Source organism: Lonchura striata, chromosome 6 (genome assembly GCF_046129695.1).
Source record: "Lonchura striata isolate bLonStr1 chromosome 6, bLonStr1.mat, whole genome shotgun sequence".
NCBI lineage: Eukaryota > Metazoa > Chordata > Aves > Passeriformes > Estrildidae > Lonchura > Lonchura striata.
Window position 1 is genome coordinate 12373494 of NC_134608.1, and position 60948 is coordinate 12434441.

General features: G+C 45.1%; 3 protein-coding genes across 3 annotated transcripts; all 3 read right to left on the minus strand.

The window, feature by feature from the left end:
* Nucleotides 1-5744: 5744 nt before the first annotated feature.
* On the minus strand, nt 5745-17504 carry LOC110481185 (extracellular tyrosine-protein kinase PKDCC). Its single transcript, XM_031504861.2, has 9 exons — nt 17427-17504; nt 17132-17182; nt 13648-14349; nt 13366-13488; nt 10946-11217; nt 9760-9839; nt 9542-9646; nt 7971-8147; nt 5745-6614 (listed from the first exon to the last, which is right to left on the minus strand). Exons 1-9 carry the CDS (start codon nt 17502-17504, stop codon nt 6502-6504), a joined length of 1701 nt encoding a protein of 566 aa, XP_031360721.2. The 3' UTR covers nt 5745-6501.
* A 1683-nt stretch (nt 17505-19187) lies between these two features.
* Nucleotides 19188-32922, minus strand: CYP46A1 (cytochrome P450 family 46 subfamily A member 1). Its single transcript, XM_021549637.2, has 15 exons — nt 32745-32922; nt 30918-30995; nt 30351-30432; nt 29739-29812; nt 28985-29071; nt 28270-28408; nt 27599-27709; nt 26680-26836; nt 26295-26357; nt 25002-25074; nt 24493-24577; nt 22578-22688; nt 22239-22327; nt 21273-21339; nt 19188-20451 (listed from the first exon to the last, which is right to left on the minus strand). The coding sequence occupies exons 1-15, from the start codon at nt 32870-32872 to the stop codon at nt 20290-20292; spliced, it is 1506 nt and encodes a 501-aa protein (XP_021405312.1). The 5' UTR covers nt 32873-32922; the 3' UTR covers nt 19188-20289.
* A 7254-nt stretch (nt 32923-40176) lies between these two features.
* HHIPL1 (HHIP like 1) lies at nt 40177-60281 on the minus strand. The gene is made up of 9 exons (XM_021549669.2): nt 60015-60281; nt 54815-55461; nt 52380-52523; nt 51802-52130; nt 49887-50013; nt 49441-49586; nt 46536-46617; nt 44650-44732; nt 40177-41960 (listed from the first exon to the last, which is right to left on the minus strand). Exons 1-9 carry the CDS (start codon nt 60279-60281, stop codon nt 41443-41445), a joined length of 2343 nt encoding a protein of 780 aa, XP_021405344.1. The 3' UTR covers nt 40177-41442.
* Between the last annotated feature and the right edge of the window lie 667 nt (nt 60282-60948).

Sequence of the window (60948 nt, forward strand, 5' to 3'; positions counted from 1 at the left end):
GTTTCCATGCATGCTGCCAGAGACAGCCATGGGTGGGCTGTCTCCCTACATGAGGTGCCTCCACTCCTCCCGTGGACAGATCCCAGCAGTGCCTGACCACTGTCTGCAGCCCCTGCCTTATCTCCTGGCAGGGAAGAGCCAGGGCAATGCTGGAGGTGCTGTGACAGGGGGGATGCTGTGTCCATCTCCTCTGCCTGAGGGTGGCAGCTCCCTTGACAGCCTTCGTGACATCCTGCAGGGTCCTGCAGTGAGGCTTTGCAGACCATCCTCCCTCCCCCTGGAGGCATCACTGGCATGTGCACAGGGGCTTTTCCATTAGCATGAAATGACAGCTACTATCAGCACAAAAACAGAAGGTGAGGATGAGAGACTAATCCTTATGTGTCTGTGTTGTCTTAGCAAGATGAAGGAAGCCCTGTTAAAATAACACTGATTCACAGTTTTCTTTCAAAGATGAAGCACTCTGTTAAAATAAAATTGAAAACTATTTAATGAGATGCAGTTCTTAAACACCACTATGTTTTTAAGGAAAAGTTAATTATTCTGTGCTGAAAGCAGCTCCTACCAAAGGTTCTCTGAGTGACTCAAACAATATGTTGCTGATTTGTAAGGGTCTTGATATAGGTTTTAGTTGTTGTTTCCATATAGCAAGCAAACAAACAAATCAATTTTAATGATTAAGCAATTTCTAGAATATATCTTGAACTGCTGTTTAGCAATGCCAGTGAAGCTTTGGGGTTTGACACAACCTTGGGGTACAAGTGAATTTAGGCTGGTGCCACTGTTTTGTTTCAGAGGTAATGTTAATTGATATAGTTATGTAACAATAGTTTTGCTAGACAAACTGAGAGTCAAGCCCAGAAAAATGCAAGCCATGGTATTAACTCCACTGGGAGGAACAATGATTTGTTTCTTGTGTATTTAAAGAATCAGAACAAACAAACAAGGGCAAGATTAATTAGGAGTGGGAGTAAATTACTCCCTCCACAAGCAAATGAGGAACAGCACTGGACAGGAGACAGCAGCAATGCCAAAATATTTCTTGACATTTTCCACTGGAGATCTAAGAGAATTTCCTTTGCACTCCAGTGTTTCCAAGACATTCATAAAGCACCTCGCTGGCTACCTGTTGTGATGATAAACTTGCGTCCTTAGATTTCAATATCAAGTTTTTCATCTAAACCTGAACCGTCTGATCTGTCATCTGAAGTAGTGAGGGAATTTGCAGCAGGGTTTTTCCCAGCAAAGAAAAACAATTCACTTGCTAACGACATTATGTGGGAGATATAACTCAGAGATACAAGAATTTGAAAATTTGGGTGTTTGTTTTGTAATTTGGGGAGTTGCTGGTTTTTAACTTAATTTTGAGCTATATCTTACATTTCCAGTACTGTAAGTAGGGCAACAGATTTTAGCCAAAAAGTCCACTTGAGACTCCTATTGACTTTGATGAGGTTTGAGGATAAATAGTGATGAACATAACACAGTGTTGGAATTTGCATTTTCCTAAGCCTTGTCTAGACTTGGATTTGGAAGGTGTGATGCACCATGTGACACAATGTAGGTAAGGCAATGTGATTTTAATGCACAGCTTTAAACTTGGTTGTTTTTCAGGAAGCTATTACTACATTGTATTTAGCACTTGCTAATATAGAAACCATGGATGGTAAATGAAGAGAGAGGTTACAAATCAAAGGCAGGCTGATCTTGTGGTTACTCTTTTCAGATGTGGCCTCTTGCTGCACACAGGGCTATTTCACCTCTGCTGGAATAGAAATAAGGGCTCCCCAGTCCTATGTGGTACTACTTCCCCAGAGAAGTGGCGGAATCACTGTCCCTGGAAGTCTTAAAACACAAGTGACACTTAGGGACAAGGTTTAGTGGTGGACCTGGCAGTGCTGGGTTAATAGTTGGACTCAATGACCTTAGAGGTCTTTCCCAGCCTCAGTGATTCTCTGATTCTGTGACTCTGTGTGTTGGCTGTAAGAATAAGAGGCACTGGGGACATGTGTGGATGTTGAGGGTGTGGGTCTACAAGGGGCTAACCAGTAGGTGTGCTGGGATGGCACAGGGGGAGTAGGGGTGTGAGTATATGACAGGAGACTTGAGTGTGTAGGCTTTAGGTATAGATTTGGGCTTGGGGGAGAATAGTGGTTGTGGTCCCTGGAAGCGGGTGAGGATAAGGCTGTTGTGGCAGTGGGTGCACTGAAGGGACATAATTTTGTGCCCAGAAAGTCCAAGCATATGTATTTCGTAAAATACTATCAGCTATGCCAAGAAGTCTTCTCTACCAGTAAACTCAGAATTTTGCCATCTGGGTTGGCCAGCTGGGCAGGCTGAGGCTCTGAGGGCCCTAAAGCACCAGCCCTTGCCTGGAGCTCTCACACAGAGCCAGGAGCTGAATTTCAAGCAGAGGAGGCTGACAGCTGTTCCCTTCAGCTATCACCCATCCTTGGTACACCCAGACCTGTTTGATGTAATCTGATACATTTTTCCATTAGCCAAGAACTATAATTCGGGGAAAATCCACCATCCTGAGCTAAGTAGATGCTGCAGAGGAGGCAGAGGGGCTCACGGTTGCCTCTCATAAAACCCTCTCCTGTGAATTTTTCCATCTCCACATTGCTGGTGGTGACATGTTGGTACACTGGGACAATGGAACCAAGGGGAAAGATTGCTCCAAGTACTACAGTTAGCAAGAACAGTCCACGCTGAAGTCCTACCAATCCATCATGAGGGGCCATTCTGGATACTGGAGTTACACTTCACTGATTCCTCAAGCTAGAGCCCAAACCCAGCTCTTCAACCCAGTAGGATGAAGGGTACTGACTTCTAGCCACATTTATAGGTGCCCTTACAGAAATCAGTGTTAATCCAGATATGTGATTTGGGTCTCCAGCTCACTGTCACAGATTCCATTTTTCTTTCCCTGAATTAATCTGAAATTTCATCTGAGTGTTGTTTAGAGCATCAAAGTTTGCAGAATATGCCATGTGAAAACAGGGGTATGACACTCATTGGTGCTTGAGCCCTGCCTGATGCATCAGGAGTTGATTTTTCATTATTGGGCTCTGTCTCTCTCACTGCTTTTCAATCTGTCATGCAGTCACTGGTCATGTAAACGTCTGTGCAAACATACTGAACATGAGTAATGCAGCATCTGTTGCTATTTATTAAACTGTGGTTTGTATCTTTGGAGTACATGGTATATCCTTCATGGATGTGGCTTTAACTCTGTTATTACAATACAGAATTAATTAAGAGTATTAAAGTTTGTGTCTAAAAAAATTATATTCCCAGCTTTTATCTATGGAGGCAACGCTTTCATATCCATTCTCTCCTAAAAGCACAGCATCCTTTGGGAAGATGTGATAGACACATTTAGGTAAATATCATCCCTCCAGCACACATGGTTTCCATTGTAATTGATCCCCTGCTGTTTCCTTCCAAGCACTTTCCTCTGCTACATATTCCACGATGGCAGCTGAAATACTGATCAGCGATAGCAGAGGCAAATTGACTCCAGCAGCCAGGAGTTTTACGGGCAGTAAATGTTCATATCTGAGTTTTTATGTACTGTAGTTACTGAAATACAGTTTTTAGGCATGCACTGAAATTTTCAGTGGCATTGAAAGTCTAAAGTTGCTTGAGCCAGTTATAATTTAGTAAAAGGATAGAATGAATAGAGACTGAGTGAGATGGGGCATAAGGACAGTGCACTACAGAACAGCCACATGGGCCCAAAAGCTGTATAGAAGATGCTTTCTCCTGTAGCCTCCCCTTAGGGCTGGGAACAGCTTGGGTGCTTCACACAGACCCGGCACAGAAGCTGCACCTGAGCCACGTGTGATCTGCCTGAAATGTGGGGGTCACAAGCTGCTCACTGCAGTCTAGCAGAGAAACAATCCCACAGGCTTTTAAACTGGCACAGCCATTGGTAGAAGTTTCTCAGCAGACAATAACAGCGAGAAGCTGGGGAAAAAGCAGGGTGGGAATTGCTACTTCCAGTGACTGTGTTTCCTGAAATGCATGTCAAACCCATGTTTCCTCAAATGGACATCAAACTACAGCTCTAGATGTGGCAACTTCTTATTCTCTAGCATATGAATAGCATTGGTGTAGGCTTGTGCCCTGGCTCCTTCTCTGTGCCAGCCAGATGAATGAGGGCTCAGGCTCTAAGAATGTGCTTACACCTTTGCACAGGGTTGTCTAAATATCCTACAGAAGCCACTTGCTATGGCAACAGCAAACCAAGCATTGTAATTCTTCAAAGCCTAGCTTCCCTTTTTCTTTATGTTTTTATTATTATTATTGCTTGTTAATCACTGTGTGTTCAAAACTTCCAAGACACTATCAGTGGTCTTTTGTGCCAGGGTCTAACTGCGGGTCTGATGCTGGAAGCTGCATTTACACAGGTGACATTGGCATTCCCTGCACCTTCACCATCTTCCCAGGGGCTGCACATGATTGGCAGCAACCCTGCAATAAGTACTTGACAGAAAAACCTGCCGCATGAAAGAAGCATCACACGACTAAAATACACAATGTTCTTTTTACCAGGAGAAACTTTTAAGATGGGAAGGTCTTTCTAACACCAACAGGAACTACTTCAACTTTTGCATTGTTTTTTCCTCTCTGAAACGACTCCAGGTTGGCCCTTGCACGGCCTTGCTTTGGGGGAAGTAGTTCTGATGTGTATCTCAGGAGGCTGAGAGATAGGAAATAAACTCCCTTTACCTCTTGCTAATGTAGAGCACAGCAGGTGTCTGAAGCCCTGCTCACAGGGTCGATGTAAAACAATAGCAGACCCCTGGCAGGACCTTCCCTTCAACTTCCACAGGACCTGCTGCAATGGAAAGAGTGGTCTGTCCCTGTCCATTTAAAAAGCCTTGCTGTCACAAAGCCTGCAGCAGTGTCATCACAGGAGCCTTCTTGCTGTGCTACCCGGGAATTCTCCCTAATTGATATCACCACCATCAGAGTCCTCAAGCCCAGAGCAAGCAGCAGGGGCTCTAGTGCATGAGAAAGACACCGTGCAGAGGCATTGCTGTGGTTAATCAAGTACTAACGAGCTGAAAGGTGGGCTCCTGCGCTAGGAAACCAGGAGAGACCACCAACAACACAGCACAACTCCAGGCAAGAGCTCCAGCTTCTTCAGTGCAGGGGTGCCCCAGCTGCCACAAGGTCCCACACAGAAATGGCTACACGGTTGCTGCCTGTGTCCCAAAAGCTGTAATTTCTGGTGTGGGACAAGCAGAAAACAAGGTGGCATCACACAGAGGCTGTAGTGTGGCTCCCCTGCACAAAGCCAGGGACCTTCCCTAGGAGACATGAGGTCAGTGGTCATTTAGGCTTTCCCGACAGGGCTACAGAAGAGTCACTGCTTCCAGGGAGTCCCAGCAGTGGCACATTACACTGTCATCTCTTACAGTATGAAGTTCTACTAACCCCAGCTATTTTTCAGAGGCCACATCTACAATTTTAGCAAAGGGCAGTTGCGGGAGGCTCTTGGGACCACACAGTCTTCTCTATGCTCAGAAGTCTGCAAGTACAGCCACAGTGTCCTTCACGACCTAAGGGTCTGAGGGGGCTCAGGAACATTCATACACTGCTTGGAGCACTCACAGGTTGGCCTCAGGAGTGGGTAATGATGCTAGGTGAGCTGAAGGTAGGAACCACTGGCATTTCTTCATTTGGTTACAGTAAAGACTTAGGCAATTAAAGAAAAAAAACTTCTCACAGCATGCTTAGAATAAACAGTCATTCTTTATCATAGAAAGTCACACCTTACATATAAATAATTTGAATGTTTCGCTCTTTCATGGAAAGTAACAGAGAAAAACCTTCAAGGTTGATACATGGGAGCTGGTATTAGAAATCACAGAGGATCAACCCCAAATCCTGCATCCAAACACACAGATATCTGGATCCAGTGTTGACCTGTACACCACTTCCCTCCCCTGCACTGGAAGGAACTGAATCAGGACCCTCCTTGGAGGACCACCCCCATCATCAACCTCCGGTTACGGATCCCAACCTTGCAACCTTGACCTCATCACTGAAATCCAGTCCTTTATATTTGCAGTAGTAAGAAAACCCAGTTTGCAGCTGCAAAAAGAACTGTTGCCTTCTCCAAAGTGCATTATCTGTAGATTTTTGGAGGTGACCAAAATAACTAAGCCTACCCAAGCTGGATCCCCTGCAGCTATTTCTATTTCTTGGCTGACAAGCTGGCCAAAGCAGCAAAGCTAAGTATTGCACAGTCGAGCAACATTTGACTAAAACTGAGACCATTTATGTGGAACAACAGTGTGGGAACAGAAAAGAAGCTAGTGGAGCAGCAATGAGAAAATTGAGCTTTGATCAAGGAGACAGCAGCATTTGACTCTATCTGAGCTGGCAGGGAGATCCCATCCCAAAGCAAAATAAAATATGTCATTCTTTCCAGCAGATGAAATTCTCCCCAGTAGTTTGTTCCTCCCAGGATCATTTTATGTGATCTCATTGTCTTTCAAGTCTTTCCCCTGAGGAAGCTGAACGTTTAATATAGACTACAGCGTTAGTATCCGGTATTAAATCAGTCCAGCTACTCTGAAATGAGGCGAGTGGGCGTCCTGGAAAGGAAATAAAAATTGCAAGTTTAGTAGAGGAGAGAGGTTCATCTTGACCCATGCTATTTGTTGCAAAAGGCACAGGAACACACTGCTTGCTGAATGGAGGGTCACTCTGCCCTGCCATGGGTGTATTTTACACTCCCAGTAAATTCCAGATGCTCAGAGTGTGCACAAGGAATGCATCATCCAACCCCAGAGGTTTTACATCTTGCTTTGCTTTACCAAGCAGCCCTAGGACAGAACAGCACGTTCCCACAGCTCTCATTAATTCAGCTGGCAAACTTAGGCACTTGGCATTTCAGCCACACAGTTCTGGTATCTTTGGCTGCAAAGATGAGCCATGAAACTGCAAGGAAGAAAAAAGTCAGGAAGGGAACTGCTGAAGACCTCAGGCATGGTGCAGGACGTCAGGGATCAGCACCCTAGCAAGGCACTGCAGAAAGGGTCCCTGTCCCATGTGCTTCTCCTGCATCCTCACCGTGGTTTCAAGCAGGATTTCTTCCAGGCAGGCACTACACACAGCACTAACAGCTGCCCTGTGAGGAAGCCAGATGTGCTGTGTTAGGCACAAGTCACACCATCCGCTGCTGGTGTGAAACTTGGTGGCTCAAAGAGATTTATGTTGCATCCGTGCAAGCACTCTTATGAAACTAGTTTGCCACATGCCAATTGCACACAAGTCCTCAGAAAAGCTGCATTTTTGATAGTTTAGAGCATTTTTTAAATGTCACGTGAACTGACAAAACATGATTCTTCAGCACCATTGTAAGTGAAAACACTCATCTACCTGATTTAGTGTTTTACTTCAAGAAACAATTTAGCCCACGCTTGAAGTGTCAGCTAAATGAGATAATTTTAAATAATTCTGAAGACATGCTAACTGTAAGAGGCTATAATCAGAGCTAATTACAGGGACATTCTGGAAATCCCTTGGCTTGGGGCTTTAGTTTTGATAAAGGTGATAACAACTTGTAAGCTATGATTCTTTTAATTATAACAATAGCAACCACCTTATTTTACATGGCTTCTTTCATCTCTAAAATCCCCACAGTTCTGCAAACTATACATACCACAGGGATTGTTTAGCCTAACACCAAAGTGAAGCCATCTCTGCAAGAAATGAGTGAGTGCTTAACAATACCTGGCAGTCCTGAGCAAAATTTGTAGAGGAAAAAAGGTGCAGAGGGAGAACATAATTACTCTTGTGTCTCCTTACAAACACTCAGGGGATTTCTGGATGCCCACAGTGGCAGCCATCTGAGCTTGAGAATAAGGAAGGCAGCTTTTACATGTGCCTGCAGGCTCAAGACACTATGGAGGAAGGCAGCAGCACCCTGTCACATTGCCCAAGCTCACCTGTCCACGTCCTGTGCTGGGTGACAATGAAGCTTTGACAGTGCAGCTGGGAGTTGCAAATGGCAGCGGCTTCCTCGGCGCTGTGAATGGACAGCAGGCAGCCCAGGTGGCTGTAGGAGGGCCAGCACTTGTGGCCTTCTCCTTCCACCGTCCGGAAACCCTTCAGGGAGATGTAGTCTGGGGACAGAAAGAGGGTGGCTAGGGAAACACTCCAGGTGCGCTTCCAGGGACTGGTGAAACTCTTACAAGAATTGCAACGCTGACAGACTCAACTGGCCTGCCAAGGTTGAGCTGCAAAGTTAGTAGAAAACTCAAATCTTGATCTTTGGTTCTGCAGCGGAGCACAGGACAGTAAATCCCCCACAGATGTAGGAGAGGAGTCAGAGGTCTCAAGGGTGAAGGGAAAGGGGTGCAGCACAGGGGTGGGTAAGAGGAGGAGGCTGCTGTGCAAAGCCAGAGGCACTCCATGTTTTCCCTGGAGAAACCAACCTCAAAATAGCCTCTCCTACACCCCAGCCTCAACAGCAGAAGCTCATCACAGACCCAGCACCAAGCCACATGGGGCACAGACTGGCCCACCCATCATGGTGCCACCCACAGAAACAGGAGATTGAGGAACCCCACTGGGGGAAAGGGAGGCCAGATCCTGCTCCTGACAAGGAGACCTGACAAAAGACCTGACAAGCCTGAGCAGGTGTTGTTCAGGCTATTGTTCACTGACTGCTAAGAGCCTCTCCCCACCTTCCCACACCTCTAGAATGGTGATCATTTTGGCACAGTGTGAAGCCAATAGACAGGTGTTGTTGGAAAATACCAGTAATTCCTGTTAAAGCTGCTGGTCCTTCCATGCAAATGACCAGATATCTTTGTTCATAACAGTGCAAATTACAGTTCTTTCACATGTAAAGAGATTTCCTTCTGCAAGCCACCATCACCCACCACCTCATGTGAATGCTCAGGAAAATGCAAGCCACAGAAACCACGGGACTTTTGAAACTTCCTTCTGGTCAGCCTCATCTCTACCACTGAATGGGTTATTTTCAGGAGAATTCACCTCATAAAGCCACACTTATCCATACTTAGAGGGCACCAAAGCTCCAGGTACCCTGCCACACTCCTCTTGGTGCTGCCACCTGCCCACTCTATGTTTCCATAATAACCTGTGCTCAGCAGACAGAAGTCACACAGCCAAATGGGAAGTTTGAATATCAGCCCAGAAAATGAACCTGTTGGCCCAAAGAATAAGGATATTCCAAGACAGAAGCCACTTAGTTTGCTATCTCAAATACACTCTCTTGAAACACTGATGTTCATTATGAGAAGAGATTTTAGAAGCAGTGAAAACACATGCCCATGCAGATTGTCTGCACTGCTTTTACTTTGCAAAGCAGTACATCCATGCATAGCTCCCATGGAAAAAACAACAAAAGCCTGCTCAAGCAAAGACACTTTTGGTGCTTTTTCTAGTGACTACAAAATGCTTAAATATAGGAGAGATTAGAATTTGATCAGTTACCAAGTGCCTCACTCCCTCAGTAGTTACTTTACTTAGAGCATTCAAAATCAACTACCTTTTAAAAGAAGAGGTCTTTTCTGAAGATAGAGCCCAGACTTGTACAGATGTAAAACCTTTTCAAAAGCTCTCAGAGTTTCATTTATTCCATATCGTAAATCACCTACATGTAAGGAAAAAGATGACATTTAAGGAAAAAGATGACAAAGATAAGCAATTCCATGAAATACCATTTGGAGACTTCTAATAAAGAAGTTTATGAGTATTAGCTGATACCTGTTGCATTCAGAATATCACTCAAAAGGGGCCGCAAAGCTGGTGGTGCAGAGTGTGGCAAAAGATAGGTGAAAAAATACCTGCAAAAAATCCCACAGGCTGATTAGAATACAGTGCCTTCATTTCCCTGGTGATTAAGTTATGTACATTTTTCCGTGACTTGATCCATATGCAACTAGTAAGTCTGCTTTGGTTACAAAGTTATGTTTGAGCACATCTTGGTGCCTCAGATGGTTCCTGTGAGTTGGGCTGAAAGCCTGGATCTTGCTGCATGAAATCTACCTTGCAAAGCTTCATGCAATAAAGCTTCCCCTTGTTCCCCTGGGCCATTTTTGTATACTAAGCAATGTATTTCCCACCAAGGAAAAAAAAAAAAAAAAAACCTGTATAAAAGAAGACTCATACAAGATCTTTCTCTTGCCCTGAAAAGGTTTGACCTTCTTATTGCCCCTGAAAAGTCAGGATGATTCATTTCCTGACCGTTCCACAGAATTCCTGTCCTAGGGAAGAAGTGCACAAGAGACAAGTACAACTGCAAGGCTGCAATAATCTATGCAGGGTTTTACCCTTTAGCACTGAATCCTGGAAATCCAAGCTCCCTTACTAAGTCCATCTATGTAAACATCCAGCTGCCAAGGCTTCCTTCCAGGATGTGACCTGCATCAGTGGTGCAGGAATAGTTCCTGCATTTTCAGCTGATGGCCCACGTGAAGTGCTGCAGCAGCCTCAGCCCCTTGCCTGTTACCTGTTCCATTGCTGTCCCATAGGAGCCCACAGGGAGATCTGGAGATGAAGGGAAGCACTGGCCAGCCTGCTCCCAACAACGGGACTCAGAGCTGGTGGGGTTTTGCAGGTAGCCTGCACTGCCACTGCTTTCAGCAAACACAGCCCATGGATATCAAGCACCAGGGCTTGTTTGGCAAACAGCAAATTTACAGGTGCGAGCTCTGGGGCAAGTTTTTAGAGGTCATTGGGAAAAGCGAGCAGCAGAAGATGCCTTCATTCTCACCAGACAACACCTACAATATTTTCCTGCCTTATAAGGAAAAAAACTTGCTTCAAAGTGATCCTTAACTACCCTTTGACAGAGGGAATCACCACATGGAAGAAGAACAAGGTGCTAGAGGCAGGGCACCCAACCACCCAGCCACCCACCCCAAATCTTCCCCCATGTAGCTGGACATACCGATACGCATTGAACAGATTCTTCTTTTCATTTATTCCTTCACATTTCCCAACCACTGAGCATTTGAGAGGGAAACTTTTGGTAGGGAAGTCGAGTGTGCAGTCATTATCTTCCTTGCAGGACAGCTCCTCAGTGCTGGCATCATCCATGTCTGTCACTTTTAGGTTTCCATCCACCATAACAAACTGCCTTGGCTGGAAATCCAAGAGGGCTATTGAACCCAGAGGGGAATGTGCCAAGTAAAACAGCAGTTTCACAAGACTCAGGCAAATCTGAGAAAGAGCAGATGAATATGCATGGAAAAAAACAGATGAAAAACAGCTATTAAATTGGAAGTAGAACAAAGGGGAGGGCATTCAATTAAATTAAAAGAGAAAAAAGGCATACAGAACTTAAAAGGTAATTATATGTATGCTACAAAATTTATTATCAACATTGCCACAGGATTTGACTGGTAAGTAGTTTAGCAACATTTTTTAAAAATGTGTGTACACAAAAAGAGACATTTGCAGTTAGAAGAGCTAGAGAAGAAAGCTGTGAGGAAAACAATAGCAGCCTTCATGTTTCAGGAGCTATATTGATTTGCTAGCTGAAATCAGAAGGGTTTTTCCCAGTCTGGCATAAAATTAATAGATTCCCCTCCCTTCCCCCATGCTGCTCAATACAGACTGAGGCTCCATGGTCATTAATACCAGATTCATGCCTTGCTGCATCCCTCAGTAGTATGAATTTGGGCATACAGTCATGCTTCTGAAGAATTAGTCAAGGCTTGCAATGTATTTATTGCCAGCTTTTTTGCTTTTATGACAACTTTTTGGCAGCAGGGAAAGGCTGGACAATACCTGACCCAGCAGAAAGCTTGGTAAATTATTTTTCAACAAACTAGAGCTCGAGGAGTGCATTTATACTGCACCAGCACTTTGCTCAAGCGGCTTTTGGCAGCAGTTTTCATTCAGTATCAGGAGCCCTGGCATCAAAGTGTATCCTCAGCTAGGTGTGCCAGGCAGCCCCACGTCACCCCTCGCCACTGCCGATAGCGATCTGTGCAGGAGAGAGTTTTTTCCCTTGGAACAACTCACACAACCCCTGGTATCTGATGTGGCTCATCACAAGGGAATCCCGTAAGTTTAGACACCCTAATTAGGAAACAGGACTAGACAGTGCCAGTTTAAATTCTGAGTTAGTGTCTTCTAACACTAGAAGTCAAGAGACTGTTAAAATCTCCAACGCCACCATACCAAACTTGACCACCAGCTAACCCAGCATCATGGGTTTCTTACAGAAGACTTTGGCACACTTAAGAAGATGAGGTGCTAGGAAACCTATGTAGAAGCTAGCATGGAATTGAAGAAAGTAAAACTCCCCAGGCCAAGAGAAATGACTGGAAGCTCTGATGCTATTTTGACCTGTTTAGTGAAGCAATCATAAGAATCCCAGCTTTGCATCTCACAGCTGAGCAAATGGTTGCCACACTCCCCCTCTGGCTCAGATGGCAAGGCTCCCCTTCAACATCTAGGACCACATGCAGACAGAAATTTTATTTTTGGACTTTTGTTGTGCTTTTATTTTGCCCAAAGCATTTCTTGCTGACACTAAGATACCCTTGCTTTTTCACATGATGCTTTATTTTTTCCTCCTGGCACCCAAACAACTAGTATTGAACCCCAACTGAGTCCTTGAGGCAAACTGTAAAACAAGCTATAACTGAAGTAAGTGCCATGTCACAAGTCATTTATACTCCTGGGGAGCATACGGGTCCCTGTTCAGGATGCCTAGGAGATGAGGCAGATCTCACTAGAAGGGCTGCAATTCTAGCACCTACAGTAGGAGGAAAGCAATTTAGTAGAGATTTTACTACAGTAATTCCTAAAGGGCCAAAATCAGAAACACCACACAAACACATGGTGAGGGTCAGTTTGCTCAGCTTGTTACCTAGAACAGATAACAGACAGCAAACTACAGACTCGGAGCATGCTGATGTGGCTTTCCCAAGTCAGAATCGGGTTGTCGAGGGGCATCCTGACCAAAGGGCTTCTGCACATATACACACACACACACACGTGTGTGTCTATGTGTGTGTACAGGTAATACAGAGGCAAAACGAACGTTATCGTGTAATCGAAGGTATTAACCACAGCCCCAGCACCGAGTACGCTTTTTTGTCTATTTCCTCCCAGATGAAGTTCTTTTAACACCCGCTCTATGGAGAAAGAAACTAACCGTGAGACACCAAGCTAGGGCTGTGTTAATGTATTTTTAAAGGAATGAAAATGAAACGATTTACAGACAATTTGCGGGATCAAACAGAGTGTCAGCAGGAGAAACCCGTTTGTCCCAGCGGTCACCACCGGCTCTTCGCCGCTTTGCCCAGTTTGTGGTCTAAAAGCTACTGAAAAAACTCCTTTGCTTTGTTTTCTTACTTTAAATCTTTCCTCCCAGGGGGTCTGCAGGAGCTGAATCATCTCCAGCGGGGATCCCAGCTCCAGCATGGCTGTGACCCGTAGCTCGGCATCTCCGCTGTTGTCATAGCATTGGCCGTGCAGCTGCGGGAGAGCAGAAGCCACGGTCGGGTCGATGCCGCTGCCAACGCCAGCAGCTCTCGGCCACCTCGGGCGGACCGGCTCAGCCCCGGCAACAACTCCCGCGCCCCGCCGTGCCGCGGCAGCGCCCCCGCAGCCCCCGCCCCGGCGCGCCCGCCGTACCTTGACGATGCCGGGGTGCTGCAGGCGCCGCAGCAGCGTCACCTCCTTGAGCAGCTTGTAGGCGGCCAGGCGGCGGCAGCCGGCCGGCGCCCCGTACCGCTGCACGCACCGCCGCACCTCCCGGCCCGCCCCGTGCACCGACTTGAGCGCCACGCTGCCTCCGCCCGCCAGCGCCGCCCGCGCCACCACCTTGGTGAAGCCCCAGCCCAGCACGCTGACGGCCGTCGCCCGGCTCAGGTCGCCGCAGCCCAGCCCCGCCGCGCCCGCCGCCTCCCCGCCGCCCGCCGCCGCCTCCAGCCGCCGCAGGTCGCGCCGCCTCTGCCGCAGCTCCTCCCGCAAGCCCGGCGGCAGCAGCAGCGGCGGCGAGAAGCCCGGCTGCGCCTCACCGCCGCGGCCGGGCGGCAGCACCGGGAGCGCCGGCAGCGCCAGCAGCGCCAGGGCCGGCAGCGCCAGCAGCGCGGCCGCGCTCAGCCCGGCCCCGCGCCGCGCCCGCCCCGCCGCCATGGAGAGCGGGCTGCGCCGCCGCTCCGCCGCTCCGCCGCCCGCTCCGCCGCGCCGCGGAGCCCAGCGCCGCCGAGGGGGCGTGTCGGGCCCCCGGCGCCCCCACCCCGCCGGCCCGGCCCGGCCCGGCCCCGCGGGCGCACGGGGCAGCGGCGGCACGGACCGCCCAGGGAGGGGCGGCGGCGGGGAGCCTTGGTGGCTCTGGAGGAGGTCGTGGGCCGGGTGGGAACCGGAGCTGCCGGGTGCGAGCGGCGCATCCCCGCAGACACCGGCCACGCTCCAGGGACGGCCGTTTATAGCGGAACGCGCGGGTTCCACGGCGTGAATTTCGGCAGCGCTGCTATAGAGTACCGCAGATTACAGCCGAGGGATGTACGACGGGTTAGTTAGTTATCAGTGAGAACTGGGATATCACGTTTCCCTGCCGCTTAAAACTCCCAGGGTAGGTTTCTAAGAAGAGCAAACACTGACAGTTTCTCTTACTAGAAGGATAAACCCTACTAGTTGAATCAGCAATACACTGCCTAAGCTCAGAATTGGAATTCTTCTAGGCGAAAAAAAAAATCAAACCAAAGCCGTCCTCCAGCAAAGCCAGCCAATGAAGGCAGAAAGTACATTTATCGCTTGTTTGTGAGGCGATGAGATTGATCGGTGTGGTGACACAGCTCAGGGTTGCCTTCTGTGACACACGTGTACCTGTGCGGGACGGGGAAGAGTTTCCGACGCGGGTGCAAGAAGCAGAACAGGTCCCTGCCGCGACTCTGTCACTGGTTTTAGACACGCTTCTGCACCGGGCTCTGCTGTGCAGAAAGTCAGGTTAGCTCAGGGCAAAGGCAGATGCAGTTTGTCTGCTTCTAATTTAGGCAATACGCAGTTAACTCTCCTCACTGAGCAGCCTGAAACACTAGCCAAATGGGTGGATTCACTTTATTTATGTTTATGTTACCGGCTTAGCAATTAAAATAATGGTCTGCCTCTCCACCTGGTCTGCTTCGTTTTCTGCCCTAATGTTTTCAGTGGCATAACTAGCCACAAGACCCTCCCCAGAAAGGGAGCAGGTGATGCATGGCACAGCTGGGGCTGGAGGATGCTGCTGCCCTGATCCTAATGACACGGCCCTGCTGAGAGCCTGCAGCTTCTGACACACAGTGGGTGAGATTGCACAGGGTGTGCCCTGGCTGTGATCATGCAGTGGGACCCCTCAGTCCTGCAGTGCTGCACTGCCCTTGGGCACATCTGCTCCATCTTTCCCCTCCATGCACAGCAGTGCCAGTACTCTCCTGACTCACTCATAGCACTCTGCGTGCACTGCTCAGGCCACGGCCGTAAGTCACCCCTGCAAAGGAACCTTTGTGAAACATCCCTAAGAAATTCAACTTTAATGTCATGGCCAGTGGGATGGAGATTTTCAGAGATTAGAGCAAGTCAGGTATCATGGCTGGTCATCCCCAAGGCTATTTTAATAAAAATAATATATATAAATTATAATTTTTAAATACCTTCCTTCCCAAAAGCCTGGAGAAAGTTTCCCTTTCACTTCTTGTTGGTTTAATACCACTGGAGCAGCCAATGAGACAGAGTGAAGTGCCTCAGCAGAGCACAGCTGTTCAATAAGAGCACAGGAGAAATGAACTCTGAACTCAGGTCATTTCCAGATGGCAGAGTTTGGGGAGGAAAAGCAAAATAAATGTTTGCCTACATGTAAAATAATCAAGCGGAAAATCTCAGGCCTCCTGTGCTTACCCATGCACAGACAGGTTAAAAGCTGATCCCAGAACAGCTCTTTCAGTAGCTGAATTTCCTTTGTTGCTTTTTAACCTTAATAGCTCTTTAATTACTGTTCTTATTTTCAAATCAAGTATACATCTGTGTCATATTAATGAATATTCATTGTCACTGGAGAGGTATTAAATACATTTTTACCTGTGTTTCCAAGGGAATAGATGCCAGCTGTGTGTACTATTATCTAATTTCAGCCTGTCCTCAGCACTGTAATAGTATCAAGGCCTATTAGAGAAAGCTTGCAGATATGTAAAAAATAACAAAGAATGCTTATTTACTTGCTTTACAGTAGCACTTAGGGATTTCTGCCAAGACCTGGCTCTGCTGTGCAAGGCTTTCTGCAGACGATGGCACAAGAGGTGGCCTTGTTTGACACAGCTGACACCTGAAATGGGAAACACAGCGAGGTGCTGCAGCAGGGATGTAGCAGTGGAGTATGTGGTCATTTGAGTGTCTTTTAGTTCCTTGGAGGGTTCTGCCTGGCTTTATTGCCTTTGATAGCATGTGAGCACTGTGTGGAGCAGATGGGTATGTGCTACAGATATCTGCTTTGTGATTGTATGGGCTCAGCAGCAGAGGCTGCTTAAATCCAGGGAAGGCCTCCTGTTGCAACTCTCATCATTCAACCCCTCCAAGTGCAAATCCACATATGGTTAACCTGTGTGCTCCCCTAGGCCCACCAGTATCTTACACTTCCTTATCTACATCCATTCCTTTATAGGCTATAGATGGAGCAGAAGGCTGTCCACTGTTCAGAAAGTATCAGACTGTGCTATAAGATCAGTAAGTGTGATTGAATACCATGCTTCTTAGCTTCTTCTGGCTTCCTAGAAGGGCTGGAATGAGATACCTCTCATGAAAAATTGTCCTGGCATTAATGCTAGCTGGGGTCCTTTCTCAAAATGTATGAGTCTGTACATGAAGTGTAAGTGAAAAATTTGGAGTCTCGTGTTCTCCAGACTAATTGGGGTGAGAAAGCATCCTGTTTTCCCATGCCAACACTGAAAGTGTTTGCCTTCTGAAAGACAGACACCTCTGGGTACAATTTCTCTATCTAGTTCCCTCCTATCCCAAGAGATCCAGGCAGCAGCATTTCCCTATTTCTTGTCTGCGACACTGAAGGATAGGATCAAGCTCTTGGGTTAGCATAAAAAACCTGGGGAGAAATCCTGGGGGGAAAATTTTCACTCTGAGCACGTACATGAAAGTCCTGGGCATCAGTCCAGAAGAGGGAGGCCAGGAGTTTATAGGTCTGGGAGAGGGATCAAAGAAACCTGAGCAGCCACTTCACAACAAGGAGGAAGACTTAGACAGCTCTAATAAAGACTCTTGGGAATACATGTCATCATTGTTGCCCTTGCCTTTGAGGGCAGCAGTTACCTTGACTCCTGCCAGCTGAGCTTCTGGCTGTCTCCAGACAGTTCCTGTCCAGCTGCAAGTGTGCACATCTGCAGCAGGGTGAGAGCCAGAGGAGCTGCTGTAGGGCAGGCACTTACCTGCAGAGTGCAGGGGCAGGAGCCATCCTGAGCAGCCTGGCTTTGCACATCCACCTCAACTGAGAACCCTTCTTGCATCCAGCCTCCAGGCATACAACACTGGCCTGTGTGTGGCCATGCCCAGGTGGCACCCAGGAAAAAATCACCCCACCAGCCATTTCCAGATTTCCCTTTGTATTGCCTAAGAGCCAGGAAAAGGATAAGAAGAAAGTCAGATGCAGGTATGATACCTTGCTACAAGAAAGTGAACTAGGGAGACAGACTTTGCTCTGCTTTCTTGCCTTACCAGCCAGGAACCCTAGCCAAGGTCTTGGGGCAATAGGGATTGCCCTAGAACTGAAATAGTTTCTCTTCACCAGCAGGAAGAAAAGCTGTCTGTTTCTGTGGTGTCCAAGACAGCTGCAGCTCCCAGGTGTTTTTACAGCCCATGGCAGGCACAGCTGTCTCCCTAGGCACTTCTGGTCTGAGGTTTCTCAACAGGGTTTAACAAAGCTGATGCCAGCACCCAGCTGGCATATAGGGCACTAGGAAGCAGCTTTCCTGAACCTGCTCAGTTTGGGAGTTTTTTGGTTTGGTTGGTTTTTTTTGTTTTGGTTTGTTTTGGTTTTGTTTTTTTTTTTTTTTTTTTAATTGTCAGATCAAGGATGACCTCCTTGCTAGAGGTGCAGGATGAAACCATGCAGGGCATTTGCATGGCCCCAGAGGCCACCAGCTCCTGCAGTGGTATGAGGGTAGCCTGACCTAAGAGAGGAGCTGTGAAGGCTGAGCGCTGCTGCTGTTGGGTGCATCAGCAATGACTGCTTGCCATCTGCTGGGAGGCAATCAGCCTGACAGGAGACACTCCTGGATGCAGGAAAAGGAGCAAGACCTGGGCCACTGGTCCTGTAAGAGCTGGATGGCATTTGGGCTTGCAGAGAGAGGAGGAAGAGTATCCTCTGAGGAGGGTAAGCACAAAGCAGTCAGGAAGCTCTGGTCTCGGGCACTTGAGGGCTGACAGAACTCACTGCAGAATTTTAACATGCTAACACCCCCCTTGAGTCCTCCTTGGAGGTGCCTGACCTCACTGCAGAGGTGGCAGAAGGCAGTTCAGTGTGTGTAGTTAATGAATCTCAACTCGTCCATTGGTAGCATTTAGCAGAGCCCTGGTGTGGTGGCATCTCACATTTCCACAGTACAATTTGCCAGTGTCTGTCAAGCTGTCTGTGTGCTGTTCACAGCATATGCCACTCCTGTCACAGCTTCCCCCCCACTCCCTACAGCACAGAGATACTGCCCTGCCTTTGACATATTCCCAGGATTCAGCCATTTGTTATGCCACCAGCACATCCAGCCTGCCTGGCACGGGGCATCCCACTCCCTATTGCATCAGCTCCTGGGAACACATGTCCAGCTGAAGAGTCCTCAGTCTTCCCAATGAGATTTCATTAATGTGTAGCAGGATAGAATCAGATTTCCAGCACAAGGTCTTGAAGAGCTGGTCTACTGATAGATGGACTAAAACTTCCCTTGCAATACAAGTATTGGTACCCCAGGTGAAAGTCATATTACTACACTGTGAGATGTTGATTGTATTATCAAAAGCAGCATCAACCTTCTGGGCTTGCTATCCCGCTGCTGCACTGAATGTGATGGTGCAAAACAGCAGCAAGGTCAGGGAAAGCTCTGGGATGTTGCTCTCCTGGTATGGAAACCACCACAGGAACCTGACAGTGTATAGACTGTGTTCTTGCCCTTTTAGTTCAGAAAGATAAGAAACAAAAGTGTCGTCATCAATTACCTTTAATTCTATGTATTTCATGATAGAGGAGGCCCAAACTCCTATTAGGTATCCACATTTCTGGAAGGCAGCATTTTCAAATTATAGTTTTTTCTCCCTAGCAGAGCCTGGCTGCAAGCCTACATGCAGTGAGCTTTTCAGGCACATCTGCAGAAGAAAGGGGTGCAGGACCTTCCTTCTCCTGTCTCTGGCTCAAATTGCAGACACATTTCTTCAGTGGCAACACCCTTTTAAGCAGCATTTAGTTCACTTATTTCCAGCCCTACTAGACCATCTGGTCAAAATGTTATTGTAGCTTTGTGGCAAACAAGATGGGGAAAATAAAGATCCAGGTTAAAATAAACACAGCAAGACTTTCCCCACAAAGAAGGGTGTCTCAGAAGAATGAGCACAGGCTGTGTGGAAGGGTAGGAGGAAGCAGGGTAGTCCCTTTCTGCAGTGTGGACTGGGAATCTGTTCTCTGCATAACACCAAAGAAAAGCAGAAGAGACTGAATAAAAATCAGGCAGTAGCAGCAGGAAGAAGTAGCAGCCTCAGACTCTGAATTTTTGAGGGTTTTTTTCAGATTCTTGTTATCAATTGTTATTCACATTTAGAGCAGGGATAGAAAAATTGCTTTGACTATCTCCAAACATCTCTTCTCAAATTCAGCCCGAATCTATGCTCTACTCTTTTCTGATTTCATTGTGTAAGTAAGAAACTCCTCAAACAAGGGCTTACTTAGACCATGTTGTGTTGTATATAAGCTTAGTGGAAACCATGAGCTGGGATTGCTGTGTAGCCTTGTGTGGCACTCCAGGGATACCCCAGTGAAAGGATGTCCTTTTCCAAGTCTAGTCAGAATCAAATAGCCCCCCAGGGAAAAAGAACAAACTTGGCAATTCCAGGTACACTTCCAGATTGAAGATGCTCAGAAGAATGGCTCTTGAATGGTTTTCTTCAATAAATTATAAGGAAGGTTAGAATTAATTTCAGTCTAGTAATTCTCTAAAAGGGTCTACAAAATTTAACCTTTGATTAGTGTCAAGATCTTCAAAATCAGAAGAAACACTACCAGTAACATGCCATGCTCCCCTCCCTGAGCAGTCATGCCTGGCAGCCTCTTGCAGAGCTCCTTGGCTTTAATTTACATATTACTCCATCTAGTGGCTTTATAGTTCCAGCCTCTATGAGTTTAAAACTCTGTCCTGGCACCAGCTGTATTTCAAACCTCTGCAGCAGCTTTGCCATCACCACTTTTACCTCCATCTGTTAAGAAAAAAACAGAAATCAGTGACAGAAAATACATCTTGGACTGCAGCTGCTTAAAGTCAGTCTGCTATCTTATACTGCTTTGTCAATGCAGATTTAGAAGTTAAATATTACTCTGTTACTGCACCTTGTTGAGTTTGGGCAGGAAACCTGGGACTTCCTGGATTTGAAGACAACTGAGAGGCACTAAGATCAGTCTTTCTGTTTATGTGTTAAACCCATTTTGGAAGTCAGACTGTAAAACTAAAGCACTCTGAGCACTGGAGCTTAGATGAGCTCATAGCAGACACAGAACACTGGCTGCTGGCTGTCCTGAAATGCTCTCTGCCATGCTTACACACATTAAATTGTTCCTTCTGTCCACGTAGCCCTCTCCTCACCGTCTCTGGGCCAGTTCTGGCTTGTGTCCTCCTCCAGCTGATGTTTTCCCTGCCTTGATTGTGTCAGTGGCAGCCATGAGATGACCCCCAAGACCCCCTGCACATCCCCTGTGTGCTTGACCTTGGCTGGCAAAGAATGTTGACTGTGATTCCCATTAAGGGGCTTGGATTTGAGCAGGCTGGCCCAGGAGAGTTTGGAGGGAGTGCAGCCTGCTGCTCCTCCCTGCAGATACCTTGGCTGCATGGATGTCTGCTCTTTTGACAGCATTGGTGAGACATGCCTGTCATGGGCATGGGGGGAGATCTTCCCTCTGGGGAGAAGAGGAGCAGTGCATGGGGCATCAGTGTGGCCTCTGGTGCCCACCACCACCCATGGTCAGCACACCCTGAGCTGGCCCAGTGCTTGCTATCCAAGTGTTGCTCCAGGCCTCTACTCACCTGTGCAAACACCTGCCCGATGCAGGATCGGGGTCCCAGAGAGAATGGAAAATAGCAGTAATATGGCCTGCAAAGAAAAATGCTCAAAATTGTCACTCTGACAACTTGGTTGTAAAGAAACAAGCAAATATTTTATCACAACAACAAGGACATGGTCTAAATATCCCCTCACCTATTGGACTTGTAAAGCAGTCTCCAAATTAACTCTTTTTTGCTTCAGAGCAGCAATACAGGAGCTGCACATTTCCTTGTCATTGCTCTTTGCTGTATGGCTCCGCTGCCAGAGCTGTTTTGATGCATGCCAGCCTTATTTCAAAGCTGAATGTCAAGCACACTCTAAATGCTCTTCAGCCTGTCATGAGGATGTCACAATCTGCCCAATTATTGCACCTTTGGGCAGCTCTGAACCATGTGAGTGAGAGGGTGTTTGGTTTAGGAGACCAGACTAACTCTAGGCTGAAGGAGAACTCCTGACTCACGAAGTAGCTGGTGCTGATTTCTGCATCTGTTTAGTCACTCACTGGTTCCTTCCATTGCACTCCTGACCACTGACTAGACTAGACTAACAACACGTGGCTGAACAGCATCTTCTCCCCCTCAGCCCCTTCTTCCCTGTCTAATATGAAGACATTTCAAGCCCCCTGGGACCAGGACTGTCATGGTCCTATCATTCCAGCTTGCAATATACTAAGGAAAATATTCAACCTGGTTTGGGCCCAAAGCTTTGACCTCAATACAAGCATTTAATAACAATAACATTGGTCTTTTTTTATAAGGTAACATGTGGTCTAAAGAGTTCTTGAACAAAAGCTGTGCATTATTGCTCTCTATTTACATTTGGATAATTTAGTATTACTCATACTGAAACGGAAAAATAGTTTTATTCTACTTTTCTTTCCCTTAAAATCTCTTCCTGTAATGGTTTCTTAATACATATTTAATAACATGGAGTTAAAAGAAACTCACTTAGGTGCATCTTTGCTGAATCGCTCTGGATCAAAAGTAAGTGGATCCTTAAAAAACTTTTCCATCCTTCCCATTACATAAGTGTTGAGCTGGCAAGAAAGAATTTATTTTTGTTAGTCAGGAGCAACACACTGAAAATGACTTTTTGCTGTCAGAGGTATAAAACCATCAATGCCTTCCACTCTCCGGTCTCAACTGAGAGTCTTAAATTATACCCCAGTTTTGGTCAAAATTTTAGAGAAGAAAGTACAAATATGCCCAGGGAAGATTTTGGCCCCCTCATCCACAGGTCTGTTACATTTGGATTAAGTGAGGCAGCTGATGGTGGATGGGACTCACAAAGATGGTGGTGTCTGCAGGAATTCTGATGCCGTTGATGACATGCTCCTTCTCCAGCCTGCGGAACGTCCCCGAGACGGGCGGGTACAGCCGCAGTGACTCCTTCAAAACCTGTGGCAGCAAAAAGCACAAGAGGTCAGTTAGTTCATACACTGCAGGAAGCAGAAATAAAATTAGTTACCTCCCTGTGGCCTTTCATTTTTGCTAAATGAGAGGTTTTGACTTTTGAAACGGATGTTGGTCTATCTGCCTTGGACTCCTGTGGGCAAAATATATCAGCTCCTTCAGGCCTGGTTCTTTCTTACTGATGGTCAAATAGAGAGAAAAAGACACAAAACCCAGAAGAGATCCTGGAACAGATCCAACACCTCAAGTCAGATGAACAACTAAGTGAAAAATTATTAGGAAGAAAACTCAGGGAATATCTAAGAGTGAAGTCTCCTGCCCCTGATCAGCTGCTCTGGGCACTGGCTGCCATGAGGGTGGGTGATTGCTCCCACTTCCTTCCCACTCTCAGCTCCTGCCTTTGTCCTGTTTCTGATGCTTGAGGAGCTGAGCCAGGTCAGAGACCCAAAAAGACAAAAACCAACCCGGCAAAGGAAAATGAATAGGATATTCTGAGAAAAAAAAATGGAACAAGACCACTTCTTTTGGTGTCAGTGAGCTGTAAGAATGGCTTATTTCATCAAAGTGAAACCTAATTAACAGTGCACATAAGCATCACACTGAAAATGCAATTAACAGTGTGCATGCACGAGTGGACTAATGAAAAAGAAACCTGGACAAAAGGATTCAGAATTGCCTGAACAACAGGAGAGAAGTCCCATGGTCTCTGATACTCCAGTGATGGACTGGCTCTGACCAAGGGTGACTGATTTTGATTGTACAGATCCAAAATTTTGCTGTTAAATAAATTGCTTTGAAGAGCTCTCATGTGATCTGTCTTAAAACTGAAAGGCTTAGATACCTCATCCTAATTGGAGTGGTATAATTGTGATGGTGTTTGGAGAAGCCTAAGGAAGCCTGCTGATTTCTGTAATCACATAGAATTGCCTTTTCCTTATGAGAAATAGACCTATGAAATCTATCTGCTATCACAGCACAGTAATTTGTGGGATGGGATATGCCAAATGGTAAATCACTGTTGCTCACCTCAGCAGGACAGTTTAAAACAAAAAGGATCATGGTGGACTACTAGAATCACAGGACAATTTATGCACAACAACTGCCAGGACTGTGATTCAGCCTCTCCTGAGGGCTACTGGTGTCCCCCATCTTGTGAAGAAAGGAAATGCAACACAAATACTGGCTAATAGCCAACCCTAGTTTGCAGTTTGTTACCAACCAGCACTTCTATACACAAGACCTCTTTTAGGACCAAACTCTTTCCCTCACCACCCCCGAGTGACTGAAGAGGGTTTCAAGGCTGAATAATGAAAAACTGACATTAGAAAAGCCAGCCATTATTTTTGGCTATCCTCAAATCCCACTTTATTGCATATGGTTAGATCGTAGCTGGAAATGCTTTAACAATAATCAAAAGTAGAGCAGCGAATTAGGAAAGTGTGCGGCATTCACACACAGATTGGGCTCAAATCTGCACACCTTTCTTAAAATTACAGCTGTTGATTCACCTTAAACTGAAAAGGGGTTATGCAACTCTACTCTAGCTTCCAGACTGATAATAATTAAGGAAAGGAGTGAAAGAATCTGTAAATTTAAGGAGCATCTTCCCAATAAGTCTGGACTGCTGAAAATGTGTCAGACTACATGCTGTCTGAGTCTCTGAGGACAAACATTATCAGAACAAAATATTAGCATAGTTTTTAAAATTTTAAAAGTTTGGGCATCCTCCATGAGATGTCAGAAGCTACAAAACCACTCTGCCTGATATCTTACCTCACTCCTACAGTACCTGAGATAAATAGGTGAGCTTGCCAAGATCCTCATAGTCAACGTTTCTCTTGGCACCAAGAACCTCATCCACTTCAGCCTGAGCCCTGCAGGTCAATTAAAACTTGTTAGGTGCAGATGCCTGTTTCTTGCTAGGCAAGAAGTTGACAATTATTTTACATTCCAGACACTAAGTTGGACTTAAACACCCATCCTTAGGCAAAATGCCAACCAATTCCCATCCAGGCTTCCTGAACGTGTACCTCATATCAGGATGAGGCAATGTGCATACAAGGCAGCTGAATCAGGTGGGATTTGGCACCTGTATGTATAAAGGCTTTGAAAAAAATCACCTAGGTGAAACTGAAATAATCCACCATAAGGTTTTTCTTTTTATACATTTTAGATATATTGGTACTAGGAGACTTTAGTTTGGAAGGGAGGCTAGAATTTATTGATCCTATCTTTTTAATAACCCTTACAAATTTTTAATTATCATCAAGCTGGGTCTGAAAATTGGAGCACACGTACCTTTCCATTATTTCAGGATGCTGACCCAGTGCCATTACTGTAAATGTCATCTGATTGGAACTGGTTTCATGACCTGATGATAACAAAAACCAGTTTAAAAGTTAGTAAGAAATAATAACATGATACAAAGGTGGTCTACTAGGGTGATTGTGTGTAGGAAGCTTTAAACATCAAACCCCAAATGTTTTATTTTAAATATGCTAGAAAATGAAGGAAATAATAAAAGGTATGTAAAGTCTATGTAAAGAGCTTTCAACAATGACAAGAAAAGAACATAACTGGCAAAGATATGACCCATCTTGTGCAAGTCAAAGCTGCAGTGGTTGCATGCAGCACTGACTACTAGGGTCATGAGCTCTCTAATAGGAGGGCCAGTGAGGTCTGGGATTTGCCTTGTATTACGGGACACACAGTTCTGCCAAAAATATAGGATTTACTGGATTTGAGGGAAAACAGAGCTTCTTATCATCTTTCTTTGAAAGGTCTGCTTTACATGTTAGGATGACCCTGCTCAAGCAAGGAGTTTGGACCAGAAGACCCTTTCAACCTTACCCACTCTGTGACTGTGATGTGGACACTTTTCCCTTTTTTTCATGGATAGACATATGTACTATTTTAAAGCATTACAGAAAACAGACTTCTGCAAATATGTCTGCTGCAATAACATCTTTCTTGCTAAAGAACAGCATTTTGACCACACCTTCTTATGAACATAAATCATCTTGATCTGCAAAATCTGCAAAAAAAAAAAAAACAACTATCTCACATAATCACTCAGCCCATACATTTTCTGATTGGTTCAACAGTGCCTTCTCCTGCTTAGGCAAGAATGGCATTCAATCATGTGGGTGAGGTGATGCAAAGACACATTGAACATGTAAAAGACATTTTTGGTGGGATTTAGTGGGATCTGGGTGGAAGGGCCAGAACCCCATAAGGAATAGCCTTGCACCCCAGTGGGCAGTGGAAAGACGGAGGCTGGAAAACAGAGTGGGATGCCAGTGGTTGGAAAACACCAGCCTGGCATTATTTGCTGCACTGATATCACTGAAAGAGGACAATATATCACTTGCCTGTGAGAAAAAAGGTCTTAATTTTTTCAGACCTCACCCAGCTGGTCCTATGCCAGTGTAATACTTGGTCTTCCAACCAAGAGACTGCTGGTTGCAGCAGCATCACATGGAGTCATGATGTTAATTATGATTAAAAAGGATGTTAATCATGACCCTGTAGACAGCTCAAGAATGAGTAGATTCCCACATGACATACCCAAGCATTAAAATAGCTACCAACCTGCAACAAAGAAAGTGATAAAGTTATCCAGAATGTTTTCATCATCTCTAGTCTTCTCCAGAGCTGTCAAGATAGCAAAACAAATGGAATTAGAAAATGCCCCTGTGCCCCAGCTGGACCAGCCAGAATGCTCTGCCCTGTTTGGCACAAATTGGCTGAGGTAGCATCGAGAGAAGATGCTGAGTGGGCATTTCAGTGGTGACTTGTGACCAGTATTTGATCCAGCACAAAGAAACAGGCAATTTTCAAAGCAACTCTCACTATCTTCAGTGTGAAAACAACTTTAAAGGAAGATCCAAGTTCAGATCCCCAAAACAATCCTCCCCGAATTTCACAGCAAAACATTCCACAGATAAATTCACTCAAACAGCAAGGTGTCTCTTACCATCTCCTTTCAGTATCTGTGTAAGAATATCCACTGTAGCTTCTTTTCCATTCTGGATGGCTTCTCTCCTCTGGTCAATGCACTGCTTCCCCACACGTCTCAACAGCCTCACACTCTCCCTGATCTCCTTTACCAGCTTCCGCTTCCCTGGCATGAACTGAATACAGAATTTCTTTTGTCATTTTATTCCTTTCAGTGTTATTTTACAAGTGAGCACCTTGTTTTGCACTTGCCACAAAAAAAATTTGCTCTCCATGCAACAAACTGAATGCCCACAGGATGAAGGGCGTGGGTTGAAATAAGAAATATTTCAATCTGTGCATGCTGATGTCGTGTCTTCTCAGAGCTGATGTTTTGGGCACTGCGAGCAAAATTCATCACCTCTCCATGGAAGAAATTGCATCCTGCAATGCAGAATCTCACCCCTGGTCTCAAAATGAAAACAGGATCTGTAAAGCCTGAACTACAACTTTCATGAGACATTGAAATAATTCTTTACTTAAATATTTCATATTACATCCATAATTTCCTAGCAGATGAATTTGGTAGCTTAATTTAGGTTAAAAATATAACTTTTACACAGCAAGAATGCTCAAATTTCTTCCACCCTGAGTGAAGGCTACCATCCTTCTTGGACAAATGGCAAAAATCTCAGTTTTTAATGGGTACGAGAGCATAAAACCATATCAGAAGGAGACACATGCAGGGGAGAACAAAAGAATAAAAAAGAAGCATTAAATATTAATGTTAATTTCATGAGTTTTTTAAAGCAGTAATGAATTTTATCTTGATGCCCATTGGAGGGAAAGATCTACAGATGACTGTTTCCCTAAAATATATGGACTTTGCACAGCTCCATGAACTCAAGGAGGAGCAGCTGAATGTGAGGAGAGGGGACTGCAGTGAGGAGAGTACAGACCTTTATGAAGGGGTCGCGTGCCTTGTTCAGTCCTTCCATAATCTTGGTCACAGCGTTGGGAAAAGGTGTCTGGTCATCACTCAGTGCATTCAATTCCAGGCCAAAGGCTGCCTGAGAAGCAGGAGAGAAAAAGGCAACTTGCTGGGGTGGGGGTGAAAGAGCAGGAAAACAGCACCACCTTTCCCCCTAAAAATATCTCAGGCTGCGAGGGGAGGGCAATATTGACATTATGTTTTCTCCTTATTTGAGTGGATTAATAATTTACCACTATTCTCCATTCCTCCCAAACTGGCTTGCATAGAAAAGGAAAAGGCAGTGTAAGGCAGACTTCCTGCTGACATGCAATGGCAATGATACAACCTCCAACCATGAAAAAGCCCTGGTGTGTCCCTTTTGGCATGGAGGGGTGGGAGGTATGAGGCTGAAAGGAGTTTTGCAAAGAATACTCATCCTGCAGGCCACACCTAGACTATGCAAACCCTTCTCTACCTGCCCTTTCCCATGACTCAGCCAGAATGGAAGTGCCACTATTAGTCCTGCAGGTCTTCTAGCACTGCTGGGTAAAGGTCTTTCTCCCTGCCTCCAGCTCCTGATCCCATCCTACTGCTGGTAGTCATTACTTCCATCCCCTCCTGCCAGTTGAGAGGAAACAAGAAAGGGACAGCTGGTACCTTTCCAATGACATCCATAGTCACCCGGCTCATCATTGACAGCATGCTAAACTCTGTTTTTCCATCTGCCTTTTCCTCTAGCTTCTCCATCAGCTCTTCTGCTTTTTCATTAAAAGTTTCCATCAGACCAATCAGGTAGCTGAACAAGCAATAAAGATGAGTAATGGGGGCTCTGGAGAGGACATCTTTGCTCAGACAAAATAACCTTCGTTATTTTCCATAGAAAATAGTAACGTTTTTAAAAAATTATAATTAATTTGCCTTAATACATTAAAAATCAAATATATTGAATGATCTGAATTCTTCTTACATTAGTTCTGCTCTGCCCTGCCATGTAATCAACATCTGTTACGGCAAAGGACAGTGGCCTGTGCCCTTTGTACATGGACTTTATCTTTGGACCCTGCATACAGTGCATCAAGGTGCACAAGAAAACCAGACCAACCCTCTGCCTTACCTTTTCCAACAGGATAAGGCAGGATACACAACCCTGGGACCTTTCTGTCATTGCTGAGTTCATAGGGGTGTCACTGCTCCATGGGAAGTATGATCAAATTATATTTAGCATGGAAATAGAGTGCTGGATTCTACATTAAATATTATTTTGGCACTGAATATTAGAGGTTTTTTCATCCAAATATCAAATAATGACAGGGAGAAGCATGACAATACAGTAAAAGTAACAGCTAGATGGTTCCAGAAATATTTGCTTTACCTTCGGCTGAAAGCTGGATCCATTATCCTCCGCTGCTTGTGCCAATGCTCATGGTTGCGAACAGTTACCAAACTATTCCCTAGAAACCTAGCACATAGGAAAACAAGGAAAGGAACAGATTTATGCAAGGGACCCTGCTGAACCCTGTGTAGTAACAAATGTAAGTCTTTTACATCTACTTTCTTTTATTTTTCCCATGTATAGGGAGCACCTTTGAGTATGCAACCATTGCATCACTGTGGACCGAACCACAGATTTTTTCTCCAGGTAGGTGTGGACTGCTGAGTTCAGATGATGGTTCATTACAACTGTTATGGAAACAATTACTATAATAACTGGATTATTATTTTTTTTAAAGCTTCAGACTAACAAAGAAAATTTCCCTTTTTTTTTAAATTGAATTTAGAAGCTGCAACCTGACATGCTTTATTGAGAGCTCTAAAATCAGTGCTCTAAAATCTGAGAACTTTGATGATGGTCTTGAGTAGACTGCTCTGAGACTAACTGGACATCCCCAGGGGGAAAAAGGATACATGATCAAGGTAAAACAAAATCCAACATATCCTCCTCCCTGACTGGGAAGACATTTGACTTGACATATAGTTTAATAGGTACATGCTGCTTACATGTGTCTGGAATGAGAAATGAATCCCCACACTAAGGTCAATGGTCTGAGTCAAAATAACATGCCTTTGATATTATTAATCTTGGATTTATTTTCAGATCACAGTGGCTTCAGATGCGTTTTGCCTACCTCTCACCAAATAGGCTGAAGAGATTACTATACACAATTGGATCCTTTGGGTGCTGTGGTGACATCAAGAACTCCTAAAATAAAACCTCAGGTCAGTGAATGCTGAGTGCAATCTGTTTCCCAGACAAAACAAAAAATTTCACTCACACACATCTACTCTCTTCTTCTGCAGACCTAATCTGAAGAGTAGATGAATTATTTGGTGTGCCCTGATTCTCCAGTTCCTGTGCTGCTAGCTTGTTTTGCATCCCTCTAGCACTTTTTTGCCCAATGACCTGAAATCTCACTCTGTTGTAATTGCAAAGATTTAGAGAAAGAAATTTGGTCTCTCCTGCCCCATTCATTTGAGATACTAAGCTCTTGTAGACAGTCTGCTTTTCACAAATGGAAAATGTTTGCTATATGTGCTGTTTAAATAAAAGTAGCAAAATAAATTAACTGATCAAGGAAAAAAAAAATCAGGACAGCCTGGAGAGAAAAGCACTTCATCCTCTTCACCCAGCTACAGCCAAGCATAGACTGGCTGCTGTGTGCTGCTCTGATCATCAACCACCAGCTCTCCTATTATGGAGGGAATGGGATCACCATTGATTTGGCTTTATTTTTCAGTACCTTCACTCCTTCAGGACTCACAATCAATACTGAGACTCTGTGAAAGGCATTCATTCGTACAACAGGTCCATATTTCTCTGCCCTGTAAGAAGAGAAATTTTTTTAAAAGAGAATTATGGTGCAAACTATCAACAGACCTAATAACCTTGAAGCACCAGAGCACATTACAGTGGGAACTACTGCAGTCCCCAGCCAATGAAGCCATTAGGAGAACAGAATAATCAAGGTTGGAAGAGACCTTCAAGGTCATCTGATCCAACCATCAACCCTTCACCACCACAATCACCCCTAAACCATATCCCCAAGTGCCACATCCAGACGTCTCTTGAACATTTCCCCAAAGTTACTCCACCACTATCCTTATTCCAATGGCTAAGCATTCTTTCAGTGAAAATGTTTTTTTCTAGTATCTAATCTGATCTGAAAGATCAATGCTCTCTCTAGCTTCTTTGTCCAACCATCTCACTGATGCTAATTATGTCATTCTGTAAGGGTCTTTGTGCCTTGTTTTCTCCATATGTGCTACAGGACTACCCCATTCAATGTTACTGACGTGCCTCAACTTACCACTGCAGCAAGAGATCTGGTGTAAACTCCTGTTTCCTCACCATTCTCCATATGATTGGCAAGTGTCCAAAGAAAAAGCTGTAGAATATGAAGGTTAAGAGTGTCATAAGGATGCCAGCATAGGGTTTTGTATGGATTGCAATCCTTGTTGCTCAGTGAGTGTTGCTCATGTTTTCCTCGTAAGGGAAGATGGAAATAACTCTGAGCTGTGCCAATGCCCAGCCCTCACCACACTGGTAAATTGGGGACCAAAGACATGCAGCTCGCATGCAGCCAGAAGAGCAGCACAGAGATAAAGGATGAGATAATTTTCTTATGCTGTATTGTAGGAGATGTTTGGGTCTGGATGGGATCTCCCATGAATTTCGTTACTCTTTGCCTGTCTGAGTGAATCTTGACTGCAGCTATTAGATTGCTGTACATGAAAGAGACATTTGCATTAAACACTCCTTAATATGTGCTCATCCCTGGTAAGTGTAACTTCATTTCTGTCAATGCATTTCTGTTCAGAGAAATTAGGAACCATCTCCTTCTGTCCAAAACTGCACCATTTCAAATACTGAGGAGGATAATTACTGGTTGATATGGAAATTGAAGAAATTAATAGAAAATGTTAACTCTTCAAATACAATAGCTGCATTAAAAACTCAAGAGATCAATTCCTTCTTTCAACTGTGAGTGGTGAATTCTCACTGGCTTTGCATAAATCTGAGGGAAGATTTGGCCAAGCTCCTCTCTAAATGAAGCAAGCTGCATTCAAGGTCTGTTTTCCATTTAAGAGACAGAAAGCCATGTTGTCATCCCTTTCAGTATAAATAAGCTATGGGGGAAAACAGACTCTTATTTTATTACTATTGGAACTGGGAGGCACTTAAAATAACAAGAAACTCAACAAAGTTACTCAACATCTACAGAAACTTTTAATCCTCCACTTGTTTGAATCCTCCTTTGTAATTGTATTCCAAAAAGACCTGAAAGCCCCAAACACAACTCCTTTGTTAGCTCTGGAAACTGTCTATATCTGCAGCACAGGAAACAAGCTCCCACTCATGGCTCCTCTGGTGTGCCATCACTCCATAGTGTTACTTCACATCTCAAAATGAACCTAAGGACGAGCAGGTTCAGGTATGACAAGATCATCCCCTCTGACCCTGATTACACAAGCAGGATGAAGCCTGGAGCTGGGCAGGAGAGAGTGGCATCCCTGTAAAGCTGTGCATGAGCGCTGGTGTCTCTTCCTGTGGCATGTTAGGAGGTCATGTGCACCCACAGGGGAGGTTAAGTGGGAAGCTCACGCACCCCTGCAGGAACCACGACTCCTTGTGACAGCACTGCCACTGCCTTGCTGGCAGCTTCCTCACTGCCCCTTATCACTTATGACATTTTAATTTATTTTTGGCAGAAATTAAACAGCTGGCTGATGCAGGGGGGCACGGAAGGTGCCTGGTGGCGTTAGTGCCTGTGTCTCCTGGCGCAGCGCGGCACGGCTGGCGGCGCCGGTCCCGCCTGCGCGGCTGACGCGGCTGTCACGTCCCTCCGCAGGGTCACGGGCACACGCACAGCTCGGCGGGCGGCTCCGGCCGCCGCGGTGCCCCCTCGGGAGATGCCCGGCCGGCGGGCCGCGCTGCTGGGCGGTGCGGGATTCCCGGGAAGCGGGCGCACACCAGTGCCGGCCTGCCTGACCCTGCCCCGGCCCCTGCCCGCAGCCGCCGGCCCGGCCCAGCCATGCCAGCGGCCAGGGCTGGTTTCCTGCTCCGACACCGCCTCCGGCCCCAGCCTGGCACGGAGCGCTCCGCGGAGACACCGAGCCCGCCCGCCGGCCCTTACCTCTCCCGCGGGGCGCCGGGGATGTGGTCGTACTTGGCGTGGACGTACTGCACGTAGCAGCAGTACAGGACGAAGGCCAGGAGCGACAGGGCCAGCAGGAGCCCCCCCGCCGCCCACAGCACCTCCATGCCCGCCGGCTGCAGCGCCTCCGCCCGCCCCGAGCAAAGGGCGGCCGGAGAGTCCCGGCTGCGGGCGGGGACCGCTCCAGTTAAAGAGCCCGGCGGCGGCCAAAGCTGCGCTGGGAGCGCGGGGCTGTGCCCATGGCTGTGTGCATGGATGTGCTCCGGAGGAGGTGCTCTCAGGGCTGGAGTGAGCACTTTTCCTATCACGTAGCGATATGATAAGGGGGAATGGCTTTGAACTCAAAGAATGTATATCTAGATTAGATATTAGGAATAAATTCTTTACGATGAGGATAGTGGGGCACTGAAACAGGTTGTCCAGAGGAGTTGTGGGTGCCACATCCGAAGTGTTCAAGACCAGGCTGAATGAGGCTTTGAGCAACCTGGTCTAATGGATGGTGACCATGGCAGGGGATGAAGGTGGAACTAGATGATTATGGTCCCTTCCAACCCAAACCATTCAATGATTCTGTGACATATATATATATATATATATATATAGTTTATATATATATATATGAGTGTGTGTATGGATATATGCTTACCTGGGTGGAGATGATGCTTTGCACAAGTGCATGAGGAGGTCAGGTAGGATGCTGCACCTTCCTATGTTTGTTTACAAAAATGTTTTAAGTAAAGCTGGTCTCTGAAGGGTCCTAGACAAATCAAGCATCCCAGGGACAAGGAAGACAGAGGCTTTTTGTTGACTTCTAACTGTTTAAATTAGAAGGAACAAAGGAAATGTACTGTTGATGCCTGTAGGAATCAGTAGGTGAAAGTTTTTAGAGCAGTCTACTTTGGGCACCATGCTCATTCCTCATCCAGACACAGGAGTGAGAGCTAATACTGTTTTATTCAAAAGAAGCAATCTAATACTCACACAAATTGCATAAGGATCGCACGACATAAGAGACTAAGCCATAAAATAAATGGTGGAAATTAATTTCTGATTAATGAAAAGTAATGCATGGGGGAAGACAAAATATGTGTATACATATCCATATACATGCAAGCCAGTTATATATATTTAGTGGTGGTACTTATTCAGGAATTTCACCTTAATGCTCAGCATTGATGAAAGAAGCAAGCAGAGCACTGATGGTGATTAGAAATGGGGGAGCAAATAAAACAAGGTGCCTGAATGTACTGGCAGATGGAGACCTGGATAAACCTGGGGCACACCCACCATGTGGGAATACCCCATGCACTCTTCCTACCAGCTCAGCAGGGCTGCACAGACAGAACAGGTTAAACCTTAAACTGGAAAAAGGTTGGGTGAGGGAGGTTATGACAGGTGTCAGGAAAACCACCAGTGGTTTGCAGATAAATAGGGACAAACTGAGTCATTACTTTGCATAATTCAAGAACAAGGAGGTACCCACTGAAATGATCCAGCAGCAGGTGTAAAAGAGGAATACATTTTCCACAACAAATTGCTAAATAGGGGAACTCATGTCAACAAGCTGTTGTGAGAGCTAAGTAAGCTGGCTTACAAGGAGCCAGGGAACGTGATGGACGATGGTAGCAGGAACCATCACTAGCCTCAGCAGGACCTCTGCACTCTGGGGATTCCCAACAGGAACAACAAGACCCCAAATTGCTCAAGAAAACCAAGAATGTATACGAACCATCTACTGCATCCTCCTTTCTTCCCATCCTGCCCTTAGTCCAGCAGCCTTTCAATCACTGCAACAACCTCCATAGTCTCCCATAAACACTCCCCTTCTTCCTTCCTTCTCAGATTCTTGCTAGGTCACTTCACCTAGTGACCTAGAAGCAGGTTGTGCACACTCCATCCCTTTGAAGGTTGCTTATCTTGCATACAGGGTGGCTGACACTCCTCTCCACCATTTCCACAGCTCTGAGTGCAGCAGGAGAAGCAGAAGAAGGATCTTTGCAGCCCCATTACACCCAAAAGAAAACAAGCACAGCACCTGGTAATCAGACTTTCACAGGACAGCCCTTTGCCTGCACAAGTTTTGCTCAACCATCAGGAAGTAGCATACCAAGCTAACTGGAGTTTTATCATATGTATTTTTCACATCTGGGTTTCTGCCCTGTTTGGCAGCACCATAGGAGACACTGCAGGAGTTTATTTCCTGCACCCTTCCCTCAGCAGCTCCCATATGGTCATACCTCTCTGCAGAAGAAGGGAGAAGATGTAGCTCCTGGTACCCCCTGTTTTTGTCCATTCAATGCATGAATCATCTGCCAGGCACCTCAAAGAGTCAGCTCATTTCAGTTTCTAAGTGGAAACTGATGGTGCTAGAAGGCAACAATCTGCAGGGTTTCCTTGTTTTGTTTTTTTTTTATTTGGCTTTCTGTTACATTCAGTGTTAACATTGATTTTTTTTTGCTCAAAATAATTGTCTTACAACCATTAATTATTTTCCCCTCTGTTTAGAGTACATATTCTCAAAGATCATAATGATTATTGAACTATTGTTTTAATTTATCTTAATTGAAACTACTTTTTTTTTTTTTTTTCCCTGTTAAGGCTGTGGTTTTAAAACTGCCTGTTTTCAGAAAAAAGCTATCATTCCTTCCCACAGGAAGTCAGGCAGTATAATGATAACATGGTATGAGTGAGTATCCATCACTAGGAAAGATATAACTGATAGTAAGAATAGCATCACTCAGAGAAAGTTTAAAAGCTAAAGCTAGCTGATGTTTAAAAACTAAAGCTAGCTGATGAACTCATGTTTTTAAAGACATTCAATGAATTTTCTGATGAAACATTGATTTTCTGAGTTTCATTAATGTTTTTTCAGCATACTTCAAGAATAGATCATAACTATCTGTAAGTTGCTCTTTCATTCAGAATTAGTCTCAAAATAATTCCTGTGAAAAATTCCTGCTTATACTTTGTTTGTGAGCAGCTAACTGGGAGGTGATAAAATATTTTGTATTTTATACATTTTTATGGGAAAGAGAGGCTATGTGATACAGTTCTAATCCCCGAGTAAATCAGGTATGGTGTCACAATTAGGTTTCTCAGGCAAATATAATTATCCCAAACAACTCCTCTAAGTAATCAGCCTGGATACGCTGCAAAAATTATCTTATTTTTCAAGCTTTAAAGATGAACTTCAATAAAAGCTTTTGTTTGTATTCCAAGAAACTTTAATACAACCCTTTGTGTTCTATAATGTTTGTATACCCTCGAGTGAAGGACACGATCCCAAGGCACTCCCGTGTTTATGATCCGCCCGGGAGCCCACGCTGCGCCGGGAGAAGGAGCTGGGCTGGGCTGGGCTGGGCTGGGCTGGGCTGGGCTGAGCTGAGCTGAGCTGAGCTGAGCTGGGCTGGGCTGGGCTGGGCTGGGCTGGGCTGGGCTGGGCTGGGCTGGGCTGAGCTGGGCTGGGCTGGGCTGGGCTGGGCTGGGCTGGGCTGGGCTGGGCTGGGCTGGGCTGAGCTGGGCTGGGCTGGGCTGGGCTGGGCTGGGCTGGGCTGAGCTGAGCTGAGCTGAGCTGAGCTGGGCTGGGCTGGGCTGGGCTGGGCTGGGCTGAGCTGAGCTGGGCTGGGCTGAGCTGGGCTGGGCTGGGCTGAGCTGAGCTGAGCTGAGCTGGGCTGAGCTGGGCTCGGCTCGGCTCGGCTCGGCTCCCCCGTGTCCCCTCGCTGCTGGGGACTGAGCTGCCACCGCGTGGACATTCTGCCAAGCCGCGCATTCCCGAGAAAAAGCCAGGAGCAAGACACGTCTGCGAGCCGGCCAGAGGAGCAGAGAACTGGGAGCTGTTAACAGGTGAAGTTCCAAGGTGAACTTGAGACATAGGTGAGACATAGGGTTGGTCCGAACTCCTGCTCTCTTTTGCTTGGCTTTGCATGGTTTGAAAACATTCTGTTCTCTCTCTGAAGGTGCAGCGTTGTTTACGTTGTAAGTGAGGACAGCAAGGAGAAGGCAGAGCTTAGGCAGCTCCTGTGCTGGGAAACGCCTTCAGCAGCACACACATTGCCAGAGGGCTGGGCACCCTGGTCACTCAGAACTTACCACGGCAGATGTGGACAGGAAAACTCAAAAAGCTAGTTAATAATGATAAATTAGCTGATCTAAAACCAGACGTCTAGCCACAGATTACACTGGATATAGGAGTCAGAACAAAATCTGCAGTGGGTTAGGTGTTACTTACCCAGCATTGCCAAATACAGACCTTTGCAGTGATTTTCACCTTGAGTCAGTTGTCCCCCAGCGTCAGGACCCCAGTATGATCAAAATCAGGACCTCATTGATCAAAATTTTCCAGCATGAAGTGGGCAAGATGTTAGTAATAAGAGAAACAGACTAAGGGTTTAGTGATTGCCAACAGCTAATGCCCTTGAGGAACAAACTACTTAATGTGATACTTGTACAACTGACTGAACACTACAGCCTTTTTTGTTGTTAAAAATAGAATTCCTATTTACCACATTGTTGCAAAGGAATGATTGCCATTTCCATCATAGCTGCTTTTCTGACAATGTTATAACATTGCTCGAGGCAGCTCTATATCTGCACCTGTGCCCCAGACATGAGAGCCTTGGGAAAGTCATGTACGAGGCAGCAAGGTATGAGCACAATGGGTTTCATGTTTTCTTGGTTTACAGAGGGAAAAAAATATGTTCTCTTAAAGCTTAAATTTGGAATGCAGTTAGTATTTATCAAAAGATGCTTACGTCTCTTTTCATATAGAAAAATGTGTGTTTATGTCTGAAAGTATGTAAGGGGGCCAATGCATCTCACATGACAACCTAACTTTTAGAGAGGACTACTGGCATGTTTCCAATACAAAATCAGACTTGAATATTCATACTTGTGACTGTTTTTCTCCTCTGTGCTTCTGAATTTCCATGTTGACCACACCCAAACAGTGTCAGGCTGAGCTGTCCTACAGAGGGATGGATCTGTGCTGGGGACTGTCACCCGCCAGCTGTATCAATGCTAACTCCTGAAAGAAGAGGGAGGCTGAGCTGGGCGCAGTGCTGGGAGTGTTTTGCTGGGTTTGGGCCCTGGAGCAGGGCAGGTGTTCAAGAGCTGCTGTTCTCCCTAGGCCATCATAAAGCCCAACACAAAGGTCTAACTGGTGAGAGGCTGATAGGGTGGATAAAGGCAAGGCAAACACGATGGCAGCACGTGAAACTGAGGCCCCAGGCTCACCTTTGCACCCTGTGCCAGTGTCACCTACAGTGACACTGAGCTTTCTGAACGTGTCATGTCTTCAGTACAATTTGATTACAGACCTCTGCACTTATTAATGTGATACATGGGCCTCATGCTGTTCATACCCTGCAGCCTGAGCTGGGCAGAGCCAAAATTCCCCTGATATGGAGGATATCCTCATGGCATGCTCCAGCCAGGGCTCAGCTCCGTGAGGGTTTTGCTAACATTTGAGTGAGAACCCCTGATACAACACCCTACCTACTTCACTATCTCTCCACTGCTTGGCAGCAACCTCTAAAGAGAGATTATTCCTATTTATTATTATTAAAGAGATTATTCCTAGATATGCTGGGGAGAATTATCTATTGTATTTCTTGGAAAGAACATGGTAAATTCAAATTAAGATAATGTCTATACTTCAGACTGCAACACAGTGTGGCAGTGCTCAGGCTGGATGCTGGGCATCACAAGGTCGTAAATGAAAAATCCTGAGCTCTGGGCAGAGCTACTCTGCTTTGGAGCTAGAGAAAAAGACATGGAAAGGCTGAGTTTACACTGTTCCCTTAGAGATATGCTGGGTCCTCTGTGTGATGCAGCTGTGCTAGCTTAAGGAAAGATATGTAAGGAAAATGCAGGTTCTCCAGTCTCAGTCAGAGTTGAATCAGGAGACAAGGCAATAAAACATATTGCTACTGGACAAAAGTTTGGAACTGCCACCTGAGGAAGTACATGAGGAAGTCTTGTTGCACTGTGGGCTAGTTTAAGATTTATCCTGAATTAGCATCCAGGAAGTATACTGTCATGTTCAAGTGTAGCAGCAGGGGTTATTAGTTTAACTAATGTTTAATTCGTGTGACATCCTGCTATATAAAAATGATATCACTAAGAATCCTATAAAAAACAGATGAGATAGCAGGTATTTAAATGCATGTGTACTTGTGTGCTTTAAATAGTACAGGCTCATAATTTAAATACCAGTGAACTAGACTGACTGATACCAGGAGTTAGAACAGATATATTTTAATCTTGAAAGGGACCACAATGGTCAGAAATACCCTCCCAGCATCGCAGCAGTGCACTGAGATGGCAGGCACAGACATGCACACACAGCCACGTGCACTGAGCTGGCTCGATCCTATTTGAAGACCTTCCCCACTCAGCGTAGGCTGGGAGAAGGGATAAGAGGAATAAAACCCCTGTACTTAACAAGTGTTGTCTCTTTTTCTGCTAGTAAATATTTCCCTGTGGAGCTGGCAGCACCCACATAGCAGCACCAGCAAATCGGGGTGCAGGGCTCAGTGCCAGCACAGCCAGGCACAGCTCGCTCTCACCCACAGCTGCTCCCTGGGCTGGCTCCCTGTGCCTCCGGCTGCCACCAGAGCCTCGTGTCACCCTGCCTGCCAGCCTGCGGTGCTGGAAATCCCCACCAGCTATATCCAAGGTGTACGTGGCCTCTGCTTGTTCTCAGGATGTTTAAATGGACTAAAGCAGGTGTAGGGTAGCTAACAGTTAAATTAGAAAAAGAATACTTAATAGTTAGAAAATTATGGTGAAATTCCTGCCTAATTCGTCTGTGGCAGACATCCTGGAACCACCTCAATTCCTTTAGGGTAACTTTTATTGTGCAGGTCTTTTTTCTACCCAGAGATTTTGAAGTATAACTATGATCAAGGTTCTTCTTAAAATCTCCCAGACAGAGGGAGCTGAAATTTGGCCAAGGAGCCAAAAGAAGTGGAAGAGGAATTTGGAAAAAGAAACATGGTATCTCCACCTTCAATTTTCCTCCAGCCTTCTAGTCCCACCAGCTCTGTAAGTTCCAACTCTTTTAACACAAGAATTTACAAAGGACTGTCCTGTCCCCTGAACATTTTGATGGGCCTGAAGTGAATTTCTGCACTCGAAACAAAAAAGTTTGCAACTTCATTGCAAAGGCAAAGGCCTGATAACAGTCTGGTGTGTGATGGCATTTGTAGGTTTTCAAACGAAATGAGAGTAGTACTTCTCAAAAGGCACTTTACTCTCAAAAGGCACTTTATACATCTGTTCCTCCTTTAGACTTCATAGGAAGTAGGGGGAAACACTTTCTTTCTTTTTTTATCAACTGATTTTGGGTATTGAAGGTGTTCTTTAATACCAAAAACAATTTAATGATAATTTATCAGGAAGTTGAGGAAAATTGAGGAAAAATATTTAAAACAGATTTATTTACCCTATACATGTTTTAGGCTTAAGAAGATACTGTCAACTTGAATTTGGGTTAAAATAAATATCCACAGTAAGATCTTTAGATACAAGGTTTTGCTTTGCTAGACATACTGGTCATTTTATATTTGAGGGTTTTTTGTTTTGTTGTTTTTTTTTTCCTTGTCTTTCTCACGTTCTTGTGTGAGCAGCAAGACAAAACCTATCCTGATTATACCAGAGAAAACAAATGACCGGGCCAAAAGCTTTCATAAACGAACACGTGTCTCCCATCACCACTCAGGTGAAAAACACATTTCAGACAAAATAGGGTTGCTTTTGTTCGCTTTTTTTTTTAATGTCCTCTAAAAAGGGGTAAATATTACTGGATTATTGCCCCAGTGCATTACCTTTTGTCTAATCATTCACACCTGTGAAAAACTGAATGAAAAAACATGTGCCTTCATGAAGTTTGGGAAAGTGGAGAAACACGTACTGTCTTCAGAGATAAACTGGATAATGATCCTGTGCATCTAAAACGGGACAGATTTTTAATCTGTTCATGTAAAAGGGGTTAGATTTTCTTTTCTCTTAGGCTAATATAAACTGCAGAAATATTTTCCATGCAGTACGCTATGGTTTCTTCTAAATCACCTGATTTTGCTTATCCTTGATGACCAATAGGTTTATACCAATAAAAAGCATTACAGAAAAATATTTTTCCTTTAAACTAATGAGTGGAAGGTTAAGAAATTATATATACTTTTGTAATTTTCAAAGGCTCAGATTTAGAAAGGCACATCCTCAGAAACCTCAGCTTAGAGCTGCAGGTGGCAAAGCAAGGCAAACAATGCAAATGTTTCCATAAGAGTGAAACACGGCCATTTGGGAATTTACTTTTTGGCAAAACATTGCGATACACAGCTGAAGAATGCTGTATTTTAAAATGGGAAAGGGCAGCAGGATGCATCTCTTTTCTGATCTATAAAGGCTGATGCTTGGGGGTTTCTTCCTACAAAAAAACCCCCATATAAATGCAGCACCTGCCCACAACATACTCAGTTCAGTGCTTCATTTTACTTTTTTTTTTCCCCTCTGAAGCAAATGCATGGGGACGAACATGAAGAAAACATAAGATTACTTTGAACAGATGCAGCATCCTCAAGGGAGGGCACACCCTCCTCAGCACTGCAGCTGGTTTGGAGGGCTGGGCAAGAGGCAGATGTGCTCCGAGTCCCTCGGCTGCCTTCCCCGGCTCTTGTCACCGGTGTGTCACCTCCTCCCGGCTGCACACCACGCCAGCATCCTCCTCGTGCGAGCAGTTGTGCGTGCCCACGGCGGCGTGGGCGCACTCCAGCAGCGTCCTCTCCTGCCCGGAGCACCGCACATCATCCAGGAGAATGCGGAGGGAGCTCCCTTCCCCGAACTCTGCCTTCTTGGCGGCCCGCACCGCGTAGGGGAAGCCGAGCTGGCGGCACACCACGGCGGCGGCGGGCAGGCTCCAGCCGTCGTCGCACACCGTGCCCCACTCGCCGTCGATGAACACCTCCACCCTGCCGCGGCCGCGGCCCCGCCGGCCCCGCCGCATCAGCCGCACGGCGCCGCGGCCGGGCCGCTGCCGGCGCCGCGCCCGCTCCTCCCGGCCCGGCCCGCGGCCGCCGCCAGGCGCGGCTGTGCCGGGGCCGCCCGGCCCGCGGGGCTCCGGGACCCCGCCCCGCGGCGCCTCGCTCGTGGTCTTCTGCCGGGGACGCGGTGCCGGGGGTGTTTTCATAATAAACTCTGTTGGGGGAAAAGGCAGAAAGCCGTGAGTCTGTCGCGCTCTGGGCAGTGCTTGGAGACAAATATGCGAAACCAGTGATGATTTTTGACTTGTATAACTATTTTCTTGGAATTTGCCTACTTGGTCGTTGTTGGGAAGCAACAACACTCTTAGCGACCCGCTGTTTCCTCAGTGAAAAATGCGGGCTGCTGTTAGCTAGCAGAGAGGGCTGCAGGGCTGAGTGCCAACACTGAGCCTCTCCCAAAAAGGAAGCTCCAAGAGGTTTCTTGGCAAAAGTCAGTCTGGCCCTTCAAGGCTAGGTGCTGGAGATTCGCAGTCAGGAGAGGAGCTTTTCACCGTATCCCGGCGAAGAGCTGCCGAAAGCATTTCATGGACAGGCACTATTTCTGCTCTTCTCTTCATTACTCAGGATTGGATCATTACCAGAGGAGAGCGTGGCCTCCCCGCTGGGCCAGATGCTTTATTCAGAGGAGCTGAAATCTGGAACATTCAAAATCAATTCTCTCTGGCAACTGGAATGTGCAAGAGGAACAGAGTTGCCAGGACAACACATAAAACAGGATTTGGGGTTGGGTTTGTTTTTCCTTATGAAAAAAAGAAAAAAAAATAAAAGAGCCTTGAATTCTGAAGAGATGAAAATTCTTTGCTGTCACAGTTTCCAGGTGTTACTGGACTTGCTTATTCACATGTGCTTTATTTTTAGCTTAAAAATAAGTTTTAGTTTGCCAGAGGAAAGCAATTCAGAATTTCACGGAATAACATTCAACAGAGCTGGGATAATGTCACAGACATTTGCAAAGACATCATGACTTTGAATTATATCCCAGATTTATGCATCCTCATTCATCATTTGGTTTGTAGTACAGAGATGAGGAAAAATATCAGTGTCTTATTTGTGCGTAGTATCTATTGTCCCCAAAATACAAACCCTCACAGTGGTCCATGTTTTTCCAAATAATGATCTTTGAAAAGGAATTGTGTTCATGACATGAAAATATTTCCTTCCTTTGAAAGCTGTGGTTCTCAAGGCAAGAAATAGATTTGAAGGCCTTACCTGTGCACAGCTCATTTGCTGGAGCCTGGTCTGGCAAAGCACTTGAAAACCCTGGGACTGATTGAATACTGTGTAGGACTGTATGAAAGCTAATGGTCACCTGGGAGTGCTTTTCACCTCACTGGATCAAATTGTCATTATATAATACTCTCTAATAAACTATTTATTAAATACACTTCCAAAAACTGCACTCATAGCTAATACAAGGCACATGCCCTGGTGATTCTGTTACTTTCAGACTAAATACTAACCAAAACAACAAATATTTATAGCTAAACATCCAGTGTTCACATGCTTCTGAATCAAAATAGCTGTGCATGTTTTTCACCAAAAGGAGAGTGTAACTCTTAACACACTAGGTAGAATCTCTCTCACCATTTCTAAGTTTTAATTCATGACAAAAACTACCTTGTAAAGAAGCCCAAAAGATTTAGTTATATGTATAGTTTAAAAATCTGAACTTTGGACTCGGGTAGAGAATAATGCATAAGCAGAAATGGACAAAAATGGTTGGACATGAACAAAGTTGTTAATATTTGGAAGCTGCCTGCACAGCTAGAAAAAGAGAATATCTCTGAAGATACTGAGTGCTCAGGCAGGTCAGCAGTCAATAATTAGCCTTAGAGTTTGTTCCACCTTAAAGACTCAATGTTGCAAGGTGCTGAGTGCCCTCATTATTCCCTGAAGCCAAAGCTGTAGGAATTGTTAGTGACTCAAATGCAATGTAATGTGATTATTGTCATTAAAAATTAAATTAAAGTATCCTGACTTTGAAGTTCTTGCAGTACCATTAGCTTTATTCATGGACTATGAAAGTTCATGGACTATGCTGAGTTGGAAGGGAATTTGTTGGGATGCGGCCTAGATACCTAGATACCATTTAATGTAAATTAAATGCACAGGGGAAAAGTGCATTCTTTTCCCCTGTGCATTTAATGTGATAGTACCTAGTCTACTTTTGAGATCCTAATATAGTGTTCAGGGTTTTGTTTCTCACATAAATAGTCCTTGGCTTGCTGCAGATTCAGCTCCACCACAGACTACTCCAGCTTCAGCAGTACAATACGTCACGCAGCATGAAGCAATCAAAAGGCCCTGGAGGGTTTGGGTAAGCCAAAAGTTCACCCCAGTGTGTGATCACTGATTATACTGGGAGCATTTTCTCATCCCACCTTTTCTCACTTTCAACTAACAATGACTCAGCTCTCATCTTGCTCAATGAGCTACTTCCCAACCCTTTACCCATCATATCCTCTCCACTACCCGAAGCTACTGCAAAAAATCACTTGTCACTGAAAAGCGCCATTGAGCACATGGTATCTGGACAGGAACAGTTACAGGGAAACCAAGCTGGTGGTAATGAAATGTGTAGAATATGGCTTGAAAAAGGGAAAATGAACAGGGCCAGAAACTACAAAGGAAATTTCACATGGCCAGGAAAGGGGAAATAGTGTATGACTTATTTGAACCAACTCTTCAGATCCAAAACATCTGGAAAGATTTAATTTTGAGGATACCCTAAAAAGCGTAGTTCTGGGTAGTCTCCACACATGTGGAGAGATAGTGCAAGTCTGGAGTTTGTATCTACTGCCAGATAACATGAACCAGTAATAAACAGCAAGAGTAACACTCACTCTCCTTTGGCACAAACGGGATGCGCTTGCTTTTGACTTTCACTGGCGATGGCTCAACTTGGCATTTTCCTGGTGGCGCTGTCCTTGAAAGAAAGGGACACGTACACTGCACAATTAATTCCTTTCCTCTGGCATTGCAACACTTTGCTTCCCATTATTTTCTAAGAACATAATTCTTATTGAAAAAAAAAAGGTCTGTTTAAATGATGCAACTAATCTCTTACAGTAGAAAACATAACTAAAGAATCACAGATCACCACTGATGAAAGCCCAAATATTCACAAGGCAGTGGAGTCCTCTGTCTGTGTTTTCAGTTGCCACTATTGAAGCCATTAAGGAAATAAAATATTGGCAGGTTCAAACACTACAGAAAGAGATTAATCAAAATGAAAATAAAAATTACAAAACTAGACAGTATATGTTGAATATCTGACACAAAGATCATGTGTATGCAAGATTTCAGACTGTTTTCACGGAAGCAAAATAACACACTATTATTCATACAGAAAGCCCAAACAGATGTCGTGCCAAAAACGCATTAGTTTCAGAAAAGAACTCTAAGTGTCTCCTTAGAGGCTTTGTCTTAGTATGGTGCTTTATTTTGACAGAATTTGCTTGCCATAGAGATGTATCCCACTTCTGGGAAGTAACATCCAGTTCATCACCACTTTGTCCTATGACAGCTGTCTTGGTAATCCTCAGACTTCTTCAGAGGTTTTTAAATTGGTTCAAAAATTAATGATGTTTGCATTTGGAGGGTATAACTCCTGGGCAATTAGGATTGTTTGCATTTGCATTTTTGTGGAAGGCAGAGAGCTTCTCTCTCAACTGTCTATACAAGGATGTTCCCTACGTTCATGAGCTTTCCAATGACTTTTTTTGGTACTCTGAACATGAATAAAACTTCTATTTAAACTTAAACTTACGGCTGGTGTTTGATTTCTGCTTTCTCTATTTTTGCACAGGTTGCGTAATACCAGCTTCTTAATACATAGTTTACAGGAACTCTTCCGTTGCATTAGATAATGGAAAATGCTCTTGACAGAGGAAAGTTGGAGGAAACACATGAGAGATCTGGGGGCTTTTTAATTTTGGGGACTGGTTTCAACATAAAACTAGACAAGTGGTTTGGTTCAAAATCCTCAGATAGCTAAAGCTGTAAATTTAATCCATTTAAAAAAAAAGCTATTAAAAAAATCTCACTCTGTTTCTGGCCGAAAGTAGCTTGGTGTTTAGCCAATAATAGTAACACTTTAAAAACAGGAAGATGGAAAAAACAGCTGTAAGTCTTCCCATAAAACACAGCTATTCCCTGCCTTGCCCAGTCTCAGATACAGGCACATGGAATCCAAGAGGTGTAGTGATGGTCCTTTTTTCTTATCCAATCCATATTGCTCTTTGAAACACTAAGAAGAATGTACTTTTTTTATATTCATGTCTGGTTTGCCAAAGAAAGCACTGCAGGTCATGCTGGTCCAGCTTTGGCTGCAGTGGTCTGGGGGCACAGGGCTCTTGTGGAAGATGAAAAAAGGGATGGAGAGGAACTCAGAAAAAATAGCTTGAGAAAAAGTGCCTCCTTTTGGGCAGGAATATAAAGAAACTTTGTCCAAGAAAGACAAGCCACCCTCTAGTGTTCAGGAAATCTCCAAACCTACATAACACCAACAGGCCCCATAAGTTTGGCACCAGGCATGTAGACCCCCAGGACAGCAGGAGCAAAGCAGACCCACAATGGGTTGCTCCAGATGTTCCTTGATTGAATTCCCCAGACGGGCCCAGCATGGGAGAAGAGTTAATTAGTCAGCCAGCACGACTCATCACATCCACACCATCACACATCCCACAGCAGGACTCACTGCACACCTTGCAACAAGAACATCTCATACCTGGATGTGTCCACCACTTTGTACACCACTCCATTGGGAGCTGTGGCACTTGGTACACCAGTGGATAAGAAGTACAATTCCCCTGGTAAAAAAAAACAGACACACCCATGAAAATTCTCCATGGAGTTTCTGTCCTTTACAGCACAAAAGCATTAACTCTGCATCACGGGCCTGAGAGCTCATCTGCAGTCCATTGGCATAAAATACTCTTAGTGAGTGGCAGCTTTTACAAAATTGTCATGCATTACTATTTGGACAAATTTCCACTGCAAGGTCACCTGCCCATACCTTAGTTGTCATCTCATTGCGATCTGTGTTCTTTGAATTTTCTAATGTATTACAGTCAAACCCTGAATTACTTCTGTTGAAATGAAAGGAAATTAAGAAAGTGCACTGTCTTCTGTTCATTTGGATGAAGCACTCATTTGGGGTGAATTACAGGACATTTTGCTTTTGCAAAATATGTCTCACAGAGTGAGACATATCTCAGACAAAAGGCATTTGATTCATCATAGCTCTGTCAGGTCACATTTGCAGGGCTCAACCTTCAACCCAACAATGTCCATCACCATTTATTTGATTTATTTTTTCTTAATTGCATTTCTATCCTTCTTCTCCTGTTGTGCAGGGGAGACTGGCATAAACAGCCCTTCTGGCACTCATTTGAGAGCTCAAGTGCTTGAGCAATGCAACAAAAAGGATCAGAGAGAAAAAATATATTTGCAATATTTAAAAAAAAGAAAAATATAGAAAATAGTAAAAGAGGCAGGAGACTTGCTTAGTGAATAAGGCAGATTTTTTTGGGTGCTCTATGGGTAGTCCAGGGGGAAGAGGGGAAGAAACAGAGAGGTCAATGTGAGCAAGGGAATGTGTAGGCAGTTGGTGGCAGCTGAGGCTGAGTCTCTGTCCTCCTACCTGATCTCCTGTGCTGCCCTGGGCTGAGTTCCTCCAGACAATCCCATGGCAGAAACCTTTGGCTAGTTTCTTCATTTTTCTGGTCAGCTTCATTAATGACAGGCCAGAGGCAGCCTTGGTCCAAATGGGGACAGGAAACACCCGGCACTGAGTTTTGTGGTGACATGTATTTTACATCCTGCCCCTCTTTCCTGGAAGTTATCAGGCAGGAGTTTGGATGCTCAGGCCATGAAGCACAGAGGCTACACACATGTGACCCACAGGTCTGGGGTGTCTCTGACATGTTCTGCTGGCCAGGGACGGGGCTGATGGCTTTATAATTGCTGTGCAATGAGCCAAAACCAGAACTCTCCCAATGAACTATTCACACCCACTGCACCAGGTAGATTAACATCCATCAGAGCAACAACCCCAAAACTTAAATGCTTCTGTGAAGAAAACCCTTTTAAAATAAACTCTGTGGCAAAGTTGTAAAAAATGAGATTCCTAGTACACAAAAAAGGTGCAAGAGAACACTGCCCACAGCAGATAAAGCAACCTCACTACACTGTTATCAACAGATTTCTTTCTATTACTATAAAGCAAGCACAAGGCAATTTACTACCTCTGAAATAAGAGTCCAGCCCAAATCTCCATTAAGCTCTATTGCATTTATACAAAACACACTGTAGGGCAAAAGGGTGGCAGCATTTTACCCTGTTTTGTCCAGACTCTGTTGACAAGCACAGGATGAGGGATATCATCCTCATGTGCATGAGTAAGGACTGCAATCAACAGCTTGATATTGCACTTAGCACATGGCTGATTTGACCTAAGTTATTTGATTTTCGGTTAAGATATCCTTCTCGCTACAGCTCTGTGAAACAGCTCTAAATTCCATGAATATTAACCATTACAGAAAATGGAATTTAACTCTAAAATAAAGTCAAACTTTCAAGCTAATACTTAACTTGGAGGATTTGCATTTGCAAGATAAAATTTGCATTTATATGATTTGAGCAACATCCAAACTTGACATAATCTGCAGGAAAAAACAGATGTTTAAAAGCTGGGGCATTCTGGAAGCAGGTGCTTGTGATCACGAGCCAAGACCTCCCAGGAGCAGGGCAGAGCACAACTCCTGCATTGCTGGGTCACACATGAAGCACACACTGTGGGGCTCATCCTCTGCCTGCTCCCAGCCAGGGGCTGCATGGGCTGCACATTCTGCAACCCCCCTGTACAAACAGCAGGAGACACCACCAGCTTGCACCCCAGGACTCTTTATTTCCTCCTCTTCAAATCACAGCAGCAGCTCCCTTCTAGAAAGCAAAATGTCTGCAGTCATGAAAACACAGCAAAGCTCTGCTGAAACTGCAACCTTCAGTTCTATGTCAGGCAAAATTCCATCTGGCACTAATAAAATATGGACTTAAAGACTCTTTTGCTGATGCCTCACACAAGATAAAACATAGACTTTTGTTCTGCTTCATCTTGAGAGGTACAAATACCCCGGCCCAGGGTAAGCAGATATATAATTGCTGTTCTTGACATCTTCTTCCCTGTATGCATTAATAATGCCTGCAGCCTTCTTGACTAGACAAGAGGATAGACTTGCTATTCACTTGGGTATCATCTTCTCAGGCTCCCAGGGCCTGCATTCCCCTTGGCATGGCACTGTGAAGAATGAAGTTTCTTTTCTAAGTTTGTTTTACTCTACTTGCTCCTCTCTGCTCCCTGTTCTCCACAGGGAAGGGCAGCAGCATGTCCAGCACACCAGACTCAGTCCCAAGGCAACTGAATCTCCATCTCCCACTGTAGGCACTCAGACCTCAAAATTAGCATTGTAACTTCGATTTGGTATTTGGGAGATGCTGGGAATATGGCATTTTAAAGACTCGTGCTGTGCCTCTCCATGGCCTGCTGCCCTCTCTGATTCCTTTTCTGGTGTTTCGTTCAGAAGAGAAACTAGAAACATGCTATTCAGTGTGACATAAAGTTAAAAGATTACCTGCTTCATCCTCAGCAAAGGAGATGATGTATTGATAATAGTTATTGATAAGCCCCGGGAACATGCACGTTTGTCCTGTCCCCATGCAGATTTCATTGTACTGCCACTCTCCAGTAGCACGATCCTCCTTCAAAGACATCAGGCGTCTGCAAGGCAAAAGAACACTTCTACAACCTGACCCAGATGATTTATGAATGTTAGCATGGACACCTGAAAGGATATTTAATGCTTCCTACCCACACTAGCTGCAATAGGAACTGCAGCTTCTCTGAGTGAATGATTGTTAATATTAACCCAAGTGTATGATACACCCTGCAACCCTTTGTCTTAAAGAGCAACACAAGCCCGTGAAAAAACAAGAGGGGAAGGTTGAAGGGCTATCAGGCTGTTTTGGAGGGGTTTTGGCTGGGGGTACAACTTTGTGAGTGCCCTAAGTGTTTACTTACCCACTCATAAAATCACCAAATATGTACAGGCCATTCAGGTTTGGAGACTCACAACCTCGATAGACGTAGCCTCCTGTAACAGATTTCCCCATTTTGTGTGGATATGCATAAATTGGAAGCACATCATCTGTAGGGCAGAAAAGATCTGTGACTTGTTTTGCACATGCTGCAGAATAGCCTTTATCTAGATTGTTCTGAGACTGGCAGAGTACAATCAGGTTCCCTGGTGCATCTTCTATTTAAATGAATTGCCGATGGAGTTGTGTTTTGTTTGATTTTTGCCTTTTCAGAATCACATTTGATTGCCCTGCCCCTCACCAAGACACCTCAGTATTCTCCTGAGCCCTTCTCCTCCCACTACAATCCATCTCTGTTAGTGCAACTTCTGCCACATTTCTAGAGAGCTTGTCTGGTTTAGCTACAAATCACAGGTTACTCCTAGGGCCACTGCACCCATGCAGGAAATGTTTGCCCAGTGCAGCTTTGTTTAGGTGATAAAAGGAAAAAAAGAGATGGGTGATTCCAGACTGCAGGCACTGATGAAAAGATATGTCAGATGTCAGCACAAATAGCTTCTGTTCCTCTGAGATTGAGAAGCAACTTGAAAGGGCCATCAAATATTTATGGGATGGTACAGGCATGAATGATGTAGTACTGGCATATTCATTGTGAAAGATAAGTTAAAACATAAGACAAATGTAAAATGGAGAGAGATGTCCTGATTTTGAGGGTCTCCATTAGATGCTTCCTCCCCTTTCTTTTGAAACTCCTGGCTCACAGGTACCTCATGGTACCCTTTCCTCCTCATCCTCACAGCCTTACTCCCTGCTCATGTAGCAGATGCTGCAAGTAGCAAACCCAGCAGCTCTGCCAGCAAGGAATTTGCACCAGGGGAATTTCCTCTAAAGCAGGTGTTTTCTACACTTCAGCTGTACTTATCATTCTAAAGGGGCTGTGACATTTCACTGTTCGAATAAAGGGTCTCTAAAGTCATCAAAAATTGCTCTGAATCCCTGGAGACCTCAGTAAACTGTCTGCCATGAATGCTCATGTGGGTACTGTCACACAGGAGAGCAATAAATGAGCTCTCTGACAACTGCTTCAGCAAAGGGAGTGCAAAAAATCTGCTCCCTGCTCTTGATATTTTTATTAAAAAATAGTTAATCACTCTGGCTGGTACTTATAGCAAAGCTACTGGAAGTCAGGAATTTAAACTGAGTTAATATTAGGAAGAAAATTAAACAACACATAGCACATGGAAGAGAAAATAATCAGAATCTCAGCTAATGCAAATCAGTGCCAGCCCACTCCTTGAATCTCTGAGAAGAGGTTCCAGCACAAGACATGGTCCACATCAGCCCTTGCAATTCAGTATGTTTTGACTTCACACACTCCCTGGAATTTAGCCAGCCTGCAAACACCCTCAATCCAGTTTCGAACAGTTTAAAGAAATGAAAATAAAATGAGGTTTTCCTTTGTGGCATAGCTAAAAGAAAAGAAAATACACTGTACATTCAGTTACCTGCAAAGCAAGTAGCGTGCATAAGGGTTGATCAGTCAATTTTCTCTCTCTTTTTAAAATAAGGGTGAGTTATGGAGAAAAATACAATTCCTCCATATTTTTCTGGCTCCTGCACAAAAGCTTATTTTATGTGGCAAAGATGAAATTGTCCCTCTAAACTACAGAATCACAAAGTAATTTCACTAACAACAACAATCACCTAGAAAAACAACAGCGAGCATGCTTCACTTTCCTCCTAACTCAGAACTGGTAACATTTATACTTTCAGTACTTATGCCCAAGCCAGTTCCCTTCTAGAAGGACAGCAGAGGTTTACATCTCAAAAAGGTGTGTGTACCACCAAGCAGGCAGGCTTTGAAGGCAGGAATTAAAAACGAGAGCACATCAATTTACCCAAGGAAGAATTGGCGCAAAGTTTTTTATCGTAGCAGCTGAACCCTTCCTTCGCCCTCCAGCCGTAATTTTTCCCTTTCTCGACGATGTCGACTTCTTCGTATTTATTCTGGCCCACATCTCCACAGAAGAGCCTCCCCTTGCCTTCCTTGGTGTGAGGGTCCCCCCTGTCGAAGGAGCAGCGCCACATGTTCCTCACGCCGTAGGCGTAGACCTCGGGGCGAGCCGCGGGGTCGCTGACGAAGGGGTTGTCAGCAGGGATGCGGTACAGGGGCCCGCGCTCGTTGTTGTTCACATCGATCCGCAGCACTTTGCCCAGCAGCGCTGATCTGTGTCGAGAGAAGAAGCGAAAAAGATAAAGAAATAAGACTAGACCTTGGCAAAAAATCAGAGGTGGGGTGCGGTTGGAAAGTCTAGGGTTTCATTCTTTTTGTTTTAGGAAAGAAACAAGTCTTTGAATATCTCTGAAAAAAAAGAACCATTTCAAGATTAATTGCATTTGCCCTCAAACAGCCTTCAGGTGGCTGGCATTGATTTCCCACAGCCTGGAGCTGCCATAGGGATAGATCCAGTCTTACTTGTTCTGGGCATTTCCAAAGGTGCCAAAAGGATCCCCAGCCATGCCTCCATCTCCAGTGAAGATGTAGAGGTACTCATCATCTCCAAAGAGCAGCTCTCCTCCATTATGGTTGGAAGCAGGCTCTTCTATTTCAAGGATTATCCTAAGTGAAAATAGGGAGAAAGCAATTACTTACTGCACAAGCAGTATGCAAAGGGCAGAGCAATGTCATGACAGATGGAAGCAGCTACAGATTGGTTTTGATAGAAATTCCTCCTTATCCATGTTACTGAATTTTTATTGGGCATAGCTGATTTTCTAACTTTAAATAGTTTCAACATATTTTCCAGATTACAGAAACACCAAATTCTGTAATATGGAAAGTCTGGGAAATCACATGAAAAAATATACTTTTAATTGCTTAAACTTTTCCTCTGATTCTTTCTTCATCCTTTTTAATCTTGTTCTTAATTTTTCTTTATAATTTATTAAAGAAAAGGCATCTGAGCTAATAACCAATTGGAAATTGTAAGAGAAAGGACTCCAGTCCATCTGTGCATCTGTACAGCTTTTGGTACAATCTTGCCAGGCACTTTCACAGCTAACATAAAACTTCTCAAACATTAAGGAATAGTTAGATTCTTAAAGAGAGAAGAATCCTGAAATGATAATTACACACTCAGGACTTTATGAGTTTAAAGAGCGGTTAAAAGCAGCCCCACCAACAAACTGAATTTACCAAAGGTTATTCAAAGAAGTACCAACCTTAATTTACCTTAATTTTAAGCCCAAACTCTCTATTTTATTTGTTTATTTTATGCTTCTGGAATCCCTTCCATAGCATGAAGGGGGAAAATACATAAATTATAATTTTACAGAATAGTAAAGCCACAAGTACATGCATTGGAGGTTCCCAGGTGCAACAACTATAGTTTATTATTTCCAGCTTCTAAAAAAGTCCATATTTCATGCTGGCAGTGCATCTTAAGACCTACAAAAGCAAACTATAATATTTACATATACCACTTCATTTTTAGACAGTTTTTTTTTTTTTCCATTCTGAAATGTTGATAGTTACTGTGAGCTGTGGGAAGGAACCCAGCTATGGAGTTACTGTCACCTCCTGTTAAATGTCAGCACCTCTGTGATAAGGTAACTGCGCAAAAGGCACAGGTTCCAGCTGACAGAAGGAGTGAGGGAGGATCCTTTATGGAGACAAAGGTGAATCTTCCTCAGCCTCCCAAAGAAGATGGAAAAAACCAAAACTCACTGAGAAACATCTGAGGATAAACAGACACATGCATTTGAGCCAAGGCAGTGCACACCACGTGTCAGCCTGAGCTCCCTCTTGGGCAGCAGCTCAGGATGAAGTCAGTGGGACCTGAGCCTACACAAGCACAATAGGACCACAATTTTGTTTTCTTAAGCTTTTGCCGTACTAACCATAAGCTAAGTAAGCACAGAAATTGTTACAAACATAGAGCCTGAGGATTCTTAAACAAGACAGCTCATGGGCTGTTGATATCTGCAGGTTTCTGATTCACTTTCCTGAGTGCCACGTTGTAATTCCCCTTACCTGTCATCTACAGTGCCATTTACACTGGATTGCTGAAATTGCTTTATAAACCAGTATCCCCTCTCTACCATTAGGCTATGTGCATTTTTGAGCTAGAACCATCCACAGCTGGGTGTTTGGAAAGCCCCTAATAAAATCCAAATAATGAAGAAAAAAAATCTTAGAATTAGTAATATTGAAGGGTCTCTTAAAACAGTGGTTCTATAACATAGTTCTGCAACAGGTTATAAATCTATTAGCCTGATTCCACAAACAAGTCTCTCATCATCTGTGCATATTAGTGTGGAACAACTGCAAGACCAGACTCAAACAAATGACATTTCCAATTAAAATGCACTCCGTAATAATATAGTGACTTGTGTTTTATTTAATTTGCTATTTCTAATATCAAAGGGCTGATTTGTTGTTCAGATAAAGAAACATGGGACCAAATCCATCTCTGGTCTGGTATCACTTTGTTTATACTAATTTTGGAAACTTTTGGCTTTGGAATGAATTTCACTCATGCTTTGCAGAAGTCTATTTTAAAGAGTAATCACAAAAGTACAAAACAAATAAATAAACTTCCAAGACCCACCCAACAATAACGCCAAAACACTAACTATAAATAATGTTTAATCCATGTTTACTTAAATCCTCTGACATGCCAGAACTGAGAACTCTATGTGTTTTATCCTTGAACACTTGCAGTTCATCCATGGAGGACACACATTTTCTGCATCTCAGTACACTAGACATGGACTTGGACTATCACGCTAGCACTCTGGAGTGCAAAAACATTAAACTAAATAAGTCTAATTCATTAATGGTCTTTAAAAATGCACAAGTTGACCTCTAAGATCTTAAATTCATTTGTCAGAAAAACATGTGTACAATACCTTTCAGAACCATGGTCCAAGGCATTCATGTCAGTAGGAGAAATTCTGAACTCACTAATTCGGATTCTCTCTTCAAAGCGAACTTCAACTGAATAGTAGACGTACACTTTACCATTAAATTTGAATTTAGGATGGAAGACAATACACAGAAACCCTCTCTCATCTCCTTCCCAAGGTGAGGTAAGCACAGCTTCGCTGATGTTCAGAAATGGCTTTTCAAGCCTGGATCCGTCGGGGAGGTAGGTCCACACCAGGCCGACCTGCTCTGCGATGAAGAACCTGTGGGTGCCGTCGTTGGCGTGCACCATCGCGACGGGATTGCGCAGCCCGTTGGCCACCTCCACCAGGCAGAGCTGGAGACAGCCCTCCGCGTCAGCCGTCACCAGCCCCAGGTTCTGGTTCAGGTTCTGGTTGGCCAGCAGGTGTGGGAAGCAGTAGTCAGTGTCCTCCAGGGACAGGTAGCGGCAGAACTTTGCCATGTTGTTTTCCAGTGCAATTAACTCTGGGTCTGCAGAGAGAGCGTGAAAAATGGAGCGGCAGTTTTGCCACACTTGCGTGCAGTAGTCTTGGCATAGTCCTGGGATCGTCCGCACGGGGGTGGAGGGATCTTCGGCGTCATACAAGTGAGCTGCATATGGAGAGCATTCCTAGAGGGAGGGAGAAAAGGATGCAAGTCATTTATAGGACCAGATTTGAAACAGCTGAGCAGTGATACTAATTGGAGAGATTTCAACTTAATTACAAGATGTGTTGCGGTTTATTCTGAAGATACGTTAACAGAGGGAAAGATCTTAGAAAGGGGGTTTGTCTCAGCACTCATGGAAATTATCTTCAATATTCCTGGTGAAAGCTGACTTCCTCAAGCTGTTACTCATTTATTCTAAACACAGAACTTTTCAAAAAAATCTGCAATGACGCCTATGTTGCTACATCACCCTAGCAGACTGTACTGGGGAAAAAGAGACTTTTCTTCCTTGGATGCTCTGACTTTTCTATGCAATAATAAAATCCATCACAAAACAGAAATTAAACTGAAGAATTAGCTGAGAAGATTTAGGCCCTGCATCTCCACACTGATGATAGAAAGGGAAAGGCCATCAGGGCCAAAGTCTGGGACATTCATACCTCATCATCTGATAATCCAGGCATGGGCCTCAGACATGGATGTGATTTACACCTTGGGAGGAGTGGGATGTGAAAGGAGAGGAGGAGAGGACCCTTGCTTGGGTCCAGCTGCCTTTGCTGGTGAACCTTTGCCTACAGATAGTTTATATCTCCAGCCAGGAGTGGTGAAAGGCATTTTACAATCATGACATGGGTCACTGCGTCCTGCGAGGGATGCCGAGGTTACAGGATTTCAGACAGTGAGTACAAAATGGCCACAACCCAGGCAAGGTCCTGGCAACAGCTGCAGCTCAACCCTTGTTTAGGGACGGTGCAGCCTTGGAAATCTGCTTAAGGACTGGATCAAGTTCACACAGCTCATTGTAATCTCCATGATGAGAACTTCTACAGACACATTTTCCTTAGGAAAAAGCTGCAATTCAATAAAACTGTCTGTAAGTTACAAACTGACCAGAGTGATTCAGTTCTGTTTTGCAAGGGTTTTTGCTTTCAATAAGCACAATATTTTCCAGTTATAATGCATCTTCCCAAGAAGCACATCAAAAGTGCTCTTCAAATAATGCAACATGATTCTGTGGAGGCTCAATTATTTTCAAAGTTATATTTCAATAAATACCCGAGACAAAAAAAGTCATACGAGAAACTACTACTTAAATAAATTCTGTATTTTTTAAATTCCTATCTGGCATTGCTTCTTCTTATACTAAGCAAATTTAATTTAATAGCTTAATTTAAAAAACAAATAGGGAGCTGTTTCTTGATCTATAGGGAGATATTTCTTAATACTGATTGCAATGCTACTCAATAGCTGAAAAGATATAACATCTGAGATTCTGAACTGTTTAAATTAGCTGATAAGCATACACAATATTTAATTTTTATTTTATTTTCCATTACATACCATAATAAACTGAGAGGCCATATAACAGATAATTAGTGTACAATAAACTTTCCTCCTGGAATGTCAAGCCATTCATTGCAAAATGAAGGTTATTATGCTTTCAAATGAGCAGCAATTAATGTGGTAAAAAGAAGATTGCTTGTAACACAAAACACTGAAATTACACAGGCAGATTGGGTAACACACTTGGCTTGGTTACAGAGGTGTGCCAGGGACAGAAAGAGACAGACCATTTGTCAATTCACTTGTAATGACTGAAAAATCTGCCTTAGAAAACAAATTGAAATGAGCTAGAAAGGGAATTTGATGGGAGGGCTGGGTGGGAGCTCAATCTGTTGTTGCCTATGGAGGTTTCCCATTCAGAGAAAGGACGCCCCTCACTCAGGTGTACCTCATTCTGTGAAAGCCTCTTTCAAAGCAACCAGTGATCTCATGCATTACAAAGCAATGCCCTGGCTTCAGCAGCAGCAAAATAGCCCAGAGATATGGATTCCCTGTCTCTGCCATTGCAGGTTGTTCACCACAGCCTCAGGTGTGTCTTAACAGAAGTTGTGGGCAACTTCTTCCTCCCTACAACATTCCTGGTGGCATACAGCTAATTACAGCAGCATTACACTGGCAGTGATATTCAGAGATCTATCACTGACCTGAAAGTACCTAAGCATGTGCTAGGGTATTTTCAAGACATGTGAAATATTTTCCAAATTTTATTCTGGAAGAGATGGAGCCTCATACCTTATGCTGAATTTCTCTACTTCAGAAGCAAATATTGTAGTTCTTTAGCCTTCACATCATTCTGACATGTTCACATAACTCAAAACACCAAGAAGCTCTACCCATAGTCAGAGCCCAGAAGCAATATTAGATCTAAATTGTCATTTGCAAATGATGCTGTCTGTTCATTAATTTTAAAATATGATGTGGTCCAAAGACTGAGGAAACTACTGGGCAGATGATCAGTTACTTCAGTAGGGCTGGAACAAGTTTGTACTATGAAAATACTCATCAGAAAACAAAACAAGACACATTAAGACAGGCTAACCAAATGCATCCTGTCTGTTCCAGGAATTCAACGTCAGCTCCTTATCAGGGGAATTCCAACAGTCTGAATCTGATGGAACACCCACATCAAACAATGTCTTATTTACTGCTGCTATCAGCCTGGAGGAAGCAACAGGACTCCTCAGAAAAGCGTTGAACATTATCCCTGTCATTCCTTGACCACCTCCATCTGGAAACTCAAGTCTTTAAGCAAGCTGTTCCCTGAGAAGCAGAGTGAGGCATCTGCTCTTGCAGTTTGGTGGAAAAGAGAAGGCTCCAAGGTAGCCTTATGGCATCTTCCACAGGAGAACAGGAGAGGGATGTTTTACAAAGCAGTGTAGTGATAGGACAAGAGGCAATGGCTTTAAACTGAAGGAGGGTCAACATAGACCAGATTTAAGATAGAAGTTGTTTACAATGAGGGTGAAATACTGTATGGTTGCAAAAGAGGTGATAGAAGCCACATCCCTGGAAACATTCAAGGACAGGTTGATGTAGTTGAAGCTGTCCCGACTCATTGCAGGGGAGGTTGGACTAGGTCCTTTCCAAATCAAGCTGTTCTATTACTCTGTGAATTCAAGAAAAGGCAGGAATCCACAAGTACAAACTGAGATACTTGTCAAAATAATTTGATCACATTTGAGAGAAATCATGAATTGTCAGGAGGAAGAGACAGAAGTGTGCTGCATAAGTCACAGAAACACACTCAGAAATTCAGATCTAGGATATAAATAGTATATACAATGAATGAATAGAAGCAGAATGTTCTAGAGTGTTTGCAATGACTGAACTTCCATGACATGCTTGTGTAGCCAGAGGCAGTGGTTTGTAGCCACATCTGGACTGGTGATGCACTGAGCTCATCAGAACATTTCGGTGAATCATTGTTCCCACATTGAAATTTTTCTGTGCTTCTGAAGACATCTTCAATGGTTGTCTTTTTGACAAACACAGGAGATTTAGTTATCACTTCCAGAAGCAGGAGTGCTTAGCACACATTGCTGACTGGTGTCCTATCTGCAAATGGACTCTTAGACATCACTTGTTTCAAAAATATATTCAAATGGTTTTTGCTTCCAGTACACTGTGAGATTAAGGAACCCAAGAGGTACCAGCAAAATAGTAAGAGCAGGATTTCTGAAAAGGCATTTTGGTCCCATCTGAGCACAGCAGACAAGACTCCACTGTCTGAATTAATTTAAGGTTTACACTTGCACAGTGCCAACCTGCCACTTATCTGTCTCAGGAGCATTTTCATACATGCAAGGCCTCGACTGATGATAGGGTGAGACACTTTGCTCTGGGCAGATTGTGACCATCCCATTATCATATCTGGCCCCAGAACATCAGCTCTGAGTGGAAACTCCCCCCCAACCCTGTGCAGGATGGCCACCACAGAGGTTCCCGGGCCACATCCGCAGGCATTGCTCTGCACCATCACCAGGGCTATTAGCACCTGGCACCTGCTAAAAGTGCAGTAACCCAATACAAAGAAAAGCACCTGACCCCATCAGCTGGTCTTAACAAGGAGCAAGATTTGCACAGGCAGGTGGCCCCTGGGTTTCTTCACCAGATCTGGTATCTAACCCTGGGAGGGTGAGGAGAGTCTACAAACTGTGACTGCCCACTTGCCTATCTCAGAGACTGCTGCTCCTAACTAAAGAAGAGCAGCATCCCTGTTCCTCTTCTATATAACTGCCAATAATAAAAAGTCCACTGGGATACCTGATGATGGACAATCACTCCTTCCAGTGCCTAGAAACACAAGCCTAGGCTGCTGTGGTATCCCTGATGCACTGGTGCCTGTGCCCAGGTGCTAATGCCATGGCTGATGCACCTGTGGGTAGGTACTCCAGTCCGGGCTTGGGAATTCAAGTCATGGCTCACACTCCCCTGGACTGTCCAAAGTTCCCGTGCCTGGACCAGTGCATCGGATGAATGTACCTCTATCCGGGGCAAAGCATCCATACCCGGGCTCGATGCAGCCCTGCATGAGCAGATGCCCACACACACCTGGGCCAAATGGGGCAGAAGCATCCATGCCTACAGCAGCGCTCCGTGCAGGGGCTGAACACGCCTGTGTGGCTGAGCCCCCCGGCGCAGCAGGAGCTCCGGGCGTCCCGGGGGTCTCACCTGGCAGAGCAGCTCCTGCAGGTGCCCGGCGCAGGCGGCGTAGGCGCGCTCGTCGAGGCGGGCGCTGAGGCGGTAGAAGCGCTGCAGCAGGGCGCGGTCGCGGCGCGGGTCGCAGCAGCCGAACTCGGCGTAGCGGCGGCAGAAGGCGAGGCCCCGCGGCGGCCGGAACGGCGGCTTGAAGTCCAGGCACTGCGGGTGCGGCCGCGCCGGCCGCGGGGCCAGCGCCGCCGCCAGCAGCAGCGCCAGGGCCGCCCGCGGGCCCCGCATGGCTCCGCCGGGGCACGGCCGGGGCTGAGCGCTGCCCCCGCCCGCGGGACCGGCCCCGCTCCGCCCGCGGCCCCGCACGGCTCCGCCGGGGCACGGCCGGGGCTGAGCGCTGCCCCCGCCCGCGGGACCGGCCCCGCTCCGCCCGCGGCCCCGCACGGCTCCGCCGGGGCACGGCCGGGGCTGAGCGCTGCCCCCGCCCGCGGGACCGGCCCCGCTCCGCCCGCGGCCCCGCAGCAGCCGCCCCGGCCGCGCTCGCCCCGCGCGGGCCGCACCCGCGGTTCCCGTGGTGGTCTCGGACGGGCGATTTTATTCTGATGGCAGAGGGCAGGCGGGCAGGTACTGCGCTGGATCGCCGGCACTGGGTGTCACAAGCACCGGAGTGCACCGTACTGGGAACGAATTCCTTAGACCGACTCCTCAAGTGACGTCTGCTGGACTCGTTTCTGCTTCTGAGGCTTTTGTGTGACCCAAACACGACAGAATAATAGCCCTCGGAGTTTATGCGGCTGGTGGACATGCTTAATAACAAGAAAACCCAACTTCAGTACAACTAGTGCTTCTGCGTCCTTTGTCAGTCATCCTCGGCTGAGACTGATTAGGTTTAGCTTTGGAGCTGGAAAGAAGAGTCTGACTAGGTTTAGCTTTGCAACTGGAAAGAAGAGTCTGG

Bases quoted from the DNA above. Each gene is read 5' to 3' on its own strand.
- LOC110481185 (XM_031504861.2), bottom strand. From the start codon at position 17,504: ATGCAAGAAGGGTTCTCAGTTGAGGTGGATGTGCAAAGCCAGGCTGCT. The intron at 17,183-17,426 runs GTAAGTGCCTGC...TCCCTCTCCCAG, and splicing joins CCTGCCCCTGCACTCTGCAG to ACCTATAAACTCCTGGCCTC. The intron at 11,218-13,365 runs GTAAGAAAACAA...GCTCTTTCTCAG, and splicing joins CCTGGGAGGAAAGATTTAAA to ATTTGCCTGAGTCTTGTGAA.
- CYP46A1 (XM_021549637.2), bottom strand. From the start codon at position 32,872: ATGGAGGTGCTGTGGGCGGCGGGGGGGCTCCTGCTGGCCCTGTCGCTC. The intron at 28,409-28,984 runs GTAAAGCAAATA...TTGCTTGTTCAG, and splicing joins GATCCAGCTTTCAGCCGAAG to CTACCTGATTGGTCTGATGG. The intron at 21,340-22,238 runs GTGAGTTTCTTT...TTTTCTTTGCAG, and splicing joins TTCAGCAAAGATGCACCTAA to GCCATATTACTGCTATTTTC.
- HHIPL1 (XM_021549669.2), bottom strand. From the start codon at position 60,281: ATGCGGGGCCCGCGGGCGGCCCTGGCGCTGCTGCTGGCGGCGGCGCTG. The intron at 55,462-60,014 runs GTGAGACCCCCG...CCCTCCCTCTAG, and splicing joins TGCAGGAGCTGCTCTGCCAG to GAATGCTCTCCATATGCAGC. The intron at 41,961-44,649 runs GTGAGTGTTACT...TTCCCCCAACAG, and splicing joins CCCGTTTGTGCCAAAGGAGA to AGTTTATTATGAAAACACCC.